We start from the raw sequence: 72,089 nt of genomic DNA on the forward strand, positions 1-72,089 counted from the left end.
TGCATCTTCCATATCGGACGATGATTTGCTGTGTGAGCAGCTATTTCAAAAGGGATATTCTCGACTCAGCTCTGGACAATACTCAGTTCGTTTGCCAGCTAAATTTCCTTTGAACTCTCTTGGAGACTCTTATGAGCGTGCATTACGCCGTCTTAAGTCTCTCGAAAACAAATTTGCTAAAGACTTGGATTTAAAGTTCCTTTCTTTAGGAATACCTCGATTTGAAACACATGTCGCTTTCTAACAAGCAGTCTACTTTGCCTCGATTCTATTTGCCACATCACTGCGTTCGCAAAACGGATAGTACAACAACAAAATTGCGTGTTGTATTTGATGGGTCAGCAAAATCAACCACAAACCAATCATTGAATGATCTTCTTTTGGATGATCTACCACTTGCAGCAAATATCATTCGCCGAGACTTTTATGTAGATGACTTAATTTCGGGATGATTAATTTCTGTTGAAGAAGTAACGCAAATTCGGATGCAGGTCAAAGAGCTGTTACGACGTGGTCACTTCCCAATAAGGAAATGGTATTCCAATGAAGCTGCCGCTCTCGAAGGCGAATCTGAAGAGGATTTAGAAAAGCTGCTTCAGTTTCACGACGGAACTGACATTACAAAAACTCTTGGTCTTGTTTGGGACCCAAGTCGCGATCATTTGATCTTTAATTTCTCAACAGATCTCGCTGTCGAAAAAGCAACAAAAAGATCCATCCTGTCAACCATCGCTAAATTTTATGATCCTCTTGGATTAATATCTCCCATAGTTACAAAACTCAAAATATTCATGCAGTTGTTGCATAAAGACAAGCTCGATTGGGATGAAAGCTTGCCTTTAAATCTTCATACATCATGGTTGGAGCATAAATCGCAATTCTCAACTGCCAGATATCTCAAATTTCCTCGTTTCGTCTTGCTTCCTTCTGCGTCTTTGGAAATACATGGATTCTGCGATGCCAGCATATCCGCTTATGGTGCCTGTATATATGTTCGCTCAGAAAGTCAAGGATCTATTACTTCGCATTTACTTTGTGCTAAATCAAGAGTTGCTCCTTTAAAAACACTCACAATCCCCAAATTGGAATTGGCTGCAGCACACCTACTTTCTGACCTCATATACAACATCTCTAAAATCGCTCCATTTTCTTGCAGCTTTTATTGTTGGTCGGATTCAACTATAGCGCTCTCCTGGATTCGTGAAGCCCCATCCAATTTCAACATATTTGTTTCTAACAGGGTGGCTCAAATACAAGATAATACCAAAAACATGACATGGAGACATGTGCCAACGCAGATGAACCCAGCCGACATATTATCTCGTGGATGTTCGCCTCTTGAGCTAGTCACATCGAGCCAATGGTGTGAAGGGCCTGCCTTTCTACGCTCAGAGTCAAACAATTGGCCTGCAATCGTGCCACCTATAGCAGAGCTTCCCGAACGTCGTCGTCAAGTTTTAGTTGCAGCTCATCAACTTGATATATCGTTTAGCTGCAAATATCAAAACTCAATTGGCAAACTGCAGCGAGTCTTCGCTTACATTCATCGCTTTTTGGAACTTCGATTCAAAGATCGCCCTCGCTCAAAGGGTGAACTTACGGTTCAAGACATTCGAAGTGGCACTTATTTACTCATCAAAGGCATACAATCGATTCATTTTGCTGACGTGTTTAAGGCTTTGCACTCGAAAAAGGAACTCTCATCCAAAAGCGATCTACTTTCCTTGCATCCATTTATCGACGAGACTGGATTAATACGAGTTGGCGGTCGACTGCAAAATTCACTTTTGGACTTCAACGCGCGACATCCCATACTGCTTCCAAAACGACATGCCGTGACTTCATCAATGATTTTGTTCTACCATCACAAGTTCCTACACGCTGGACCACAAAGTCTTCTTGCTATGATTCGGCAAAGATTTTGGCCAATCGGTGGACGAAAAACAGTTGCAGCCATTGTCAGCAAGTGCGTACGATGTTTTCGTCTGAAGCCCAAGTTGTGCGAGCATATCATGGCTCCATTGCCAGCCGATCGTGTGCAGCCAAATCGCCCATTTCTCATCACAGGAGTCGATTTTTGTGGCCCATTTTATTGCAAATCTGAAGTGAGAAACAGGCCTGCATCCAAATGCTACATCTCAATTTTTGGTTGCTTCACCACTAAGGCAACACATTTGGAAGTGGTTGAAGACCTCTCTACGTCATCATTCATCGCTGCTCTTAAACGATTCGTTAGTATCAGAGGAAAACCAAATACAATTTGGTCAGACAACGCAACAAACTTTGTTGGTGCAAAGAATGAGCTCAAGGAACTTCGTCAACTCTTCCTCAGTGATCCGCAAACCAAGGATTTCAACAACGCCCTTTCCTCAATCGGTGTAAAATGGCATTTTATCCCACCTCGCTCTCCTCACTTTGGTGGATTATGGGAGGCGGCTGTAAAATCGGCCAAATTTCATTTTTATCGAGTTGTTGGAAAAACGATCCTGACCTTTCATGAACTGCGCACTCTTGTTTGTGAAATCTCTGCTATGCTAAACTCACGACCTCTCTGTCCAATTACAGAAAATCCTAGCGACTTAGATGTTTTGACTCCTGGTCACTTTTTGATTGGGTCAACCTTTGCTACCTTCGATGAGCCTGACGTCACGCATTTGGACCTTAATCGTCTTGGTCGATGGCAACGCGTCTGCCAAATTCAGCAAAACTTTTGGCGAAAGTGGAGCTCTAATTACCTCTCTCTTCTTCAAGAGCGTGGCAAGTGGTGCAAGGCCGTTCGAAATCTGGAGCCAAACAACATTGTCGTCATCAAAGAAGACAACCTTCCTCCACTTCAATGGCGATTGGGAAGAATTGAAGAAACCATTCCTGGCGAAGATGGAAGCGTGCGTGTTGTCATAATACGCACTTCTTCTGGACTAATCAAGAGAGCCGTCAACAAGATTGCTGTTCTGCCCGTCGATACCACTTCGGTTGAAAGGATGCCTCTTCCAACGGGAGGAGCATGTCGGGAGCAGAACTAGCGATCTAATTTAATTTCTCTAAAACATTTATACTTTTGCCAATTTAAACTTTAACGTAAATCACATTTTCAAATAATCTTTCTTGCCCACTGTAATCGGTCACTTCTTGCACATATCAGCTTTCAATTATCTCACTATGTTATTATCGCTTTCTCTTTAACGAGCTTTTGCGCATGCTCAGCTTCTTACGTTTTTGCTTTGGACTCTTCAAGTCAGTCGTAAGTCGCTCTTCGTTTTGTTCTAATCGGTCTCTCGCGACACTTACATTCTAAGCGCACTTAACCAACGCTGTATGTATAATAAACCAAATCGTTAATAAATTAAATAAGAATTATACAATATCGTTTGTACTAATTTGATATTAATGATTAAAAAGGGCTGTCAAACCAGTCAGTCCTCGTAACAGAGTGGATATTTAAGGATATTTATTACCTATATTAAAATTCTAACAAAATGCCACTCGAACGTCTAATTAAAATAATATCTGCATTTGACTAAAGATTATGTAACTATATTTGCTAATTTTATATTCAATTACTTATATATATTTGCTTTATACTTTACTTTTATATACTTTATTTTACCCATTGAATATAAACAAAAATGAAGAGTTAGAGAATGACTAGGATAATTATGCGTAGATAAAAATATTGTTAGTTTGTAAAAGAGATTTAATGGAAACGTTTATTAAACCGAATTTATATAAATGGAATTATGATTGAAGATATATTGAAAAAGAATGAATTGTGAATAAATAGATTTAATGGTTTGTCGAGTACTTATGTTGAACACTTTCTTGAATATGTGGTAGAGTTATTTTGAACTTGGCCAAGGGACAATGTAGATATTTTAAGTAGCATTGTCATGGTAGGGAGGGTAAAGACTTAGGGAATCATTAACATCCAAAATTCCCAATACTTATCAGAATCTGTAGCTTATCTTCACACTTGTCGGCGTGTATCATTAGTATCAATATAAAGCCATTTCTTTTATTAATCGGTAGTCCACTTTTGAATATTGTTTATGAGTAAGACGCACTTATTAAAATGTAGTAGCGTTTCGTACTATCCTAAGCTAAAAGAACCCCGACCTACGGCGAGCTAGACCCGAGCATAGCAAGAGTGAGCATCCCTAGCGAGGTCCTCTTTATTAGTAATTACCTATTAAAAGACCAACTAGTTAAAAATCTATCGAACAACGTGCACTACACATTTTTTGGCGCCCAACGTGGGGCCGAGAAAATACACTACACCTTTTTGGCGCCCAACGTGGGGCCGAGAAAATACACTACACATTTTTTGGCGCCCAACGTGGGGCACGACAAGTACTACACATTTTGGAAGCCAGACGTGGGGCACGACAAGTACTACACATTTTTGGCTCAGACGTGAAGCTCGAAAAGTCCTTAACTTGTTATAGCACACTAAGCTCTAAAATAATCCATCCACAGTTAAAACACAATATACCTAATTCCAATAAATTAACATATTGGATTGAGAGCATCTATTTGGAAGGGATAGTAAAACTTAGGAACATGCGATTTAATTTGAAAGAGAATTGATCGACCAAGTGGAACTGTTTCGAATCCACAGAAGCTCATCACCATACGTTTCTTTACTCAACTTTATTTACAATTTGATTTTTTTTGGAATACATTATACTTACACTTCAATAAGTCCGTATATTGTCCGATTTTCAAGTAAATAAAAGCATGAGGCAATAGACCAGCGACAATCCACTAACAAATAGAGATACAACTAAGATTCTGATAGAAGTGATCGACATAAAGAAAGACAAACCAAATAATTACAACATATCTGAGCGACAATATTATGGCAGCGAAGAATAGTGCAGGCAATGCAGTTGAAGTTTCACAAGGCGTTGAAAATAGCTGTGCCATATGTAAAGAAATCTTAGCACCAACCATTTTGTCAGCAACAACATCGTGCAGGCATACATTTCATAAAAAGTGCATTATAAACCACTTAAAAAGCACACAAACATGTCCAATTTGCAATTCAGATTGCAACGAATCGAATTTATCTCACTCTAATAACACTCTGTTCGCTGAATTAGATGCTGCAACAGCTGGCACATCCGGCGTAAGCGAATGTCAAGATAATAATGATATTTTCCCATTAAGGAGAAATACCAGATCAGGCAGGATCCGAGGTACACCTCCTAGACGAGGAGTGTCTACAAGAAATACTTACAGAGGAAATTTTGATAGGATCTTAACAGAACCTCCAAAGAATTCCAGTATGGCTCTTAGTACTCAACCAGAGTTGATGAACTTTATACAGTTAGCCAACAACAGGCTCAACTCATGGATAACCTTACCTCTTATTTATGGAAGACTATAGAGACATCTATTAAAAGTCATTTAGACAACTTACAATTATCTCAGCCCACACATACAAATTCCACTCCTGACAATGTCCAACCAAATACAGATTTGAGCAGGAACAATTCCAATCAAAATCGGTATTCTCAGAATTTAGACAATAATGTAGAAGAAAGAGGCGGAAACAGGAGCAATGCAAGCTCATATGTTAGCCCGGCAAAAATTATCAGGAATCATTCAAAAATGGGGATTAGAGTTCGATGGTAGCAAAACAAGCATCAGGATAGATGAATTCATTTACAGGATATGCTCACTCACCAAACAAAATCTAGGTAATGATTATAGACTTTTATGTGACCATTTGTACTTTCTGTTTGCAGGAAAAGCAAGCGATTGGTATTGGAAGTTTCATCGAAACAATCCAAATTTCGATTGGAACACATTTTGTGGCGAATTTAGGAAGAGATTCGAAGATATAGAGACAGATTATGATATTTGGGAGGGAATCCGAAAACGCAAGCAAGGAGAAAATGAAGCATTTGAAGATTTCCAGGAAACCATGGAACGGTTGATTGACAGACTGCAAAATGGAGTTTCCGAAACACAATTAGTTGAGTTATTGATTAGAAATTCGAAGCCTAGCTTACATCATGAGTTGTTGCATCTTAAAATACCAAACAGAACACAACTCCGATACGAAGTGCGCAGGCATGAACAGTTTTATAACAATCTCAGGACGTTTAAGCCGAAACCTTATCGCTCCTGCGTGGCAGAATTAACCACCGAAGAAGAGGAAACAGGTTTAGTAAGAGTAGGTGAAGAAGTAAACCAAATTCAACGTCGAAATACCACAACTTGTTGGAATTGTGACAAACAAGGCCACAGATTCGATGATTGTATGGCTAAAAGAATTATATTTTGTTACGGTTGCGGACTTAAAGAAAAGTACAAGCCGACTTGTCCAAACTGTAATCCGGGAAACCGACAAAAGGATGTTTCTCTGAGCAACAAGATACATCCGTAGATTCAGAAGTTGCTAAGTCCAAGTCAACCACTGAAGCCCGTGAATTTCAGGAGATAAAACCTTTAGGTCAGCCTGATATTCATTTTTCTTTTATACCCTTACACATAAGAATTCAAAATTACAATAATAAGCGTAGAGAAATATTTAGTAAAGTAGATAGTATAGGGACTCATGTAAAACCCAGACGATCTACTAGCCGATTGAGAGAATTTTGGAAGAAGGTTCGTCGTGACCGACAGAAACTTATTTCCGCTATAGTACTTAGCTCTGACCAAAGACTCTATACGGATATCAATATAGAGGGTCAGACTTACAAGGCTTTATTAGATTCTGGAGCAACAATAAGTTGTGTAGCTGCACAGAACTTCCTTAAACACAACAACGTAAAAAAATGTTCTGGCGAAATTCGCGCTGCGATCGGAACAAAAAGCAAAGTAGTGTCAAAACTTATAACTTCCATTAAGTACGGAGATACGATAGACAATCTTTAATTATTTATAAAACCAGAACTTCAACAGGATGTATATTTAGGCATTGATTTTTGGAAAAAGTTCGGATTACTAAATAAAATTACGAGCAATCCGACCATCGCTGAATTAGACATCGGTACTTTGGATGATGATGAAGATTCTCCAAAATATCATGAGCTGAACGAAGGAGAAAGACTTCGGCTGGAGACAGTAATAAAAACATTTCCATCCTTTGCTTCCGAAGGTTTAGGTCGTACTACCTTGTCCACACATAGCATTGATGTTGGAAATGCGAGTCCTGTTAAACAACGGCATTGGCCAGTTTCACCTGCCATTGAAAAGCTGATGTTCGCTGAAGTGGATAACATGCTAGACTTAGATGTTATCGAAGAGTCAACTAGCGCTTGGAGCAGTAATTGCGTGTAAGTGAAGAAAGGAGACAAGTACCGTCTATGTCTTGATTCTAGAGAGGTAAACAAGGTTACTCAGCATACCCTCTACCTCATAGATACCGTTTACAATACCGAATAGACCGCTATATCAGTATAAAATGATGCCCTTTGGTCTCTGTAACGCGGCCCAAACTCTTTGTCGTCTTATGGATCGAGTCATTCCAGCTCATCTTAGGAATAGAGTATTTGTTTATCTAGACGACTTATTAGTTTTGTCTGAGGATTTTGAATCCCATATGCTTTTACTACAAGAGATAGCTTTATGCTTACGTAAAACAAATCTCACTATCAATGTCAGCAAATCCAAATTTTGTATGAAGGAGATCATATATCTCGGTTTTATAATTGGGAATGGACAAATAAGAACCAATCCAGATAAAGTTAAAGCGATAGTAAAATTTCCACAACCAACTTCGATTAAGCAGTTACGAAGATTTCTAGGATTAGCGGGATGGTACCGACGGTTCGTAGAAAACTTTGCCACTATTAGTTTTCCTTTGACGGAACTTCTTAAAAAGAAGAATACGCTTGACTGGAACGAAGAGGCTCAAACCGCTTTTGAAAACTTGAAATCATGTCTTACTGCTTCACCAATTCTCATAACACCAGATTTTTCTAAGCAATTCATTTTGTTGTGTGACGCCAGCTCTTTTGGTGTTGGTTGCGTACTGGCCCAGGAACGAGATGGAGTAGAACTTCCGATTTCGTATATGTCCGAAAAATTGTCCAAAGCACAACGTAACTATTCAGTTTCCGAATTAGAATGTCTTGCCGTTATTAAAGGAATTAAAAAATTCCGCGCATATATTGAAGGCCAGGATTTCCTAGTCATAACAGACCATGCAGCCCTTCAATGGCTAATGCGGCAGAAGGATTTATCAGGTAGGTTAGCTCGATGGTCAATGAAGTTGAGAGCGTTTACGTTCACTATAAAACATCGTAGCGGTTCTCAGAACGTCGTTGCAGACACCTTATCCAGACAGAACGACCCAGCCATCGATGAATTTTGTCAAAATGGACCCATAGTTGACGTAGATTCTCCACATTTCAAATCCACTGAATACTTGGACTTAATTAAGACAATATCTAACAATCAATCAAGATTTCCCGATCTACAAATCAGGGATGGATATATTTACAAAAGAACTACTTTTGTATCAGACGATATAAAGCAAGAAAATCCATGGAAACTATGGATACCTTCAGCTTTAGTACCCGATATATTGTTTCAGGCTCATGATGCACCAAGTTCATCTCATTGTGGCATGAGTAAAACTGTAGAAAAACTAAAAAGATATTTGTTTTGGCCTTGCATGGTTACGCAAATACGCAACTATATATCTAATTGTGTAATTTGTCGTACCACGAAAAGTCCAAACACGGTTCTAAAACCGCCAATGGGTAAACCGTTAACCTCAGACAGGCCATTCCAAAAATTATATATTGACCTCTTAGGCCCATACCCTCGCACAAAAAAGGTCACATAGGTTTGTTGATTGTCGTTGACCATAACACCCGTTTCCACTTTTTGTTACCTCTTAAGAAGTTCACCGCTCCTAAAATCTGTGACTACTTAAAGGGGGCTATATTCTATACGTTTGGCGTTCCAGAAGTAATACTTTCTGATAATGGAAGTCAGTTTAAGTCAAGCTATTTCCAAGCTTTCCTTACTAGTTTTGGCGTACAGCAAAAACTTACAGCCATATATTCTCCACAGGCGAATGCGAGTGAAAGACTTAACAGATCGGTGTTAGCCGCTGTAAGAGCTTATATAGGGAAAGATCATACAAATTGGGATGACAACTTAGACGCTAACTTAGAAGCACAGGTTCGTCACCTTACTTTCTGACATTTGGACAAAATATGATCCTTAACGGCAAGGACTATAGTCTCCTGCGTTCTCTAAATATGTTAGCGGACGACACTCGGTTATCTAAACCGGAGGCTTTAGAACTGCAGAGACGGCAAGCTAAACTGAACCTAAACCGATCACATGAAGAAAACGCGAATAGATACAACCTACGCACACGGCAGATAGAATTTAAAAACGGCGATTTCGTTTATGCTAGAAACTTTACACAAAGTAATGCCGTAAAGAAATTCAGTAGTAAATTGGCACCCGTATTTATACCAGCTAAAGTTTATAAGAAACGTAGCTCGTACTACTATGAATTAGAGGATGAGAGAGGAAGGAAATTAGGAGTATTCCATTTGAAGGATATACAAGCTAGAAAACAAGGAGTTTCTTCAGATAAGGCTTCCTTGAAATAGTCTCGTTACCCTTATCTGTGGTGTAGTGACCAACTTAACTTTACACTGCAACAACTCTTCAAGACACCCTCGCCCTAAATTATAGCAGCTATTGTGTAAAACAAAAAGCGAGAGAATTGTCTTAGACCAATCAGGACAGAATATGATCGTACGATTATACAGTTAGGGAAAGAAAAGCTATAACAGCGACCACCAGCATGCAGCTTCCCAGAGCTTGATTCATTATCGGATTAAACTTCGTGGCGAACGCTCACAATTTTTGACGCTGCCCATTTAAACTGCACATACACGTGAAATATAATTTAGTTATATATATCCAATCTCATAAAACAAGAGTTGGGATATTTCAATAAATTTCCGTGTTCGATTCGTGTGAAAGTGGCAACGAGATTCGACCCCAAGGCTTAAGGAAGGCCAGGCCTATATAAGAGCATTTGGTTGCTCTACAGCCGACTACCCCCCCGTCTCGTCGACCCACGCATCAGCTCATGGTTTAAATCCCGTCGCTCCAAGAAGAGGCCACGAGGCGACATAACCTTTAGCAACAAGTTACGCAACCGGCCACCTGCCGAATGATAACTAGCCAAATATATTGGAAGGCTAGAGCTCATCCAGATTATTCAGCTATGCAGAAGTTTAGACGACCGGAGCAGATTTAAGTATATTTGAACATCATCATCGTCACGCAGTGAAGATCATCTCCTATGACCAACGGAGGTCTAACTTTGTGATTTCGTCTTATCGCAACGCAGCGTAGCAGCCAGCGGTCTCCTAAAGTCTTATCGCGGCAGTGCTGCAGTTATATTTCGTGTTTAGTTTTGATTCTTGATTTTCTTTTGTATTGCGATTTATAATGAATTAAATACTCGCAGATTGACGGAACTTTTGGCATTTGAATAGGAATTTAATTTAGAACCTTTAAAGTTTGACCTACAGCTCGACAATGTCAACGTGAACTTGGCCCAACTTTACACACATCATGGAGTGGATATTTAAGGTCGTGAGTACTACAAACAACAATGATAAATACCTTATTATGAATTACCTATATTAAAATTCTAACAAAATGCCACTCGAACGTCTAATTAAAATAATATCTGCATTTGACTAAAGATTATGTAACTATATTTGCTAATTTTATATTCAATTACTTATATATATTTGCTTTATACTTTACTTTTATATACTTTATTTTACCCATTGAATATAAACAAAAATGAAGAGTTAGAGAATGACTAGGATAATTATGCGTAGATAAAAATATTGTTAGTTTGTAAAAGAGATTTAATGGAAACGTTTATTAAACCGAATTTATATAAATGGAATTATGATTGAAGATATATTGAAAAAGAATGAATTGTGAATAAATAGATTTAATGGTTTGTCGAGTACTTATGTTGAACACTTTCTTGAATATGTGGTAGAGTTATTTTGAACTTGGCCAAGGGACAATGTAGATATTTTAAGTAGCATTGTCATGGTAGGGAGGGTAAAGACTTAGGGAATCATTAACATCCAAAATTCCCAATACTTATCAGAATCTGTAGCTTATCTTCACATGTGTCGGCGTGTATCATTAGTATCAATATAAAGCCATTTCTTTTATTAATCGGTAGTCCACTTTTGAATATTGTTTATGAGTAAGACGCACTTATTAAAATGTAGTAGCGTTTCGTACTATCCTAAGCTAAAAGAACCCCGACCTACGGCGAGCTAGACCCGAGCATAGCAAGAGTGCGCATCCCTAGAGAAGGAAGTACAAGGTCCTCTTTATTAGTAATTACCACCCACTATTAAAAGACCAACTAGTTAAAAATCTATCGAACTACGTACACTACAAAAGTTATCTTTGAAATTAATTAGGTATTATTAGGTACATTTATTCACATATTATATTATGATTTATTTAAATAATTATCATGTTAAGACGCAAAATTTGCGTTTTTACTTGGTGGCAATCGAGTACAAATAATATAGATTGAAAGTCCATAAACTTCTGAAGTGAAGGGCATATCTTGTCATACGCTGTATGCGTACAAGAGAGCTGCTGGTTCTAGAGCGCACTCTCTCTTCACTCCATTGAACAAAAATTCGAGAGAGTCTGGAGCCAGTTTTAGAGCCAGCACGAAAAAATCGTGTCCAAAAAAATCGTATGGCGTTACGTACGCAAGTTATTATTCTAGTGTCTTTGGTGTACAAAGAAAGGGACAATATTACATTCACATGTACGATTAAACATTCTACTCATAAAAATCTATAATCTATATCTTTATCTAATCTACCCTATCTATAAAAAAAATCATATAAATACACCCAAACATTTGATCAAGAAGTTGATACACAAATTTATGAAATGATTGAACAAAAAATAATAGATTAGTCATTCGACATAGTCATAGACCTCACGGAACATGCGATTCAATTTGAAAGAGAATTGATCGTCCAAGTGGAACTGTTTCGAATCCACAGGAGCTCATCACCATACGTTTCTTTACTCAACTTTATTTACAATTTGATTTTTCTGGAATACATTATACTTACACTTCAATAAGTCCGTATACTGTCCGATTTTCAAGTGAATAAAAGCATGAGGCAATAGACCAGCTACAATCCACAAACAAATAGAGATACAACTAAGATTCTGATAGAAGTGATCGACATAAAGAAAGACAAACCAAATAATTACAACATATCTTAACAACAATAATATGGCAGCGAAGAATAGTGCAGGCAGTGCAGGTAATGCAGTTGAAGTTTCACAAGGCGTTGAAAATAGCTGTGCCATATGTAAAGAAATCTTAGCACCAACCCTTTTGTCAGCAACAACATCGTGCAGGCACACATTTCATAAAAAGTGCATTATAAACCACTTAAAAAGTACACAAACATGTCCAATTTGCAATGCAGATTGCAACGAATCGAATTTATCTCACTCTAATAACACTCTGTTCGCTGAATTAGATGCTGCAACAGCTGGCACATCCGGCGTAAGCGAATGTCAAGATAATAATGATATTTTCCCATTAAGGAGAAATACCAGATCAGGCAGGATCCGAGGTACACCTCCTAGACGAGGAGTGTCTACAAGAAATACTTACAGAGGAAATTTGGATAGGATCTTAACAGAACCTCCAACGAATTCCAGTATGGCTCTTAGTACTCAACCAGAGTTGATGAACTTTATACAGTTTACTGTTAGCCAACAACAGGCTCAACTCATGGATAACCTTACCTCTTATTTAGGGAAGACTATAGAGACATCTATTAAAAGTCATTTAGACAACTTACAATTATCTCAGCCCACACATACAAATTCCACACCTGACAATGTCCAACCAAATACAGATTTGAGCAGGAACAATTCCAATCAAAATCGGTATCCTCAGAATTTAGACAATAATGTAGAAGAAAGAGGCGGAAACAGGAGCAATGCAAGCTCATATGTTAGCCCGGAAAAAGTATCAGGAATCATTCAAAAATGGGGATTAAAGTTCGACGGTAGCAAAACAAGCATCAGGATAGATGAATTCATTTACAGGATATGCTCACTCACCAAACAAAATCTAGGTAATGATTATGGACTTTTATGCGACCATTTGTACCTTCTGTTTGCCGGAAAAGCAAGCGATTGGTATTGGAAGTTTCATCGAAGCAATCCAAATTTCGATTGGAACACATTTTGTGGCGAATTTAGGAAGAGATTCGAAGATATAGAGACAGATTATGATATTTGGGAGGGAATCCGAAAACGCAAGCAAGGAGAAAATGAAGCATTTGAAGATTTCCAGGAAACCATGGAACGGTTGATTGACAGACTGCAAAATGGAGTTTCCGAAACACAATTAGTTGAGTTATTGGTTAGAAATTCGAAGCCTAGCTTACATCATGAGTTGTTGCATCTTAAAATCCCAAACAGAACACAACTCCGATACGAAGTGCGCAGGCACGAACAGTTTTATAACAATCTCAGGACGTTTAAGCCGAAACCTTATCGCTCCTGCGTGGCAGAATTAACCACCGAAGAAGAGGAAACAGGTTTAGTAAGAGTAGGTGAAGAAGTAAACCAAATTCAACGACGAAATACCACAACTTGTTGGAATTGTGACAAACAAGACCACAGATTCGATGATTGTATGGCTAAAAGAATTATATTTTGTTACGGTTGCGGACTTAAAGAAAAATACAAACCGACTTGTCCAAACTGTAATCCGGGAAACCGACAAAAGGATGTTTCTCTGAGCAACAAGATACATCCGTAGATTCAGAAGTTGCTAAGTCAAAGTCAACCACTGAAGCCCGTGAATTTCAGGAGATAAAACCCTTAGGTCAGCCTGATATTCATTTTTCTTTTATACCCTTACACATAAGAATTTAAAATTACAATAATAAGCGTAGAGAAATATTTAGTAAAGTAGATAGTATAGGGACTCATTTAAAACCCAGACGATCTACTAGCCGATTGAGAGCATTTTGGAAGAAGGTTCGTCGTGACCGACAGAAACTTATTTCCGCTATAGTACTTAGCTCTGACCAAAGACTCTATACGGATATCAATATAGAGGGTCAAACTTACAAGGCTTTATTAGATTCTGGAGCAACAATAAGTTGTGTAGGCGGATTAGCTGCTCAGAACTTCCTTAAACACAACAACGTAAAAAAATGTTCTGGCGAAATTAGTGTCAAAACTTATAACTTCCATTAAGTATGGAGAGACGATAGACAATCTTGAATTATTTATAATACCAGAACTTCAACAGGATGTATATTTAGGCATTGATTTTTGGAAAAAGTTCGGATTACTAAATAAAATTACGAGCAATCCGACCATCGCTGAATTAGACATCGGTACTTTGGATGATGAAGATTCTCCAAAATATCATGAGCTGAACGAAGGAGAAAGACTTCGGCTGGAGACAGTAATAAAAACATTTCCATCCTTTGCTTCCGAAGGTTTAGGTCGTACTACCTTGTCCACACATAGCATTGATGTAGGGAATACGAGTCCTGTTAAACAACGGCATTGGCCAGTTTCACCTGCCATTGAAAAGCTGATGTTCGCTGAAGTGGATAACATGCTAGCCTTAGATGTTATCGAAGAGTCAACTAGCGCTTGGAGTAGTAATTGCGTGTTAGTAAAGAAAGGAGACAAGTACCGTCTATGTCTTGATTCTAGAGAGGTAAACAAGGTTACTCAGCGAGACGCATATCCTCTACCTCATATAGACGGCATCTTAAGCCGGTTACCACCAGCTAAATTCATAAGTGGTATCGACATGAAGCATGCAGATACCGCTCGACGAAAATTCTAAGCAATACACTGCGTTTACAATACCGAATAGACCGCTATATCAGTATAAAATGATGCCCTTTGGTCTCTGTAACGCGGCCCAAACTCTTTGTCGTCTTATGGATCGAGTCATTCCAGCTCATCTTAGGAATAGAGTATTTGTTTATCTAGACGACTTATTAGTTTTGTCTGAGGATTTTGAATCCCATATGCTTTTACTACAAGAGATAGCTTTATGCTTACGTAAAACAAATCTCACTATCAATGTCAGCAAATCTAAATTTTGTATGAAGGAGATCATATATCTCGGTTTTATAATTGGGAATGGACAAATAAGAACCAATCCAGATAAAGTTAAAGCGATAGTAAAATTTCCACAACCAACTTCGATTAAGCAGTTACGAAGATTTCTAGGATTAGCGGGATGGTACCGACGGTTCGTAGAAAACTTTGCCACTATTAGTTTTCCTTTGACGGAACTTCTTAAAAAGAAGAATACGCTTGACTGGAACGAAGAGGCTCAAACCGCTTTTGAAAACTTGAAATCATGTCTTACTGCCTCACCAATTCTCATAACACCAGATTTTCCTAAGCAATTCATTTTGTTGTGTGACGCCAGCTCTTTTGGTGTTGGTTGCGTACTAGCTCAGGAACGAGATGGAGTAGAACTTCCGATTTCGTATATGTCCGAAAAATTGTCCAAAGCACAACGTAACTATTCAGTTTCCGAATTAGAATGTCTTGCCGTTATAAAAGGAACTAAAAAATTCCGCGCATATATTGAAGGACAGGATTTCTTAGTCATAACAGACCATGCAGCCCTTCAATGGCTAATGCGGCAGAAGGATTTATCAGGAAGGTTAGCTCGATGGTCAATGAAGTTGAGAGCGTTTACGTTCACTATAAAACATCGTAGCGGTTCTCAGAACGTCGTTGCAGACACCTTATCCAGACAGAACGACCCAGCCATCGATGAATTTTGTTAAAATGGACCCATAGTTGACGTAGATTCTCCACATTTCAAATCCACTGAATACTTGGACTTAATTAAGACAATATCTAACAATCAATCAAGATTTCCCGATCTACAAATCAGGGATGGATATATTTACAAAAGAACTACTTTTGTATCAGACGATATAAAGCAAGAAAATCCATGGAAACTATGGATACCTTCAGCTTTAGTACCCGATATATTGTTTCAGGCTCATGATGCACCAAGTTCATCTCATTGTGGCATGAGTAAAACTGTAGAAAAACTAAAAAGATATTTGTTTTGGCCTTGCATGGTTACGCAAATACGCAACTATATATCTAATTGTGTAATTTGTCGTACCACGAAAAGTCCAAACACGGTTCTAAAACCGCCAATGGGTAAACCGTTAACCTCAGACAGGCCATTCCAAAAATTATATATTGACCTCTTAGGCCCATACCCTCGCACAAAAAAGGTCACATAGGTTTGTTGATTGTCGTTGACCATAACACCCGTTTCCACTTTTTGTTACCTCTTAAGAAGTTCACCGCTCCTAAAATCTGTGACTACTTAAAGGGGGCTATATTCTATACGTTTGGCGTTCCAGAAGTAATACTTTCTGATAATGGAAGTCAGTTTAAGTCAAGCTATTTCCAAGCTTTCCTTACTAGTTTTGGCGTACAGCAAAAACTTACAGCCATATATTCTCCACAGGCGAACGCGAGTGAAAGACTTAACAGATCGGTGTTAGCCGCTGTAAGAGTTTATATAGGGAAAGATCACACAATAGCATCGTTGCATAGAAGCACAGGTTCGTCACCTTACTTTCTGACATTTGGACAAAATATGATCCTTAACGGCAAGGACTATAGTCTCCTGCGTACTCTAAATATGTTAGCGGACGACACTCGGTTATCTAAATCGGAGGCTTTGGAACTGCAGAGACGGCAAGCTAAACTGAACCTAAACCGATCCCATGAAGAAAACGCGAATAGATACAACCTACGCACTCGGCAGATAGAATTTAAAAAGGGCGATTTCGTTTACGTTAGAAAATTTACACAAAGTAATGCCGTAAAGAAATTCAGTAGAAAATTGGCACCCGTATTTATCCCAGCTAAAGATTATAAGAAACGTAGATCGTACTACTACGAATTAGAGGATGAGAGACGAAAGAAATTAGGAGTATCTGTGGGTGTAGGGACCAACTTAAACTTTACACTGCAATAACTCTTCAAGACACCCTCGCCCTAAATTATAGCAGCTTTTGTGTAAAACAAAAAGCGAGAGAATTGTCTTAGACCAATCAGGACAGAATATGATCGTACGATTATACAGTTAGGGAAAGAAAAGCTATAACAGCGACCACCAGCATGCAGCTTCCCAGAGCTTGATTCATTATCGGATTAAACTTCGTGGCGAACGCTCACAATTTTTGACGCTGCCCATTTAAACTGCACATACACGTGAAATATAATTTAGTTATATATATCCAATCTCATAAAACAAGAGTTGGGATATTTCAATAAATTTCCGTGTTCGATTCGTGTGAAAGTGGCAACGAGATTCGACCCCAAGGCGTAAGGAAGGCCAGGCCTATATAAGAGCATTTGGTTGCTCTACAGCCGACTACCCCCCGTCTCGTCGAGCATCAGCTCATGGTTTAAATCCCGTCGCTCCAAGAAGATGCCACGAGGCGACATAACCTTCAGCAACAAGTTACGCAACCGGCCACCTGCCGAATGATAACCAGCCCAAATATATTGGAAGGCTAGAGCTCATCCAGATTATTCAGCTATGCAGAAGTTTAGACGACTGGAGGAGATTTAATTACATTTGAACATCATCATCGTCACGCAGTGAAGATCATCTCCTATGACCAACGGAGGTCTAGCTTTGTGATTTCGTCTTATCGCAACGCAGCGTAGCAGCCAGCGGTTCCCTAAGGTCTTATCGCTGCAATACTGCAGTTATATTTCGTGTTTTGTTTTGATTTTGATTTTCTTTTGTATTGCGATTTATAATGAATTAAATACTCGCAGATTGACGGAACTTTTGGCATTTGAATAGGAATTTAACTTAGAACCTTTAAAGTTTGACCTACAGCTCGACAATGTCAACGTGAACTTGGGCCCAACTTTACGCACATCATGGAGTGGATATTTAAGGTCGTGAGTACTACAACAACAATGATAAAAACATTATTATGAATCACCTATAATTAAATTCTAACAAAATGCCACTCGAACGTCTAATTAAAATAATATCTGCATTTGACTAAGGATTATATAACTATATTTGCTAATTTTATATTCAATTACTTATATATAATTGCTTTATACTTTACTTTTATATACTTTATTTTACCCATTGAATATAAACAAAAATGAAGAGTTAGAGAATGACTAGGATAATTATGCGTAGATAAAAATAATGTTAGTTTGTAAAAGAGATTTAATGGAACCGTTTACTAAACTGAATTTATATAAATGGAATTATGATTGAAGATATATTGAAAAATAATGAATTGTGAATAAATAGATTTAATGGTTTGTCGAGTACTTATGTTGAACACTTTCTTGAATATGAGGTAGAGTTATTTTGAACTTGGTCAAGGGACAATGTAAATATTTTAAGTAGCATTGTCATGATAGGGAGGGTAAAGACTTAGGGAATCATTAACATCCAAAATTCCCAATACTTATCAGAATCTATAGCTTATCTTCCCACGTGTCGGCGTGTATGATTAGTATCAATATGAAGCCATTTCTTTTGTTAATCGATAATCCAGTTTTGAATATTGCTTATGAGTAAGACGCACTTATTAAAATGTAGTAGCGTTTCGTACTATCCTAAGCTAAAAGAACCCCGACCTACGGCGAGCTAGACCCGAGCATAGCAAGAGTGCGCATCCCTAGCGAAGGAAGTACAAGGTCCTCTTTATTAGTAATTACCACCCACTATTAAAAGACCAACTAGTTAAAAATCTATCGAACTACGGTACACTACAAACGACTAACCCATTCAAGAAGACAGGAAGTTTAAGACAAATAGACGACAAACATTTTGAAGAAACAAATAGAGGTAGAAAAATAATACACTATAAATATAAGTTTAAAAAGAAAAAGAAAATTAATAAAAGTATATATAATAACGATAATTCCAGGTCTACTCCCGAGCATAATACTTATGTTATGCTTATGTTATTACTTACTTATGTTATTAGCAAACAATACTTAGAAGTAACCCCTATCCAGGCCCAAAATCCAGGCCTAATCTTTCAAACCAAAAAAAATAATACACTATAAATATAAGTTTAAAAAGAAAAAGAAAATTAATAAAAGTAAATATAATAACGATAATTCCAGATCTACTCCCGAGCATGATACTCATGTTATGCCTCCTATCGACAATTAGCTCACAATACTTAGAAGTAAGCCCTATACAGTCCCAAAATCCAGGCCTAATCTTTTAAACCAAATCAATAGATGTACCAATAAACTACGAATATTACTACTTATCTGTTAACCTAACTAAAACCGAAAATACTTATGAAGTACTTATCAAACAAGCTCAAATCTTTGAAACTCTACCTCAAATTCAGTATCTAACAGAAAAACTTAACAAAACTTAACTTAACTAAACTTGCAAAACGTAGTGAACGCGGTCTCTGTAACTTAATAGGAACAATGTACAAATATTTATTCGGCACTTTAGATCAAGAAGATAAAGAAGAACTACAACAACAAATAGGTGACATTTCTAAAAATAATGCACAAGTAAGCGACCTCAACCACGTACTAGAAGCCATTAATAAAGGAATCGAATTGACCAATCATCTAAATAGTAACTTTGAAGGAGAACAAATGTTAGCCTTAGTAATTTTCAACCTACAACAATTAACCGAATACATAAAAGACATAGAACTTTGGTTTGCAACTGACACGCTTAGGTATCTTTAACCCAAAACTTTTAAAACACGATTCATTAACTCACGTTAGTTCTGAAAAAATTCCTAATATCAAAACTTCAGCTGGGATTAAATCTGATACGAACGAAATTATGAGAGAAACAATTAAAACACCAGTTTTTGAAATAATACCATACCCGTACGAAAATAGTAACATATTAACTGAAACAATACATGACAAATATTTTTTGCATAATAATCAAAGTTACACAGCAAATTCCCAAAGCTTGGTCATAAATAAATTTATAACAGGCATATGAAACCAGGCCTCAACACAATGTAGATACAGTAACACACATTCTGATTTTGAAATAAAATATGTAGAATCTTGGTCATAATTACAACTTGGAACCTCCCCAAGACTATTGAAAGGTTTAACTTTGATCTTGAATAAAAACACATTAAGTTTCGGACTGACGTCCCCGAAGATCGTTCTTTATTGAATATGTCTTAAGCTTGAAGTCAACGGGTACCCAGCGCTGCGACATAGCAGCCAAGGCTCTTATGTATTCTTATACAATGTAATAGTACGCGGTACATACATTGAGAGAGTATGTTGTGTGCGCGAGTTACAATCCTGTGATCGGGGGAGGAAAAGCTTTCAAAAAAACAACTGTGTAGTTCGGGGTATGAAACGAGAGTGAGTCTCTTTATTACAAAAAGTTGTATGCTTAGGCAAAATGTCTCTTCGGCCGAGTTCGTGTTGGCGATCTTCGTTAAAACTCCTCGGCTCTGGATTTGTTGCCGGGTCGGTGTTGTTTCCCTGTGGCCGGGGAGAGGGGCATGTTAACTCGCGCAGTATGTACATGGCTAGCGTGAGAACGCTGACTATCCATTTAGGCAGTGTGGCTCATAAGTGGGTGATCATGTTACACTTCCACTTGAACGTCGCTGTTTGCTTAAACACTGCAACAATGTAATTGTACTTAAATCTGATTAATATAATTCTATGTATAATATATATAATAACGAGTTCGCGGTTGCAAGTCTTGAAAAAAATATAATTTTTATTTCAAGATAATAATACAACTTTGAATCGGAGACAATTCACGTCTTAATGTTATAGTGGATGAACTAGATCTGAATCTGGATTGTGAGTTAAACGCTTTGCAAACCCTTGGTCGACTTTAAATAAAAAATTGAGTGGCTCTTCTATGTTCAAAAGGGTTGCGCCCTTTAAGAGAGTTGCGCATGGAAAATTACCAGGATTTGTGTTGCGTTAGCTATTTGGTTGCTTAGCGGCAATAACGAATTCGGCATCCGCGGATGTTTATGTCTATGAATCAATTGTTTATGTTAACGCGGCCGAAATTGTTATTGTCACCAAGAGCTTGGGATCTGACTTATGTGTTAGGGTTGTAAGTTTGAGTGTGTTGCTGGGCAAATGGATTGAGTGGATGTGATTAAGTGGTATATGCATATGTACTGTGTGTATGTGTGTGACAAAGTACTGACAAAATACTTCCCCATCCTTAAAAAATTAGCCTGTCCTCAGGCGGATAGTTTAGGATACAAAATAGGATTTACATTATTTTCTATTTCTGTTACATCGTTGCTTACAATATTTTAATCAATAGGAGTGGGTACTTGTCTTTTGAATTTGATTATCATTCTTATATTTATAGATATAATAAAATATTATTATGAAAACTAAAACTATTAAAATAGTAAATGTAATTATTTGAAATTTAATATTTGCTTTATTAAGGATTTCAAAAATATCTTTAGCTTGTATATAAGAAAGGGCTTTTAATTTAGTGATATTGTTGTTGACATAAATCGTTTGTATGTAATCTAACATAGTATTTATGATTTGTATGGAACAGTTAAAAGCTTTTATTATGTTGCCTCCATATATTATTATATCTCTACGCAATTTTGGTTAAGTACGGTTTTTGGTAAGTTCGAAGTTAATATTATTTTAGGTTCGACATAACTGATTTAAAATTCTTTATGAGTTTTTACATATCTACATTCTGTGTTAAATTGGTTAAGTATGCCCGTAAGCATTTATTTATTATTAAAGATTTTGAAGATGCCAAATAAGTTTGATTATTTATATTATATTATATTATATTATATATTATATATAATTATATTGATCCAGTATTAAATATAAGGTAGCCATTTTTGGGTTGAATTGGATTAACTCCAAGATTTTGTCCTTGGACATGTTGGATAAAACATAATAGAAAATAGTAAAGGATCATCAAAAATGTGTAATTATGTTTGATTGCCTTGGTCGTTTTGGGTTGCGCTAGAATTATCGTTATATTTAGTTTCATTAATTTTCTATTTCTTTTTATATTTTGATTTATAGTGGTTTATTTTCCCGCCTCCGTTTTTCTCTTCGTAATGTTTTTCGCCAATCCGTGTAATTTCTCCTGTCTTTTTATATGGGTTTGTTGTTTTAGATTTTACTAATGGTGTTTGTCTATATCTGGTGTCTATTTCATAACTATGTCTATTTTCATTTCATTTATAAATTTTATTAATTTTTTCTTGCTGGGTGTCATGTGCAGGTGTTCCTGCATATATAATAATATCTGCTTATGTTTTACCTGTTGTATTATGTTTAATTTTATGGTTATAAATATAAAGTAGGGTTTCAAATTTTGTTATTTGCTCCTCAGTCGGACTCTTAACTTTTCATTGATAGTTTTATGAAATCTCTCAATGTCAGAAATTCCATTTTTACTTGTGACTTTAATGTGAACATTTTTGGACTTTAGTTATAAATGTAATGCAGCACACATAAATGCTGAATCTTTATCGGCTTTTACTTCGGACGGTTTTCCCATTTCATTCAAAATTTTAAGGAGAGCTTTTTTTGCTTCGGGCCAATCCTTATATATGACTTCAATAAACGCGGCATATTTGGAATAAACGTCAATATATGACAGGAATGATTTATTATCGATTAAATAAAAATCGATAACATATTTTTCTCTAGGATTGAAAATTTCTGGTGTTAACTCGTAATTTAATTTAGTGTCTCTATGTTTTGTTTTGCACATGTTACATACTTCACATTCGTTGATAATGTTCTGTATTATCTTTTAATAGTCTGGGTAGAATTATTTTTCTTGAAAAATTTTAATTTATAGAAAGAGTGTAAGAGTTCTCTGTGGGTTTTTATTATTCTTTAAATTCTGAATATGTTTCAATATCTATTAATTTACTGGTTGCTTAGTTGCTAACTTTGGTTATGTTGTTCGGACTGAAAATTTCTATGAAGGCGTTTTGAAATGTAAGGAAATCTACGCAATTTTTTGTACACAAATATTCTTTTATTAATTAATTTGCACATGCGCTTGTCATTTCTTTATAATGGATATTTAGTTTTGTTTTATGAAAATATTTTCTTATTTCTGTATTGTTATTATCGTCTTTGACAAATTCTATTTGTCTATTATAGTAGTTTATTGGTTTTTCCGTAAAGGAAATGTAATTTGGTTATCTTCATGGCTACTATGTACGGTAGCAGCTGATGTGGGAGATTCGCCGTAGAAGTTTTCTATTGTTACACGTGAAAGTGCATCGGCGTCATGGTTTTCTTTTCCTGGTACATATTTTATATGGTAATCAAACTCATTTAGAGTGATTTTCCATCTTTGGAGTTTCATGTTTGGTTCCTTGATATTATCGAGCCAAACTAAAGGTTGATGATCACTAAGGATCTGAAATTTACGACCAAAAAGATAGGAATAAAAAAGAAAAAGAAAAGAATAATTAAGTTCATGTTCATTGAGAGTACGGCTAGCAAATAGGTTTTAATAAACAAACAGGCTTATGATCCTGCACCTAGAGCGGCATTGCTTGCATCTGTGGTTAATGAGAATGTTTTTTCCGTAAAAATCGCAGTCCTAAAAATGATTTTATTTCTTTATTAGTATTAGGTAATGGGAATTTTTGTATGGCTTCTATTTTATTTGGCTTATTTATTCCTTCAGTAGTTACAATGTGACCTAAGAACTCTGTTTCTCTTTTCATAAATTCACATTTGTCAAGTTGTAACTTTAGATTAGCTTCTTGTAATTTACCAAATACTTTACGTAGCGATAACAAGTGTTCTTCCAATGAAGTGGAAAAAACTATTATATCGTCCATGTAAACTAAACAATCATTGTAAATTAGGTCTTCTAATAGATTGTTAATACAACGTTGAAATGTTGCATGTGCGTTCTTCAGTCCAATGGCATTCGAGTATACTCGTAATGTCCATTTTTTGTAGAAAAAGCTGTTTTTTGAATCGAGCTTTCATCCATTTGGATCTGATGAAAACCTTTTGCTAAATCTATGGTAGTGAAATATTGAGACCTACCGGGCTTATCTAGTATTTCATCCATGACAGGAATTGGATATTTATCATCAATAGTAGTTTCGTTTAGTTTGCGATAGTCGATTACTAACCTAAACTTTGTTTTACCAGAAGCATCGCTTTTTTTCGGTGTTATCCAGATAGGAGAACAGTGAGTTCGATTTTCGAATAATGCCTTGTTGAATCATTTCTTTGATTTGTACCTCGACTTCCTTGTCGTAAGCCTGTGGGTATTTATAAGGTTTCCTATAGATTGGGTCTTCATGTTTAGTTTTGATGACATGCTTTACCGTACTTGTGAAGGGCAAATTTTCACCTTTTCTGTATTGTATGTCCATAAATTCGTGAAGAATCTTAGTAATGACATTTGACTCCTATTGCATAATTTGTGGCTTCATCATCAGTGGATAATGATGGCTGTAAATCAATGAGGCAATGCAAAATTAGAGTTTTTACTTGTTACTTACGAGTACTTTGTACTCGATTGCCAGAGTACAAATAACATAGATTGAAAGTCCATAAACTTCTGAAGTCAAATTTACAATATATGAGCATACGAGTGCACACATACAGTGCTCGGCTGTCGCTGTATGCGTACAAGAGAGCTCTGGCTCTTGAACAGAAATTCAAGAGAGCCTGGTGCCAGCTCTAGAGCCAGCCCGAAAATATCGTGTGCCAATAAATCGTATGGCGTTACGCATCTTATTATTCTAGTGTCTTTGGTGGCATACCATTCATATAGATATAACGGGGAAATTAAGTGGCAAGAGCGATTTGAAGGCATATGTCATTGTTCAGATCGAAGCCTATACAAAGTTTGATTATCTGTATAACACCTTAAAGATAGATATGGCGAATTCCAACTTGCACTGAATTGTACAATTTCTCGTGTCACTGAGGCAAGTCCGTTGGATATGTTGATTGGTAAACAGGCTCGACCTCTTGGGTTAGATCCCCTATGTGAGACCGAATGTGAAATAGATTTGGCACCTGTTAGAGCTCATGCGACAGAAAATATAAATTCCTTAGCGTCTTACGACAAATCCAGATTTGAAAGCAGTAGGGCAGCCTTTGACGAACACCACGTAGGTTACTATGTGCTATTGAAAAATGAAGATGACACCAAACCAAGTAAGATCCGAAATTCAGATGACCGTTTTTGATAACTGAAGTATTAGAGGGTGACAGGTATACGCTAAAGTATACTTGAACTTGAAGATATACCGAAAATGACGGATGCAGAAATGAGTTAATCGAGAATATAGAGAAATATCTGAAATATAGAAATAGTTGAATGAAGAGAAAAGCCCGCCAATGAATTTTTTTGTGAACGAGAGATATCCGTCTAGGTGAGACGATATATTGAGAGTTATCCGTCGAGGTGAGACGATGAATAAGTAATAAAGAGTTATCCGTCTAACTAGACGAAGAGATATTTGTGTCACCTGCAGTTTGTAACAAGAGAGATCTGTCCAGGAGAGACGATGAGTTTGTATCGAATCAATAATCAAGTATGTGTGAACTGACGGAAGATCGATACTAGCAATCGATAAATGATAATGTTAAGATAAGTTTTAAGTATTAAGCTGATGTATTACTGATCGATGAAACTGAATATGAAAATAGAATAGGTTATCTCAGCAACAATGAAATGTAAGTTGTTTTGTTTCTTCACAGAATTAAGATTTAAGAAATACACCTAATAAAGTTAAATTAATGAAATGAAATGGTATTGAGTAGTGATGAAAGTATGTGATCTTGATACCCTGGTATCTCGGTATCAAAAGCTTACACGAGGACGTGTAAATGTCAGAATGGCCGTGTCGGGGCGAAAATAATGTGTATGCGCGTAGTCGCTATTTATGTTCCATGTTCCTTCTGCTATTATGCGTGTTCCTATTTATTGTCAGTGTGTGAGGATGAATAGATAAATTACATAATTTATCTATTCCCAAAGAAACAAATATTTTCAAATTGGATTGTGTGGCTAAACAAAACGAATTGAACCATTGACGAATTCCCTATTCCCGTAATGGATGAAATATTAGAAAATCTTGGACGCTGTCAATACTTCACAACTATTGATCTAGCTAAAGGTTTCCATCAAATTCAAATGGACCAACATTAAATACCCAAAACCGCATTCTCAACAAAACATGGACATTACGAATATACTCGTATGCCCTTCGGTTTGAAAAATGCACCAGCAACCTTTCCACGATGCATGAACAACCTTCTAGAAGATGTAATCTATAAGGATTGTTTAGTCTACTTAGATGATATTATCGTTTAGTCCACTTCACTGGAGAAAAACATAATGTCATTGAAAAGGGTATTTGATAAGCTACGATCAGCGAATGTAAAATTGCAACTTGATAAAAGAAACTTGAAGAAAGAAACAGAATTTCTCGATCACATTATCACGACAGACGGTATAACCAAACCCTAACAAAATTGTTAATTTTCAATTGGTAATTTTCTTATCCCAAAAACTACAAAAGGAATAAAATCTTTCCTTGGACTCTGCGGATTATACCGTAAGTTCATTCAATTTTGCAAAAATAGCAAAACCCATGATATTTAAATTGAAAAAAGGAGCAGTAATTAACACAAAAGATAATGACCACATGTCCGCCTTCGAGAAAATTAAAGTACTCATCCAATACACGATCATATCCTAATATACCCTAACTTCGAAAAGAAATTCTCGTTAACGACAGACGCGCTGTATTATCCCAAGAACATAAACCTATTTGTTATGCAAGCAGAACTTTAAACGAACACGAACTTAACTATTCAGCAATAGAAAAATAACTATTAGCTATAATATGGGCGACAACATATTTTAGATCGAACCTATTCGGTAGAAAATTCGACATATTAAGCGATCATAGGCCACTTTTATGGTTAAGTAATAATATATATTAAAGACCCTAACATGAACTTACAGAGCTGGAAGATGTAGGGACCAACTTAACTTTACACTGCAATAACTCTTCGAGACACCCTCGCCCTAAATTATAGCAGCTTTTGTGTAAAACAAAAAGCGAGAGAATTGTCTTAGACCAATCAGAACAGAATATGATCGTACGATTATACAGTTAGGGAAAGAAAAGCTGTAACAGCGACCACCAGCATGCAGCTTCCCCAGAGCTTAGATCATTATCGGATAAATCTTCGTGGCGAACACTCACAATTTTTGACGCTGCCCGTTTAAACTTCATACACGTGGAAATATAATTTAGTTATATATATCCAATCTCATAAAAACAAGAGTTGGTATATTTCAATAAATTTCCGTGTTCGATTTGTGTGTGAAAGTGGCAACGAGATTCGACCCCAAGGCGTAAGGAAGACCAGGCCTATATATAAGAGCATTTGATTGCTCTACAGCCGACTACCCCCCGTCTCGTCGACCCCCGCATCAGCTCATGGTTCAAAACCCCGTCGCTCCAAGAAGAGGCCACGAGGCGACATAACCTTCAGCAACAAGTTACGCAACCGGCCACCTGCCGTATGATAACTGGCTAAATATATTGGAAGGCTAGAGTTCATCCAGATATTCAGCTATGCAGAAGTTTAGACGACCGGAGCAGATTTAATTATATTTGAACATCATCATCGTCACGCAGCGAAGATCATCTCCTATGACCAACGGAGGTCCAACTTTGTGATTTCGTCTTATCGCAGCGCAGCGTAGCAGCCAGCGGTTTCCTAAGGTCTTATCGCTGCAGTGCTGCAGTTATATTTCGTGTTTTGTTTTGATTCTTGATTTTCTTTTGTATTGCGACTTATAATGAATTAAATACTCGCAGATTGACGGAACTTTTGGCATTTGAATAGGAATTTAACTTAGAACCTTTAAAGTTTGACCTACAGCTCGACAATGTCAACGTGAACTTGGGCCCAACTTTACGCACATCATGGAGTGGATATTTAAGGTCGTGAGTACTACAAAACGACAATGATAAAAATCTTATTATGAATTACCTATATTAAAATTCTAACAAAATGCCACTCGAACGTCTAATTAAAATAATATCTGCATTTGACTAAAGATTATGTAACTATATTTGCTAATTTTTTATTCAATTACTTATATATATTTGCTTTATACTTTACTTTTATATACTTTATTTTACTTACGGAATATAAACAAAAATGAAGAGTCAGAGAACGACTAGGACAATTATGCGTAGATAAAAATATTGTTAGTTTGTAAAAGAGATTTAATGAAACCGTTTATTAAACTGAATTTATATAAATGGAATTATGATTGAAGATATATTGAAAAATAATGAATTGTGAATAAATAGATTTAATGGTTTGTCGAGTACTTATGTTGAACACTTTCTTGAATATGTGGTAGAGTTATTTTGAACTTGGCCAAGGGACAATGTAAATATTTTAAGTAGCATTGTCATGGTAGGGAGGGTAAAGACTTAGGGAATCATTAACATCCAAAATTCCCAATACTTATCAGAAGTACAAGGAAGTACAAGGTCCTCTTTATTAGTAATTATCACCCACTATTAAAAGACCCACTAGTTAAAAATCTATCGAACTACGTACACTACACATTTTTGGCGCCCAACGTGGGGCTCGAGAAAATACACTACACATTTTTGAAGCCCAACGAGTGGAGCACGACAAGTACTATACATTTTCGGCTCAGATGTGAAGCTCGAAAAGTCCGTAACTTGTTATAGCACACTAAGCTCTAAAGTAATCCATCCACAGTTAAAACACAATATAACTAATTCCAATAAATTAACATATTGGATTGAGAGTATCTATTTGGAAGGGATAGTAAAACTTAGGAACATGCGATTCAATTTGAAAGAGAATTGATCGACCAAGTGGAACTGTTTCGAATCCACAGGAGCTCATCACCATACGTTTCTTTACTCAACTTTATTTACAATTTGATTTTTCTGGAATACATTATACTTACACTTCAATAAGTCTGTATATTGTCCGATTTTCAAGTAAATAAAAGCATGAGGCAATAGACCAGCTACAATCCACTAACAAATAGAGATACAACTAAGATTCTGATAGAAGTGATCGACATAAAGAAAGACAAACGAAATAATTACAACATATCTTAACAACAATAATATGGCAGCGAAGAATAGTGCAGGTAATGCAGTTGAAGTTTCACAAGGCGTTGAAAATAGCTGTTCCATATGTAAAGAAATCTTAGCACCAACCGTTTTGTCAGCAACAACATCGTGCAGACACACATTTCATAAAAAGTGCATTATAAACCACTTAAAAAGTACACAAACATGTCCAATTTGCAATGCAGATTGCAACGAATCGAATTTATCTCACTCTAATAACACTCTGTTCGCTGAATTAGATGCTGCAACAGCTGGCACATCCGGCGTAAGCGAATGTCAAGATAATAATGATATTTTCCCATTAAGGAGAAATACCAGATCAGGCAGGATCCGAGGTACACCTCCTAGACGAGGAGTGTCTACCAGAAATACTTACAGAGGAAATTTGGATAGGATCTTAACAGAACCTCCAACGAATTCCAGTATGGCTCTTAGTACTCAACCAGAGTTGATGAACTTTATACAGTTTACTGTTAGCCAACAACAGGCTCAACTCATGGATAACCTTACCTCTTATTTAGGGAAGACTATAGAGACATCTATTAAAAGTCATTTAGACAACTTACAATTATCCCAGCCCACATATACAAATTACACACCTGACAATGTCCAACCAAATACAGATTTGAGCAGGAACAATTCCAATCAAAATCGGTATTCTCAGAATTTAGACAATAATGTAGAAGAAAGAGGCGGAACCAGGAGCAATGCAAGCTCATATGTTAGCCCGGAAAAAGTATCAGGAATCATTCAAAAATGGGGATTAAAGTTCGATGGTAGCAAAACAAGCATCAGGATAGATGAATTCATTTACAGGATAGGCTCACTCACCAAACAAAATCTAAGTAATGATTACGGACTTTTATGCGACCATCTGTACCTTCTGTTTGCCGGAAAAGCAAGCGATTGGTATTGGAAGTTTCATCGAAACAATCCAAATTTCGATTGGAACACATTTTGTGGCGAATTTAGGAAGAGATTCGAAGATATAGAGACAGATTATGATATTTGGGAGGGAATCCGAAAACGCAAGCAAGGTGAAAATGAAGCATTTGAAGATTTCCAGGAAGCCATGGAACGGTTGATTGACAGACTGCAAAATGCAGTTTCCGAAACACAATTAGTTGAGTTATTGGTTAGAAATTCGAAGCCTAGCTTACATCATGAGTTGTTGCATCTTAAAATCCCAAACAGAACACAACTCCGATACGAAGTGCGCAGGCATGAACAGTTTTATAACAATCTCAGGACGTTTAAGCCGAAACCTTATCGCTCCTGCGTGGCAGAATTAACCACCGAAGAAGAGGAAACAGGTTTAGTGAGAGTAGGTGAAGAAGTAAACCAAATTCAACGTCGGAACACCACAACTTGTTGGAATTGTGACAAACAAGGCCAAAGATTCGATGATTGTATGGCTAAAAGAATTATATTTTGTTACGGTTGCGGACTTAAAGAAAAATACAAACCGACTTGTCCAAACTGTAATCCGGGAAACCGACAAAAGGATGTTTCTCTGAGCAACAAGATACATCCGTAGATTCAAGAGTTGCTAAGTCAAAATCAACCACTGAAGCCTGTGAATTTCAGGAGATAGAACCTTTAGGTCAGCCTGATATTCATTTTTCTTTTATACCCTTACACATAAGAATTCAAAATTACAATAATAAGCGTAGAGAAATATTTAGTAAAGTAGATAGTATAGGAATTCATTTAAAACCCAGACGATCTACTAGCCGATTGAGAGAATTTTGGAAGAAGGTTCGTCGTGACCGACAGAAACTTATTTCCGCTATAGTACTTAGCTCTGACCAAAGACTCTATACGGATATCAATATAGAGGGTCAGACTTACAAGGCTTTATTAGATTCTGGAGCAACAATAAGTTGTGTAGGCGGATTAGCTGCACAGAACTTCCTTAAACACAACAACGTAAAAAAATGTTCTGGCGAAATTCGCGCTGCGAACGGAACAAAAAGCAAAGTAGTGTCAAAACTTATAACTTCCATTAAGTATGGAGAGACGATAGATAATCTTGAATTATTTATAATACCAGAACTTCAACAGGATGTATATTTAGGCATTGATTTCTGGCAAAAGTTCGGATTATTAAATAAAATTACGAGCAATCCGACCATTGCTGAATTAGACATCGGTACTTTGGATGATGATGAAGATTCTCCAAAATATCATGAGCTGAACGAAAGAGAAAGACTTCGGCTGGAGACAGTAATAAAAACATTTCCATCCTTTGCTTCCGAAGGTTTAGGTCGTACTACCTTGTCCACACATAGCATTGATGTAGGAAATGCGAGTCCTGTTAAACAACGGCATTGGCCAGTTTCACCTGCCATTGAAAAGCTGATGTTCGCTGAAGTGGATAACATGCTAGCCTTAGATGTTATCGAAGAGTCAACTAGCGCTTGGAGCAGTAATTGCGTGTTAGTAAAGAAAGGAGACAAGTACCGTCTATGTCTTGATTCTAGAGAGGTAAACAAGGTTACTCAGCGAGACGCATATCCTCTACCTCATATAGACGGCATCTTAAGCCGGTTACCACCAGCTAAATTCATAAGTGGTATCGACATGAAGCATGCATATTGGCAGATACCGCTCGACGAAAATTCTAAACAATACACTGCGTTTACAATACCGAATAGACCTCTATATCAGTATAAAATGATGCCCTTTGGTCTCTGTAACGCGGCCCAAACTCTTTGTCGTCTTATGGATCGAGTCATTCCAGCTCATCTTAGGAATAGAGTATTTGTTTATCTTGACGACTTATTAGTTTTGTCTGAGGATTTTGAATCCCATATGCTTTTACTACAGGAGATAGCTTTATGCTTACGTAAAGCAAATCTCACCATCAATGTCAGCAAATCCAAATTTTGTATGAAGGAGATCATATATCTCGGTTTTATAATTGGGAATGGACAAATAAAAACCAATCCAGATAAAGTTAAAGCAATAGTAGAATTTCCACAACCAACTTCGATTAAGCAGTTACGAAGATTTCTAGGATTAGCAGGATGGTACCGACGGTTCGTAGAAAACTTTGCCACTATTAGTTTTCCTTTAACGGAACTTCTTAAAAAGAAGAATACGCTTGACTGGAACGAAGAGGCTCAAACCGCTTTTGAAAACTTGAAATCATGTCTTACTGCTTCACCAATTCTCATAAGACCAGATTTTTCTAAGCAATTCATTTTGTTGTGTGACGCCAGCTCTTTTGGTGTTGGTTGCGTACTAGCTCAGAAACGAGATGGAGTAGAACTTCCGATTTCATATATGTCCGAAAAATTGTCCAAAGCACAACGTAACTATTCAGTTTCCGAATTAGAATGTCTTGCCGTTATAAAAGGAATTAAAAAATTCCGCGCATACATTGAAGGACAGGATTTCTTAGTCATAACAGACCATGCAGCCCTTCAATGGCTAATGCGGCAGAAGGATTTATCAGGAAGGTTAGCTCGATGGTCAATGAAGTTGAGAGCGTTTACGTTCACTATAAAACATCGTAGCGGTTCTCAGAACGTCGTTGCAGACACCTTATCCAGACAGAACGACCCAGCCATCGATGAATTTTGTCAAAATGGACCCATAGTTGACGTAGATTCCCCACATTTCAAATCCACTGAATACTTGGACTTAATTAAGACAATATCTAACAATCAATCAAGATTTCCCGATCTACAAATCAGGGATGGATATATTTACAAAAGAACTACTTTTGTATCAGATGATATAAAACAAGAAAATCCATGGAAACTATGGATACCTTCAGCTTTAGTACCCGATATATTGTTTCAGGCTCATGATGCACCAAGTTCATCTCATTGTGGCATGAGTAAAACTGTAGAAAAACTAAAAAGATATTTGTTTTGGCCTTGCATGGTTACGCAAATACGCAACTATATATCTAATTGTGTAATTTGTCGTACCACGAAAAGTCCAAACACGGTTCTAAAACCGCCAATGGGTAAACCGTTAACCTCAGACAGGCCATTCCAAAAATTATATATTGACCTCTTAGGCCCATACCCTCGCACAAAAAAAGGTCACATAGGTTTGTTGATTGTCGTTGACCATAACACCCGTTTCCACTTTTTGTTACCTCTTAAGAAGTTCACCGCTCCTAAAATCTGTGACTACTTAAAGGGGGCTATATTCTATACGTTTGGCGTTCCAGAAGTAATACTTTCTGATAACGGAAGTCAGTTTAAGTCAAGCTATTTCCAAGCTTTCCTTACTAGTTTTGGCGTACAGCAAAAACTTACAGCCATATATTCTCCACAGGCGAACGCGAGTGAAAGACTTAACAGATCGGTATTAGCCGCTGTAAGAGCTTATATAGGGAAAGATCACACAAATTGGGATGACAACTTAGACGCTATTAGCGGATCTTTAAGAGCATCGTTGCATAGAAGCACAGGTTCGTCACCTTACTTTCTGACATTTGGACAAAATATGATCCTTAACGGCAAGGACTATAGTCTCCTGCGTACTCTAAATATGTTAGCGGACGACACTCGGTTATCTAAACCGGAGGCTTTAGAACTGCAGAGACGGCAAGCTAAACTGAACCTAAACCGATCACATGAAGAAAACGCGAATAGATACAACCTACGCACACGGCAGATAGAATTTAAAAACGGCGATTTCGTTTATGCTAGAAACTTTACACAAAGTAATGCCGTAAAGAAATTCAGTAGTAAATTGGCACCCGTATTTATCCCAGCGAAAGTTTATAAGAAACGTAGCTCGTACTACTATGAATTAGAGGATGAGAGAGGAAGGAAATTAGGAGTATTCCATTTGAAGGATATACAAGCTAGAAAACAAGGAGTTTCTTCAGATAAGGCTTCCTTGAAATAGTCTTGTTACCCTTATCTGTGGTGTAGGGACCAACTTAACTTTACACTGCAATAACTCTTCGAGACACCCTCGCCCTAAATTATAGCAGCTTTTGTGTAAAACAAAAAGCGAGAGAATTGTCTTAGACCAATCAGAACAGAATATGATCGTACGATTATACAGTTAGGGAAAGAAAAGCTGTAACAGCGACCACCAGCATGCAGCTTCCCCAGAGCTTAGATCATTATCGGATGAATCTTCGTGGCGAACACTCACAATTTTTGACGCTGCCCGTTTAAACTTCATACACGTGGAAATATAATTTAGTTATATATATCCAATCTCATAAAAACAAGAGTTGGTATATTTCAATAAATTTCCGTGTTCGATTTGTGTGTGAAAGTGGCAACGAGATTCGACCCCAAGGCGTAAGGAAGACCAGGCCTATATATAAGAGCATTTGATTGCTCTACAGCCGACTACCCCCCGTCTCGTCGACCCCCGCATCAGCTCATGGTTCAAAACCCCGTCGCTCCAAGAAGAGGCCACGAGGCGACATAACCTTCAGCAACAAGTTACGCAACCGGCCACCTGCCGTATGATAACTGGCTAAATATATTGGAAGGCTAGAGTTCATCCAGATATTCAGCTATGCAGAAGTTTAGACGACCGGAGCAGATTTAATTATATTTGAACATCATCATCGTCACGCAGCGAAGATCATCTCCTATGACCAACGGAGGTCCAACTTTGTGATTTCGTCTTATCGCAGCGCAGCGTAGCAGCCAGCGGTTTCCTAAGGTCTTATCGCTGCAGTGCTGCAGTTATATTTCGTGTTTTGTTTTGATTCTTGATTTTCTTTTGTATTGCGACTTATAATGAATTAAATACTCGCAGATTGACGGAACTTTTGGCATTTGAATAGGAATTTAACTTAGAACCTTTAAAGTTTGACCTACAGCTCGACAATGTCAACGTGAACTTGGGCCCAACTTTACGCACATCATGGAGTGGATATTTAAGGTCGTGAGTACTACAAAACGACAATGATAAAAATCTTATTATGAATTACCTATATTAAAATTCTAACAAAATGCCACTCGAACGTCTAATTAAAATAATATCTGCATTTGACTAAAGATTATGTAACTATATTTGCTAATTTTTTATTCAATTACTTATATATATTTGCTTTATACTTTACTTTTATATACTTTATTTTACTTACGGAATATAAACAAAAATGAAGAGTCAGAGAACGACTAGGACAATTATGCGTAGATAAAAATATTGTTAGTTTGTAAAAGAGATTTAATGAAACCGTTTATTAAACTGAATTTATATAAATGGAATTATGATTGAAGATATATTGAAAAATAATGAATTGTGAATAAATAGATTTAATGGTTTGTCGAGTACTTATGTTGAACACTTTCTTGAATATGTGGTAGAGTTATTTTGAACTTGGCCAAGGGACAATGTAAATATTTTAAGTAGCATTGTCATGGTAGGGAGGGTAAAGACTTAGGGAATCATTAACATCCAAAATTCCCAATACTTATCAGAATCTGTAGCTTATCTTCACACGTGTCGGCGTGTATCATTAGTATCAATATAAAGCCATTTCTTTTATTAACCGGTAGTCCACTTTTGAATATTGTTTATGAGTAAGACGCACTTATTAAAATGTAGTAGCGTTTCGTACTATCCTAAGCTAAAAGAACCCCGACCTACGGCGAGCTAGACCCGAGCATAGCAAGAGTGCGCATCCCTAGCGAAGGAAGTACAAGGTCCTCTTTATTAGTAATTATCACCCACTATTAAAAGACCCACTAGTTAAAAATCTATCGAACTACGTACACTACAAAGATTAATAAAGAAAGTAAAGAAAATCATGTCGCTGACGCTTTATTCAGAACTCAAATTCAAGAAAACTTCCTAGAAAAAGATGATCCACAGCATTCCCTTCCCACACAGCACAAAACACAAATCACATTCCAATAACAGAAGGGCTCCTTAATTATTATAACAGACAATTAGAATTCATAAAAGACAAGCTTGACGACAAAATCAGATATAAAGAAATGACCGACACCCTTGCTAAAGACCTAATTAAGAAAGGTGTTATTTACTTCCCTAATGAAATCGACTTTCAGATATTTCAAAATGCTTATATTCAAAACATATGTCCCGACAATTTCACTAAAACCATGAAAACCAGTAGCAAACTAATAGTCATTCAAACATATGCCCAATTCAAAGAAATCATTCTTAAAACACATCAAAAATATTTACACCCTGGCATGGAAAAACTAACACTTCAGTTCAAGAACTTTATTATTACCCCGATTACCAGAAGCTTATCCAAAACATCATAAATCTGTAACATCGCTAAAACCGAACATAGAAACACAAGATTAACTCTTGAAACAACCCCAGAAACATTCAACCCCAGAGATAAATATGTCATGGATTTCTACTTAACAAACAATAAACAATTCCTATCATGTATTGACATTTATTCTAAATACACCTCCCTGAAGCTGGAGGCTGGAAGCTAAAAGAGCTATTTTACGGGTATTCAACGATATTGGTAAACCCATAGAAATAAAAGCCGACAAAGACTCCGCTTTCATGTGCATTGCACATAAATTCTTGTTAGATTCAGAAGGAATAACCTTAAATATAACAACAATTAAAAATGGAATTTCTGACATCGAGAGATTTCATAAATCCGTCAATGAAAAATTAAGAATAATATCAAGCGACAATAAACCCGAAAACCAATTCACAAAATTCGAAAAAAAAAACTTTACGTATACAATCACAAAAAAAAACACAACTGGTCGAGCACCAGCACACATTTTTATTTTTGCAGGAACCCCTTCCTATAACACACAACAAAATAAAGTATCTATCAAAATAAAAAATCCAGACAAGTCAGTATAGACACCAATTTCGGAGAATCCCCTCTAGTTAGATCAAAACGACTAACCCATTCAAGAAGACAGGAAGATTAAGACAAATAGACGACAATTTTGAAGAAACAAATAGAGGTAGAAAAATAATACACTATAAATCTAAATTTAAAAAGAAAAAGAAAATTAATAAAAGTAAATATAATAACGATAATTCCAGGTCTACTCCCGAGCATGATACTCATGTTATGCCTCCTATCGACAATTAGCACACAATACTTAGAAGTAACACCTATCCAGGCCAAAAACGGTTACCTAATCTTTAAAACCGGATCATTAGATTTACCAATAAACTATGAATATCACTACTTATCTGTTAATTTAACTAAAACACTTATGAAAAACTTATCAAGCAAGCTCTAATCTTTGAAACTCTACCACAAATTCAGTATCTAACAGAAAAACTTAACAGAGAAATGAACGGTATAAGAATTGCAAAACGTAGTAAACGCGGTCTCGCTAATTTTATAGGAACAATGTACAAATACTTATTCGGCACCTTAAATCAAGAAGATAAAGAAGAATTACAACAACAAATAGGTGACATCTCTAAAAATAATGTACAAGTAAGCGAATTCAACCACGTAATAGAAGCCATTAATAAAGGAATTGACTTGACCAATCATCTAAATAGTAATTTTGAAGGAGAACAAATGTTAGCCTTAGTAATTTTCAACCTACAACAATTCACCGAATACATACATTGCATCTGACACGCTTAGGTATCTTTAACCCAAAACTTTTGAAACACGATTCATTAACACACGTCAATTCTGAAAAAATTCTTAATATCAAAACTTCAGCTTGGCTTAAATCTGATACGAACGAAATTCTGATAATATTCCGAGAGAAATAATTAAAACACCAGTTTTTGAAATAATACCATACCCAGACGAAAACAGTAACATACTGACTGAAACAATACATGACAAATATTTTTTACACAATAATCAAACTTACACAGCGTTCCCAAAGCTTGGTCATAAATAAATGTATAACAGGTATACTAAACCAACTCTCAACACAAGATTAACTCTTGAAACAACCCCAGAAACCTTCAACCCCAGAGATAAATATGTCATGGATTTCTACTTAACAAACAATAAACAATTCCTATCATGTATTGACATTTATTCTAAATACACCTCCCTGAAGCTGGAGGCTGGAAGCTAAAAGAGCTATTTTACGGGTATTCAACGATATTGGTAAACCCATAGAAATAAAAGCCGACAAAGACTCCGCTTTCATGTGCATTGCACTTAAATTCTTGTTAGATTCAGAAGGAATAACCTTAAATATAACAACAATTAAAAATGGAATTTCTGACATCGAGAGATTTCATAAATCCGTCAATGAAAAATTAAGAATAATATCAAGCGACAATAAACCCGAAAACCAATTCACAAAATTCGAAAAAAAAACTTTACGTATACAATCACAAAAAAAAACACAACTGGTCGAGCACCAGCACACATTTTTATTTTTGCAGGAACCCCTTCCTATAACACACAACAAAATAAAGTATCTATCAAAATAAAAAATCCAGACAAGTCAGTATAGACACCAATTTCGGAGAATCCCCTCTAGTTAGATCAAAACGACTAACCCATTCAAGAAGACAGGAAGATTAAGACAAATAGACGACAATTTTGAAGAAACAAATAGAGGTAGAAAAATAATACACTATAAATCTAAATTTAAAAAGAAAAAGAAAATTAATAAAAGTAAATATAATAACGATAATTCCAGGTCTACTCCCGAGCATGATACTCATGTTATGCCTCCTATCGACAATTAGCACACAATACTTAGAAGTAACCCCTATCCAGGCCCAAAATCCAGGCCTAATCTTTCAAACCAAATCAATAGATTTACCAATAAGCTACGAATATTACTATTTATCTGTTAACCTAACTAAAACCGAAAATACTTATCAAACAAGCTCAAATTATTGAAACTCTACCACAAATTCAGTATCTAACAGAAAAACTTAACAGAGTACGGCATAAGAATTGCAAAACGTAGTGAACGCGGTCTCTGTAACTTAATAGGAACAATGTACAAATATTTATTCGGCACTTTAGATCAAGAAGATAAAGAAGAATTACAACAACAAATAGGTGACATTTCTAAAAATAATGCACAAGTAAGCGACCTCAACCACGTACTAGAAGCCATTAATAAAGGAATCGAATTGACCAATCATCTAAATAGTAACTTTGAAGGAGAAGAAATGTTAGCCTTAGTAATTTTCAACCTACAACAATTAACCGAATACATAAAAGACATAGAACTTGGTTTGCAACTGACACGCTTAACCCAAAACTTTTAAAATACGATTCATTAACTCACGTTAATTCTGAAAAAATTCTTAATATCAAAACTTCTGTTTGGCTTAAATCTGATACGAACGAAATTATGAGAGAAATAATTAAAACACCAGTTTTTGAAATAATACCTGTAGTGTACGTAGTTCGAAAGATTTTTAACTTATTGGTCTTTTAATAGTGGGTGGTAATTACTAATAAAGAGGACCTTGTACTTCCTTCGCTAGGGATGCGCACTCTTGCTGTGTGCGTCTTACTCATAAACAATATTAAAAACTGGACTATCTTTATATTGATACTACTGATACACGCCGACAAGTGTGAAGATAAGCTACAGATTCTGATAAGTAATGGGAATTTCGGATGTTAATAATCCCTTAAGTCTTTACCGTCCCTACCATGACAACGCTACTTAAAATATTTACATTGTCCCTTGGCCAAGTTCAAAATAACTCTACCACATATTTAATAAAGTGTTCAACATAAGTACTCGACAAACCATTAAATCTATTTATTCACAATTCATTCTTTTTCAATATATCTTCAATCATAATTCGATTTATAAAATTCAGTTTAATAAGCGCTTCCATTAAATCTCTTTTACAAACTAACAAATTTTAACCTACGCATAATTATCCTAGTCATTCTCTAACACTTTATTTTCGTTTATATTTAGTGAGTAAAATAAAGTATATAAAAGTAAAGTATAAATCAAACAGTCATAAGTAATTGAATATAAAATTAACAAATATAGTTATATAATCTTTAGTCAAATGCAGATCTTATTTTGTTTAGACGTTCGAGTGGCATTTTGTAGAATATTAATATTTTTACGATTTCAGACCGAGGGTTTGATAAAAAAAAAAACACACGATTGAGTTTTATATTTTATTAAACCTTTTTATTAATTCCATTTATGGAAAGAACTAGAGCCATTTGATTATCACGAAATTGGAAAGTTAAATTGGCTTAAGCGGTGTTATCGCGGTTGATAACGTACTCAGTACTGAACTGCTGCATGGAGGCATGCTTGCTGTTTTATAGGCAATTTGGGGAAGCCAAAGAGCGAAGTTTAAGAGAGTTGGGTTGTAAACCTCTATTTTCCTGTTAGAAGAGGGACTTCTGAAGAATAGGGGTAATTGGAGAATCCTGGGAAAAGTGCGTAGCCGTAGGCGCCGATCGCGAAAGTTTATTATTTCAGTTGGCTCGCCAAGTGGTCGAATGCATATGATTAGGGGACGAGAGTCTGTGTTTATAAAGGCGGCAATTGTCTATATTTATGGTAAGGCGACAAGTGTCTATGTTTATGATTTGCGATCTGTGAGAAAGGGTGGCTTTGGAACATGACGCTGTGTCCAAGGTTAATCGAAGGGCTCTCGTTCTTTGATTACATTTTGTGCTTAGACTTAGATATTTTGTGTTTATACATTAATGTGTGTATATGAGCTTATACTAGTGTATGTTGCTTATAATTATCTTATGGGGAGTTGTGGGTGTAATAATGGATATGTTACTTCCCCATCCTTAAGAAAAAAGCCTGTCCTCAGGCGCTTATTTTGGGGTACAATACAGGGGTATTTACCTGGGGTACAACGTTTTCTGTTTCAGGGTGTATAATAGTTTCGTTTTCTGGGGTTTGATTTTTGAATTTTACAATTAATTTTTGGGGTATAGTTTTATATTTATAAATAAAGTACAATGCAACAATTATAACTAGTATGATTAATGCTGTAAGTGTTATTATTTGAAAGATATTATTCGTCTGATTGTGTTGTTCGATTATTTCTTTTGTGTGAATGTATTCTAGTGGTTCAAGTTTTGTTACGTTATTATTTACATAGATAGTTTGAGTGTAATCTAACATTGTGTTGCTAATTAATATATCTTCTAATTGAACGGAACAATTAAATGTTTTTATCATATTGTTACCTTCTATTATAATTTCTCTATTAATACAATTTTGGTTTAAAATAGTCTTGGGAAGGTTCCAAGTTGTAATTATATTAGGTTCTACATATTTTATTTCAAAATCAGAATGTGTTTTACTGTATCTACATTGTGTTGAGAGTTGGTTTAGTATGCCTGTTATACATTTATTTATGACCAAGCTTTGGGAACGCTGTGTAAGTTTGATTATTGTGTAAAAAATATTTGTCATGTATTGTTTCAGTCAGTATGTTACTGTTTTCGTCTGGGTATGGTATTATTTCAAAAACTGGTGTTTTAATTATTTCTCTCGGAATATTATCAGAATTTCGTTCGTATCAGATTTAAGCCAAGCTGAAGTTTTGATATTAAGAATTTTTTCAGAATTGACGTGTGTTAATGAATCGTGTTTCAAAAGTTTTGGGTTAAAGATACCTAAGCGTGTCAGATGCAATGTATGTATTCGGTGAATTGTTGTAGGTTGAAAATTACTAAGGCTAACATTTGTTCTCCTTCAAAATTACTATTTAGATGATTGGTCAAGTCAATTCCTTTATTAATGGCTTCTATTACGTGGTTGAATTCGCTTACTTGTACATTATTTTTAGAGATGTCACCTATTTGTTGTTGTAATTCTTCTTTATCTTCTTGATTTAAGGTGCCGAATAAGTATTTGTACATTGTTCCTATAAAATTAGCGAGACCGCGTTTACTACGTTTTGCAATTCTTATACCGTTCATTTCTCTGTTAAGTTTTTCTGTTAGATACTGAATTTGTGGTAGAGTTTCAAAGATTAGAGCTTGCTTGATAAGTTTTTCATAAGTGTTTTCGGTTTTAGTTAAATTAACAGATAAGTAGTGATATTCATAGTTTATTGGTAAATCTAATGATCCGGTTTGAAAGATTAGGTAACCGTTTTTGGCCTGGATAGGTGTTACTTCTAAGTATTGTGTGTTAATTGTCGATAGGAGGCATAACATGAGTATCATGCTCGGGAGTAGGCCTGGAATTATCGTTATTATATTTACTTTTATTAATTTTCTTCTTCTTTTTAAACTTAGATTTATAGTGTATTATTTTTCTACCTCTATTTGTTTCCTCAAAATGCTTTTCGTGTATTTGTCTTAAATTTCCTGTCTTTTTGAATGGGTTAGACGTTTTGATCTAACTAGAGGGGATTCTCTGAAATTGGTGTCTATACTAAAGTCTTGTCTAGTTTCATTGAGTTTGTTAATTTTGTTCACTTTATTTTCTTGTGTGTTATAGCAAGGGGTTCCTGCAAAAATAAAAATGTCTGCTGGTGTTCGACCAGTTGTGTTGTGTTTTGTTTTGTGATTGTATACGTAAAGTATTTTTTCGAATTTTGTGAATTGGTTTTCGGGTTCATTTTCGCTTGATATTATTCTTAATTTTTCATTAACGGTTTTATGAAATCTCTCGATGTCAGAAATTCTATTTTTACTTGTCGTTATATTTAAGGTTACTCCTTCTGAATCTAACCAGAGTTTAAGTGCGACGCACATGAAAGCGGAGTCTTTGTCGGCGTTTATTTCTATGGGTTTACCCATGTCGTTGAATATATGAATAGCTCTTTTAGCTTCAAGCCAGTCTCTACTATTTACTTCTATCAGGGAGACGTATTTAGAATAAATGTCAATACATGATAGGAATTGTTTATTGTTTATTAAGTAGAAATCCATGACATATTTGTCTCTGGGGTTAAAGGTTTCTGGGGTTGTTTCGATAGTTAATTTTGTGTTTCTGTGTTCGGTCTTAGCGATGTTAAAGATTTCACATTCATTTATGATGTTTTGGATAAGCTTTTGGTAATCGGGGCAATAATAAAGTTCTTTGAACTGAAGTGTTAGTTTTTCTATGCCAGGGTGTAAATATTCTTTATGTGTTTTAAGAATGATTTCTTTGAATTGGGCATATGTTTGAATGTCTATTAGTTTGTTACTGGTTTTCATGGTTTTAGTGAAATTGTCGGGACTGATGATTTGAATATAAGCATTTTGAAATATCTGAAAGTCGATTTCATTAGGGAAGTAAATAACACTTTTCTTATTACAGAAGTATTCTTTAATTAAGTCTTTAGCAAGGGTGTCGGTCATTTCTTTATAACTGATTTTTATTCTAGTTTTGTGGAAATATTTTATTATCTGGACGTCGTCAACATTTTATGAATTCGAATTGTCTGTTATAATAATTAAGGGGCCTTTCTGTTATTGGAATGTGATTTTGGTTATCTTCTGATGCACTATGTATAGTAGCTGTTGTGGGAAGGGAGATTGGATCATCTTCTCCTAGGAAGTTTTCTTGAATTTGAATTCTGGATAGAGCATCCGCGACATGATTTTCTTTACCAGGTAGGTATTGGATATTATAATCGTATTCGTTAAGTTTTATCTTCCATCTCTGTAACTTCATGTTAGGGTCTTTTATATTGTTTAGCCATACAAGTGGCCTATGATCGCTTAATATGTCGAATTTTCTACCGAATAGGTAAGATCTAAAATATTTTGTTGCCCATACTATAGCTTATAGTTCTTTTTCTATTGCTGAATAGTTAAGTTCGTGTTCGTTTAGAGTTCTGCTTGCATAACAAATAGGTTTGTGTTCTTGAGATAATACAGCGCCTACAGCTATATTACTTGCGTCTGTCGTTAATGAGAATTTCTTTTCGAAGTTAGGATATGTTAGGATTGGATCGGACGTAATGAGTACTTTAAGTTTCTCGAAGGCGGACATGTAGTCATTATCTTTTGTGTTAATTGTTGCTCCTTTTTTCAATTTAAGTGGCATGGGTTTTGCTATTTTTGCAAAATTGGGAATGAACTTACAGTAGAATCCGCAGAGTCCAAGGAAAGATTTTATTCCTTTTGTAGTTTTTGGGATAGGAAAGTTAACAATTGCATTTATTTTGTTAGGGTTTGGTTTTATACCGTCTGTCGTGATAATGTGACCGAGAAATTCTGTTTCTTTCTTTAGAAATTCACATTTATCAAGTTGCAATTTTAGATTTGCTGATCGTAGCTTATCAAATACTCTTTTCAATGACATTATCTGTTCCTCTAGTGAAATGTAGTAAATGATAATATCATCTAAGTAGAATAAACAATCCTTATAGATTAAATCTTCTAGAAGGTTATTCATGCAACGTTGAAAGGTTGCTGGTGCATTTTTCAAACCGAAAGGCATACGAGTATATTCGTAATGTCCATCTTTGGTTGAGAATGCGGTTTTGGGTATTAACTGTTGGTCCATTTGAATTTGATGGAAACCTTTAGCTAGATCAATGGTTGTGAAGTATTGACAGCGTCCAAGCTTGTCTAATATTTCGTCCATTACAGGAATAGGGAATTTGTCGTCAATGGTTATTTCATTGAGGCTACGATAGTCTATGACTAATCGAAATTTTGGTTTGCCAGAAGCATCGCTTTTCTTTGGGCAATCCAAATTGGAGAACAATAGGGGGATTTTGATTTCCTAATTATTTTTTGTTCTATCATTTCGTTGATTTGTTTATTAACTTCTTGGTCAAATGCTTGGGGGTATTTATATGGTTTTGTATAGATAGGGTCTTCGTGCTTTGTATGAATAGAGTGTTTAATCGTACTTGTGAAGATCAAATTTTCACCTTCTTTGTACTGAATATCACTGTATTCGAGCAAAACGTGTGAAAGTTGTTCCCTTTCTTCCGTATTTAGATGTTCTAATCTGAACACGTTGGATTCTCTTAACTCGTCGTTTAAGGCGTAGTTAGAGGATGTTACTAGAAGCGCTTCTTCTATGTAAGGGGTAATAAGAGGGTTTTCCTGAGATTCAGAAGATTTGGGACACTCATTGGTAGTCTTGGATTCTTCTGGATTGGATGGCTTTGGCTCATCTGGTTTTAAGTGGGGTTTCCGCTTAATTTTACGGAGGGATTTTTCCTTTTTTGGGGTATGTAGAGGGGTTTCCTCTAGGTTAGATGAGGTTGGGGTACTCATTGGTAACTTTTAACTCATCTTTTTTGATGTGATCGTACCACATTTTAAATGGGTAGCCATTTATGTTGACTGTTTGTGTTGAATAGTTGATTTGAGTGTTGGTTGACTCTAAATAGTTTCTGCCTAATAGTAGATCATATTTTTCTGAGAAATTGTGAATAAAGAATGTTTGTTTAGTTGGACAAAGTTTGCTTGAATGCAATGAAACGCTTTGGTTCAATACTATAGTGTCATTTATAGTGTGGACTTTCATTTTAGAGAATTTTATTGGGAAATTAAAGAAATTTTGTTTCATAATATTGATAGACGAACCAGTGTCTATTAGGCATTTGAGAGTAATATTATTTAGTTTAATTTTTAGGAATGGATTACCTACTCCTCTGGATCGCTTTCTGATTCCGAGGCTGGTTGAAGAAAATTTTCGCTTGTGTCCATTTTGTATTGGTCACTAGCACTTTCTCTCTGCCGTTTGACGGGAGGGTTTGGTGCCTTACTATTTTGTTGTGGGTAATTTAAAGGGTTCTGGGCTCTACCCTGATTTAGCTTTTGCTTAAATTCATGCATAACCTGCTGGTTTGATACAATAGGTTTTGAATTATTGTTGGGATTTGATTTATTTGTGTTGTGCATAACATAATTCGCCAAATTTTGATAATTTCCTTTATTCTTAGAAGTTTGGGTGGATTTGTGTTAGGACTGGAGTTATTTTGGTGTTTCGTTCGGTCATTGAAGGTTATTTCGTATACACCTTCTTGTTGTGCTATTTGTTTGAGTTTAGATACTGTCGTTATGTTATGTCTAGCAAGCGTCATAAATAACCTATCGGGCAATTTTCTCATGATCACATCTTTAACTGTGTTGTTTAATGCATTTGTGTATAATAAGGTGTTGTTAACGTTATTTTCTAACATAAGCTTATTTGATATTGTGAATGATTTGGTTTCTAATTCTTCGACGAACTTACGGATACTTCCGTTGAAGGGTGTATTGTAGAGGCGACGGAGTAATTCTTCACATGGTGTTTGTGTTTTATATTCGCTGATGAGTGCGTTCATTATAGTGGGCCAGGTTGTTGCTCCCGATAATTGTGACACTCGTTGGGCATCTCCTGCAAGCTGCATCTCTATTGCGCTGAAGAATACATGTTTTTGTCTGGGGTCCGTTGTTGGATACAGTTGGAGTATGGACTCTATCCTTCGTATAAAGGCACTGAGCTCTTGGGTGTCTCCACTGAATGAAGATATTTGCCTGATTTGATTTAAGGCTTGATTCAAGTGGGATTCTGATAATAGTTGGATTTGTTCGGTTGCCATGGTTGCTTTTTGTTTCTGTAGAGTCTTTTGGTTTTTTGTTTTTACACTTTTATTAAACGTATGCAGTAGGTTGACTATTGTGTGACAACCAGCGATTATACGTAGTTCTTTTGCGGATAAATAGAGTTTTATTGTATTACGATTTACGTTCACTTAGCGCCGATTCGCGTGGTTTCAATCATTAAAAGATACGCTTGGTCGTACAAGGATCTTTTGTCACTAGATTGATATTTGTAAACGAGTCGTACAACTTTTTCTTTTTATCCTACCGACTGCGCCATTTACGAATTCAGACCGAGGGTTTGATAAAAAAAAAACACACGATTGAGTTTTATATTTTATTAAACCTTTTTATTAATTCCATTTATGGAAAGAACTAGAGCCATTTGATTATCACGAAATTGGAAAGTTAACTTGGCTTAAGTGGTGTTATCGCGGTTGATAACGTACTCAATACTGAACATGCTGCATGGAGGCATGCTTGCTGTTTTATAGGCAATTTGGGGAAGCCAAAGAGCGAAGTTTAAGAGAGTTGGGTTGTAAACCTCTATTTTCCTGTTAGAAGAGGGACTTCTGAAGAATAGGGGTAATTGGAGAATCCTGGGACAAGTGCGTAGGCGTAGGCGCCGATCGCGAAAGTTTATTATTTCAGTTGGCTCGCCAAGTGGTCGAATGCAAATGATTAGGGGACGAGAGTCTGTGCTTATAAAGGCGGCAAGTGTCTATGTTTATGATAAGGCGACAAGTGTCTATGTTTATGATTTGCGATCTGTGAGAAAGGGTGGCTTTGGAACATGACGCTGTGTCCAAGGTTAATCGAAGGGCTCTCGTTCTTTGATTACATTTTGTGTTTAGACTTAGATATTTTGTGTTCATACATTAATGTGTGTATATGAGCTTATACTAGTGTATGTTGCTTATAATTATCTTATGGGGAGTTGTGGGTGTAATAATGGATATGTTACTATATAGGTAATTCATAATAATTTTTTTTTTATCGTTGTTGTCTTGACCTTAGTGACCTTAAATATCCGCTCCATGATGTGCCAAAGTTCACGTTGATATTGTCGAGCTGTTGGTCAAATTTTAAAGGTTCTAATTTAAATTCCTATTCAAATGCCAAAAGTTCCGTCAATCTGCGAGTATTTAATTCATTATTAATGGCAATACAAAAGAAAATCAAGAATCAAAACAAAACACGAAATGTAACTGCAGCGATAAGACCTTAGGAGACTGAATCTGGATTGTGAGTTGAACGCTTTGCAAACCCTTGGTCGACTTTGTTTATATGAGCTAGAGTGTTCTATGTTCAAATGGGTTGCGCTCTTTAAGAGAGTTGCGCATGGAAAATTGCCAGGATTTGTGCTGCGTAAGCTATTTGGTTGCTTAGCGGCAATAACGAATTCGGCATCGGCGGATGTTTATGTCTATGAATCAATTGTTTATGTTAACGCGGCCGAAATTGTTATTGTCACCAAGAGCTTGGGATCTGACTTATGTGTTAGGGTTGTAAGTTTGAGTGTGTTGCTGGGCAAATGGATTGAGTGGATGTGATTAAGTGGTAAATGCATATGTACTGTGTGTATGTGTGTGACAAAATACTGACAAAATACTTCCCCATCCTTAAAAAATTAGCTTGTCCTCAGGCGGATAGTTTAGGATACAAAATAGGATTTACATTATTTTCTATTTCTGTTACATCGTTGTTTACAATATTTTAATCAATAGGAGTGGGTACTTGTCTTTTAAATTTATATTTATTTAATTTATTTTGAATTTTATTCTTAGGTATATTCTTATATTTATAGATATAATAAAATAGTATTATGTAAACTAAAACTATTAAAATAGTAAATGTAGTTATTTGAAATTTAATATTTGCTTTATTAAGGATTTCAAAAATATCTTTAGCTTGTATATAAGAAAGGGCTTTTAATTTAGTGATATTGTTGTTGACATAAATCGTTTGTATGTAATCTAACATAGTATTTGAAATTGAGATGCTTCGATTTGTATGGAACAGTTAAAAGCTTTTATAATGTTTAAAAAGTATGTGGTATTTGGTTAAGTATGGCTTTTGGTAAGTTCCAAGTTAATATTATAATAGGTTGGAAAATATCTCCCTTCCGCTTTTTTGCTCTTTATTCAATGCCTTATAAAAAGTGTTACAGTGATCGGATTTAGTTCAAATATGCGCCGTTTTGTTCGATAATCTGTTTCCATCTAGATGACAAATTCATAATACCTCCCTCGTAGAAGCCCCCCTCCTTATTTGCGAAGAACTCCGACAGCCACTTTTCACAAGCCTCTTTTGAGTTCAACTTTACACCACCAAGGGCATTCGCCATGGACAGGAACAGGTGGTAATCACTTGGCGCTATGTCCGGGCTATATGGTGGATGCGATAAAACCTCTCATCCGAGCTCCCGTAGCTTCTGACGAGTCACCAACGAAGTGTGAGGTCTGGCGTTGTCCTGGTGGAACACTACACCCTTCCTGTTGGCCAATTCTGGACGCTTCTGGTCGATCGCCTGCTTCAAGCGGTCCAGTTGTTCGCAGTATATGGTAGAATTAAGCGTCTGGCCATATGGGAGCAGCTCATAGTGGATGATTCCCTTCCAATCCCACCACACACACAGCAAAACCTTCCTGGCCGTCAATCCCGGCTTGGCCACTGTTTGGGACGATTCACCGGCCTTCGACCACGACCGTTTTCGCTTGATATTGTCGTATGTGATCCATTTTTCGTCGCCAGTCACCATCCGCTTCAAGAATGGGTCGAGTTCGTTCCGTTTCAGCAGCATATCGCAGGCGTTGATTCGGTCCAGAAGGTTTTTTTGCGTCAAATCATGCGGCACCCAAACATCAAGCTTTTTTTTGTATCCAGCCTTCTGCAGATGGTTTAAAATGGTTTGGTGACTAACTCCCATCTCCTGGGCGATGTCACGAGATGCCACATGCCGGTCTAACTCGATGTATTCCATGATTTGATCGGTATTTGTCGTCACAGGTCTTCCGCCGGCTGGCTTATCCATGGTGTCGTTTTCACCGGCTCTGAATCGTCGAAACCATTCCTCCGCGGTTCGAAGTGATAGAGTACCATCCCCCAAAACACCATTAATCTCACGGAACGTTTCTCTGGCGGATTTGCCTTTAACGAAGGAAAACTTAAAAATAGCGCGAATTTCGGCGTTAGTGAACTCCATGTTTACACGTCTATAACTGTTGAACGCAATATCCAAACTAATCATAGCATGCATAGCGTCGTTTTGTAGGTTATGTCAAGACCTTTCAAATTATGTATAGTATAGCTCTGTAGCGCTTTGTACATAGCCGCGAAATTCAAAAGACAAAAAGGCGGAAGGGAGATATTTGCCAAACTAATATTAGGTTCGACATAACTGATTTCAAATTCTTTATGAGTTTTTACATATCTACATTCTGTGTTAAATTGGTTAAGTATGCCCGTAAGCATTTATTTATTATTAAAGTTTTTGAAGATGCCAAATAAGTTTGATTATTTTGAACATATAATTTATTATGTATATTTTCTATTAAAATGTTTTGATTACTATCTGGATATGGAGTTATTGTATTTTAGGGTTTTAATTATTTCTTTTGGAATATGGGAAAATATTAAAATTTCATTTGTATCCGTTTTCAGACAAGTGGTAGTTTTAATAAGTAAAAGTTTTTCTGAGTTTATATGTGTTAGATAATTATGTTTTAGTAGTTTAGGATTAAAAATGCGAAGTCTTGTTAACTGCATTCCAAGTTCAATATCTTCTACATTCTCACGAAACTTTTGTAAATAAAATAATAAAATGATTAATCTTTGATCGCTTTCATGTAATACACTAAATAAATTTATTAATTTTATGCCTTCATTTACTGTTTTTATAAATTCGTTGAGTTCATTAGCTTGGACGCTGTTTTCGCCGTGCAAATTGGCAAGTGGAACGTGTGATGAGCATACTGAAAATATTGTTTTCAGTAGTAGAATCAAGACAACGATCGTGGCAGGATGCACTTGGCGAATTCCAACTTGCACTGAATTGTACAATTTCTCGTGTCACTGAGGCAAGTCCGTTGGATATGTTGATTGGTAAACATGCTCGACCTCTTGGGTTAGTACCCCCATGTGAGACCGAATGTGAAATAGGTTTGGCAACTGTTAGAGCTCATGCGACAGAAAATATAAATTATTATTATATAAACAAATCCCGATTTGATAGCAGTAGGGCAGCCGTTGACGAACACCACGTAGGTTACTATGTGCTATTGAAAAATGAAGATGACCCCAAACCAAGTAAGATCCGAAATTCAGAGGACCGTTTTTGATAACTGAAGTATTAGAGGGTGACAGGTATACGCTAAAGTTCAAGTATTGCCATGAAGATATACCGAAAATTACGGATGCAGAAATGAGTTAATCGAGAATATAGAGAAATAGCTGAAATATAGAAATAGTTGAATGAAGAGAAAAGCCCGCCAGTGAATTCTTTTGTGAACGAGAGATATCCGTCTAGGTGAGAAGATAAATTGCGAGTTATCCGTCTAGGTGAGACGATGAATTGAGAGTTATCCGTCGAGGTGAGACGATGAATAAGTAATAAAAAGTTATCCGTCTAACTAGACGAAGAGATATTTGTGTCAACTGCAGTTTGTAACAAGAGAGATCTGTCCAGGAGAGACGATGAGTTTGTATTGAATCAATAATCAAGTATGTGTGAACTGACGGAAGATCGATACTAGCAATCGATAAATGATAATGTTAAGATAAGTTTTAAGTTTTAAGCTGATGTATTACTGATCGATGAAACTGAATATGAAAATAGAATAGGTTATCTCAGCAACAATGAAATGTAAGTTGTTTTGTTTCTTCACAGAATTAAGATTTAAGAAATACACCTAATAAAGTTAAATTAATGAAATGAAATGGTATTGAGTAGTGATGAAAGTATGTGATCTTGATACCCTGGTATCTCGGTATCAAAAGCTTACACGAGGACGTGTAAATGTCAGAATGGCCGTGTCGCGGCGAAAATAATGTGTAAGTTAACTAAGGTTAACCGGGCGACGGCTACGACCGATCGTCCGAAGACTCGCTCCGGCCAAACTGCTGACACAGCGTCTGGCCGGAAGCCCGTGCATAGCCGGCAAACACTACCCGTTGGAGTGGCCGCTATGAGTCCCATATTTTGTTAGCCTTAAGTTCAGTTTGATTTCATTCACAATAAAGAGCGCACGCTCAGAAGCATACTCCGGCCTTCGCCGTATTTTTTATATATTGGTTGTCTAGCCTTAAGGGCAGGCAATAACGGAGAAAGTTCTCCCATCATATATTTACCTTCCAGAACTGAGCTGCGCAGCGGATCGCCTGCGCACCTCTAGCAGAGAATATCTCCGCTCCTCTTCCCCGACCGAGAAGCCGGTCACAGCCGAGACAGAAGTCACCACCCCTCTCCCATTGGACTGCGGCGCGGGACAACTCTGGGTCGGACACCTATATTACTGGCGCCCAACTAGCGGGAAACACCCGCCCATACCACACATAACAAACATAACATGTAAGTGGGCCCGCTGCCCAAACCTCTTTTACGTCTTCGACAGTTCAGATCAGTAATAAAAAAATTAAAACAAACCAGTCTATAGAGTGTTTCTAAAATCTCAATTTTGAACGCGACGACTAATAGGTGTTGGTGTTAATTCCAATTTTTAATTTTTTTAATTTTAAATTAAATTTTACACTGCAAATATTTTTGGTGAGACAATTTAATATACCAGATTTGAATTTTTATTTTACATTTAATTCGGTTTTGTGTATCACATCGCTCGAGTAGAAATTCTTGGTATTAGCTTCGCAGTCCACTTTGTATCTTTTATTGTCCCCACTCCACCGCTGTGAACCCAATACGGCCGCACATGCATTTGTATTTCAATTATTTATTCTTCGCTTCTTTGTTTATAGTGGCGGAAGCTCAGCTCCCCCTACCTTGCCGCTGCTCCGCGAGGCGACGGCTTGGTTCGAACAGCTTTATACATCGTTGCAAAGGCGGCGGCTACAGTCCCCGCGCACCCCTCACCCTACCGGTGCTTCTTTGTTTATCGTGGCGGAGGCTCAGTCCCCGCGCACCCCTCACCTTACCAGTGTTGGTACTTGGAAAGGCGGCAACTGAGCTCACATACATAATTGTTAAGGCGGCGTCCCCGTCCCCGCGTACTTCTTGCATTGCCAGCTGCCTTCATGGGCAAAATAGCTGAGCGGGCATTGCATACCAGTGCAGTTTAACTTAAGCACATATGAGCTCCCCGTTTACACAATATAGGGAAAATAAACGGTACGCTAGCAGCTCAGATTCCGACAGTGAAGGGCCCCCGCGCACTTCCACCCCAATACGGGCACCCGCTGACCCCCCTTCAGTTAGAACCATGGACCCAGATCAGCTTAAGGCTGTGATTCAGGCCGCCGTTAATCATGCCTTGGCAGAAGCGGCCGGTGAAGCCATGCGCAGAGAAGAAGAAATGCGCCAAACTATACAACAGTTGGCTACCCAAATTACAACGGTGCAAATCGCACCCACACAAGCGGCAGCCCCTATAATCAAGGTATACCAACCCATTGATATCACGGGCACCGTCGAGTGCAACGAGCCTCTGGATGCCGTAAAATGCTTGCCCGAATTTACGGGAGCACAAGAGACATATGTCTCTTGGCGACAGGCGGCGGTAGCCGCATATTACATATTTAGAAATTATGTAAATAGCTCACGCCACGTGACCGTGATTATACCACTACCAGGCGGTCGTTATAATCAGAAGTAAAATAAGAGGCCCTGCCGATGCGGTGCCATCTTCGTTCGGCACTGTATTGAATTTCGATGCGATCATAGATCGCCTCGATTTCACATATAGTGACAAACGCGCGATTCACGTCATCGAGCAGGAGATGGGCACCCTCAGACAGGGGAGCCTGACTATACTAAAATACTACGACGAGGTCGAGAAAAAGCTCACCTTGCTTACCAATAAAGCCACCATGTCGTATGAAACGGCGGCGGCAAAAATCTTATGCGACAAATTTCGGGATGATGCGCTCCGTATATTTATTTCGGGACTCAAGCGCAGTCTGTCCGATGTCCTCTTCTCGGCGAAGCCGAAGGACATGCCAACTGCGTTGGCATTAGCTCAGGAAGTGGAATCAAACCACGAAAGGTACACCTTCGCAACATCGTTTGCAAAAAGCCTGGATGATAGGGATAGGAAACAATACCCAATGGCGCAAGAACGCCAACGAACGCCCTACCAAGCGCACTCCCAAGTAAGCGGGGGAAAAAACCCACACTTTACTAAACAGGTTAAGGCTCAGGTACACTCGGCTCCGCATAACGACAGGCGTCGTGAAAACACACCAGAACCCATGGAGGTTGACCCGTCTATGTCCAGGTTGAGACAACCCACTCAGGCATAGGCCTACCAAAACGAGAAGCCCGCCCACTCCGGTCGTTCACGCGCTCACAAGAGACAGAGGGTTAATCACATCGCTCAGAGCGCAGATCAGGCCGAGGGTACGTACGCAACCACAGCCTCCAGCGCGGCGGACAAAGTCGACGACTACACCATTTCTGAATATGATTTAGAAGTGATTAATTTTTTAGGGGAAAATCCCTGCTGCCCGTCATCAGACGAAGAGTAGCAGGGAAAGAGATGAAGTTCCTCATCGACACGGGTGCGTCAAAAAATTTTATCCGGCCTCACAAAGGCCATCACCATTCATTCACTCCATGGCGTTACCACGATCACGAAAAAATGCTTCGTGTCGCTTTTTGATTTGAAGGCCACGTTCTTCATTTTACCTGATTTGTCTTCCTTCGACGCGATCGTTGGCCTCCGTTGGCCTGGATGTCTGGCCTCCGGCCACCTCAGATGGGGCAATGGAGAAGAGAAAATTGAATTCCACCCATGCCCCGACGTCAATTTTACCGAAGTGGACTGCTCAGATGCGCCACCCTTAGTCAGAAACGCGTTCTTAGAAATGCTGAAGACTAGGAAGAAGGCTTTTGCAAACCCTAACGGGGCTTTGCTCTATAAAACATCGGTAGTAGCTACCATCCGAACAGTTAGTGAGGAGCCCATATACGCAAAATTATACCCGTACCCAATGGGGGCGGCGGACTTCGTCAACAAAGAGATTGAAGATCTGCTTAAAAACGGGATAATTCAGAAGTCGGCATCCCCTTACAACAACCCGATATGGGTTGTGGATAAAAAAGGGACCGATGACCATGGCAACCGGAAAATGAGACTAGTTATCGACTTCCGCAAGCTAAACGAAAGAACAGTGCCCGATAAATACCCCATGCCAAATATTAACATGATATTGAGCAACCTAGGCAATGCGAAGTATTTCTCCACGCTGGATCTCAAGTCTGGCTATCACCAAATCATTATTGCAGAACGCGACAGGGAAAAAACCTCTTTCTCTGTGAATGGGGGAAAATACGAATTTCGCAGACTACCGTTTGGCCTCAAAAATGCAGGCAGCATTTTTCAGAGGACAATCGACGACATCCTACGGGAGCAAATCGGCCAGTTCTGCTATGTTTACGTTGACGACGTAATTATCTACTCCGAAGACGAGAACTCTCACATCAAGCACGTAGATTGGGTTCTAAAGAGCCTGCACGATGCGAACATCAGGGTATCAGTAGAAAAGTCCAGCTTTTTTAAGAAAAGTGTGAGCTTCCTTGGGTTTATAGTCACTTGTAACGGTGCTACAACAGACCCAGAAAAGGTTAAGGCTATAAAAGAATTTCCGGAACCCAAAAGTGGTTTTGAGGTACGGTCATTTCTCGGCCTAGCCAGCTACTACGGATGTTTTATTAAGGACTTCGCGGCAATAGCAAGGCCTGTATCAGACATCCTAAAAGGGGAAAACGGAACAGTTAGTAGACACAGGTCACGAAACATTCCGGTTCAGTTCTCGGAGACGCAGCAACAAGCGTTCCAGAAACTACGAAACATCTTGGCATCCGACGACGTGATGCTAAGGTACCCCGACTACAAAAAGGCATTTGATCTATCGACAGATGCCTCGGCCCATGGCATTGGCGCAGTATTGTCCCAAAAGGGACGCCCAATAACAATGATCTCAAGGACATTGAAAGACAGGGAGGTTAACTACGCCACCAACGAGAGGGAACTCTTAGCCATAGTCTGGGCTTTAGCCAAGCTACGACATTACCTGTATGCGGTTAAAGACATCAACATCTTTACCGACCACCAGCCGTTAACCTTTGCAGTATCGGAATCCAATCCGAATGCAAAGATTAAAAGGTGGAAAGCGCGCATTGATGAATCAGGGGCGCGTATTTTCTACAAACCCGGCAAAGAAAACTTGGTCGCCGATGCATTGTCACGGCAACAAATTAACGTCATGGAGGAGCAAGAAGCTCAATCGTGCGTGGCCACTATTCACAGCGAGCTCTCCTTGACGCACACTGTCAAAACGACGGATAAACTGCTTTCAGAACCAGATAACTCTGGAGGAGGCACGCTTTCCGTTAAAGCGCAGCTTCGTCCTCTTTGGAAACAAGATTAACTTCCCCTGCAAAGAGTCATTGATTGATGAACTCGCAGATGTAATCGTTCCGAAGGGCGTTAACGCCATTCATTGTGACCTGCACACGCTGGCACTAATACAGGACGAGTTGGTTCGGAGATTTCCAGCCACCAAATTTTGGCACTGCAAAAACCGTGTAACGGATATTTTTGCAGTCCCTGAGAGACGGGAAATTCTTACCGTAGAACACAATAGGGCCCACAGGTCGGCCCAAGAAAACGTTAAGCAGGTACTCTCCGAGTACTACTTTCCGAAGATGACCAAGTTGGCTACCGAAATCGTAGTGCGCGAAAGCCAAATACGATAGGCACCCAAAAAAGCATGAGCTAGGCGAGACTCCGATCCCCTCTCATGTGGGAGAATTACTGCACATCGACATTTTTTCTACGGATAAAAAGTATTTTCTCACTTGCATTGACAAGTTTTCGAAGTTCGCAATTGTGCAACATGTCCACTCTAGGACAATCGAAGACCTTAAACGGGCCATACTACAGATTATGAATTTTTTCCCTAGGGCTAGAGTAGTTTACTGCGATAATGAACCTTCATTAAATTCGCATACTATCTCGACCATGCTTGACAATCACTTTGGCGTTAGCATTGCCAATGCACCGCCACTCCATAGCGTGTCAAATGGGCAAGTGGAGCGCTTTCATAGCACCCTTTTGGAGCTTGCTCGTTGCCTAAAAATCGACAAGGGCATAACCGATACTATGGAAATTATTTTGTTGGCAACCGCCAAATATAATAAGTCAATTCACTCTGTCGTTGACAAACGACCAGTTGACATCGTGCAGGAGCACCCAGATGACCCACAGACGGAAGTCCGGAACAGAATCATTAAGGCACAAAACACGCTCAGGACCAGGGAAAACGCCTCCCGACAACACAGAGTATTCGAAGTCGGCGAGAAGGTATTGGTTAAATCCAATAGAAGGCTGGGAAATAAACTCACACCCTTGTGCGAGGAGAGAGCCGTAGAAGCGGACCTGGGGACCACGGTCCTCATTAAGGAGAGGGTGGTCCACAAGGACAATCTTAAATGATATAACCTACAATGTCCTTTATGGTTTTTTTTATTATTCATTTTTTATATTCATTTTTTATATTATATTTTTTATCACACCTTCAAGCCATCCGGCGCACTTTATTTTTTATATTCACCTTCAAGCCGCTTGGCGCACTTTGTTTTTTTTACTATAAGTTCATTTTATCGGTGGTGGGAAAACCCTCTATAAGCATAAAAATAGCTAAAGTTTAATTTCTTAGGATCTATGCTAAAGGTTGTAGCAGGGACACCGGATGCCAGCGACCTAGAAAAAATCAGGTTTTCCGAAATGAAATTAGTCGAGTCTAGCAATAGACAGATCCAAATTAACACCAAAACCCAAAATCAAATTAATCAACTTACCTCTACCGTCAATTCAATTTTGAGATCAGCCAAAACCTCACAAATAGACACTGGACACCTATATGAAACACTGCTTGCTAGAAACCGCATGTTGATGGCGGAATTACAAAATTTAATGCTTGCAATAACCCTAGCCAGGATTAACATTGTTAGTCCGAACATTTTAGATCACGAAGACTTAAAAACAGTTTGGCTTGAGGAACCCACCGACACACCTATAGGAGATCTTTTCTCCGTCTCGTCTGTAAAGATTTTACAGTCCCGTAACGTTCTACACTTTATCATTAAATTCCCCAAAATTAAATTAGCCTGCAAGAAGATCACTATTTTCCCAGTTGCCCATGGTGGAACGATGTTGCAGATCATAGACAATATCATAGCCGAATGCAGCGGAGAAGTTTACGCCATCAAAAACTGCTCCGAATCACCGAGAGCCACATTCTGCCGCCTAGCTTCAGAGAGTTCGTGCGCCAAAGAACTGCACGCCGGTGGGGTAGCACACTGCCGAGTACAAGAAAGTGACCTGCATCCGATAACCTACGTAGATGAAGGCATCATTATCATCAACGAAAGGTCTGCCAAAGTGCGAGTGGACAACGGCACAGAAATCTGAACTCATGGCACACACCTCATAACCATTGACAAACAGGCCACTATAAATGACACACTCTTCATCAACCACAATAACACCCAGAAGAGAGCTCCAGGGACAGCAAGTCTTCCCTTATTGAACATCACCGCTACCCAAGATGTCCTCAGACTCCCGTATCTTCACCGTCTGAGTGAACGAAACTTGGAGTTCATCAAGGAGTTCAGAGAAGAGATTGACAACCACCGAACACGTCTCGTAGTAACTATTGCAGGAGCAATATGATGCGCACTCATCTGCATCGGGCTCATTTTTAGGCGTTTCACCGAGGCAAGAAAATCCGCAGGCCAAATTAGGCAGGTTATCGCTGAACTACAGACGGCTGAGGGCGGCCTTATTTCCGAGGGGGGAGTAGTTAACTAAGGTTAACCGGGCGACGGCTACGACCGATCGTCCGAAGACTCGCTCCGGCCAAACTGCTGACACAGCGTCTGGCCGGAAGCCCGTGCATAGCCGGCAAACACTACCCGTTGGAGTGGCCGCTATGAGTCCCATATTTTGTTAGCCTTAAGTTCAGTTTGATTCACAATAAAGAGCGCACGCTCAGAAGCATACTCCGGCCTTCGCCGTATTTTTTATATATTGGTTGTCTAGCCTTAAGGGCAGGAAATAACGGAGAAAGTTCTCCCATCATATATTTACCTTCCAGAACTGAGCTGCGCAGCGGATCGCCTGCGCACCTCTAGCAGAGAATATCTCCGCTCACAGCCGAGACAGAAGTCACCACCCTTCTCCCATTGGACACCTATATTACTTGTATGCGCGTAGTCGCTATTTACTTCTCCATGTTCCTTCTGCTATTATGCGGTTTCCTATTTATTGTCAATGTGTGAGGATGAATAGATAAATTATCTATGAACGGGACTCTGCTGAAATGAGAGCGAAAGAGCTTTTGCTCAACGTGGCCACTTGCGCTGCTCGGTTAGAGTGAGAAAGCGAAATAATGTAAAGGGAATGCCAAATTTGATAAGATTAAAAGCAGCCTGCACGAAACTGCACATTAATTAAGAGGCCAAGGTGAATGTGGGATGAAAGGAGAAGAAAGGTAAAGGGAATTTCTCTATATTGTTAAATATTAACTTAAGCTAAACTCATAATCATACAAAGGCGGAATATTTTTCCAATCGGATTTTAACTTTTCTCCTGTTTTTTTTTGTCTGCTTAACAAGCTGTATTCACAGCGGGTGCAAAGTAGATAATGTTTAAAATAACATATTAAAAACGCAACGTTAACGGTGGCGCTGCTGAAGGGCGTCTTTTTCTATTCCTTCTAAGCCTTCTTACCCGGGAAATTAGACATCACTGGCCGGGCATTTTTGTTAATTTAAATTCTTGGGTGCCACCTGTAATTTTACGGCCCTATAAAATCTTTGGCCCAGAGCACAAGCACAAAACTTACCCTCTAGGGGTTGGTAGTGAATGTAGCAAAAATATAAATAGTTTAATGCTGCCGTGCAGCGGATGCTGAATCCGCGAGTTTTGATAGAAATGTTTTTATTTTAAATCCCGTTCGAAAGGAAAGGAAAAGTGCTCTCTTTTAAAATTAAGGCGGTTTAGGCAGTTCTTCTCTCTTCACGGGCACACTAGTTGAAGCGCTTCATCGTGGGATGTACAAGTGGGTAATACCAAAGACACTAGAATAATAAGATGCGTAACGTCATACGATTTTTTTGCACACGATTTTTTCGGGCTGGCTTTAAAGCTGGCTACAGGCTCTCTCGAATTTTTGTTCAGAGAGAGAGCGCTCTAGAGCCAGCAGCTCTCTTGTACGCAAATAAAGAATTCTCTTACGAATTCATTTAAAAAAATATATTTTTTAGTTTTTGTATTTTTAATTGAATATTTGAAAATACTTTGAGATTTACTATGCGCTAGCTTATGCTAGTTAGAACTCGATGCAACTTGCACAACCGTTGATCTACACGGTGTCAAATTAACTGAATCTTCTGGATCCAGATTTCTTCCAACGAACCTCGACCACATAGTGTTTATTTTATATTTTCTTTTGCAATCGAATTGAGCTAGGCTCATTTCGGCTTGAGATGAAATTCGATTGTTTTGCGTATGTAATTGGTGCTGCACTAATGCGCAGTATAAGCGGAAGCTTCTGTTTATGTTTATGTTCGCTGGTGGTCCAGCTGAAGGGCATGGGCAACGACAAAAGTCAATCCAATAGTCAGTCAATCAATATATTGTAAATTTGACTTTCACTTTAGAAGTTTATGGATTCAATCTATATTATTTATACTCTGGCAATCGAGTACAAAGTACTCGTTAGTAAAAAGCTAAAACTCTAATTTTACGTTGCGTTAACATGATAATTATTTAATTACATCATAGAAATAGTAATAGGTTAATATATGTACATAATAATACAGAATTATTTTAATAAATTACTTTATACTAGAAAATATGTCGTTAGAGTATTTAGCTTGAAACGTGGAAAATATATTTGAACTTAGTGATTCTAAGGTGCGCTGGTGGTCCTGCCTCAAGAATTCAATTTTGCAATAAACAGGTTGCCTATGAAGTTTTTTTAACTACTTAGTATATTTATTAGTAAAAATTATTAGTATACAAGTAAAAAAATATGCAAACTTATTTAAATGACCAATTTTCAGTATTTGAAATGCAAATATTATTTAGTTGAATGTTTTTGTTATATTCTAATTTGATAAAACCTTTTTAAAAACCTCGCAATTTTGCGTGGATTTTTGGCGCTAAATTTATTGTACCTATTTTGTTGGATATGTTGCTAAGGGATCCAGTTGCGATAAATGCAGATCGTTGATTTTAAAAGAAAGCCAACATTTAACAGTTCCATCTGAGCTTTTCTCACATGAGAAAAACTACTCGAGAGAATCGGACTTTGGAAAACTATAGGCACCTCTGATCTTTTTTTTAATATCTGCAAAAAACACATTCAAGTTTTTGAAAATATTTTTAAAAATAATAAAAAACAACGGTGTATAACACAATTTATTGTAGAGCAATGCATTAAGTGCACAAATGAAAGTAGCGATTTCTCATTATGGTTTCTATCAAATAATGACTGTTATGTGCATAAAATTGATATTTTAAACCAACTCAATAAAGTTTTACTTTTTAAGCATTGCAAGTGGGCTGCGACAGCTGATAAACAAAAAAAGCAAGCAAAACTCAGCATTCTAACTCATAAATGAAAAATTAGTGACTACTAAAAATAAATATATACATATATATAATTATATGTTGGTAATTGCCATAAGTCAAAAAAATATAATTTTTATTAACTTCTTATTTTAAGTCTCAAACTGAACTCTTTCAAGTTCAACGTTCAAGCCTCGGGTTCGAGCTTTTCAAATATGGACTTTGGATTTTAGGATTAGAGATAGAGCTTTGGAGTTATCTGCATTTCTCTTAGATTCAAGTGCGTTCGCTCTTGGATACAAGTGCTCTTAAATTCTTAAGATTTTGTTTATTTGAAACTTAAAACTTTTGTTTTCGAGTTTGCGAGTCCGAACTATGAACGTGGGAGCTTGACAATTAGGCAAAGAATGTTTAGTCTACAAATGGGTGATTTGTTTAAATGACATCCTGTATTCGTATTACTTGGGGTTTTTCCGCATGGCTTTGGTTCTAGGGGCTGAGTGCATAAAGGGTAATATGGGGTATGCTGATTTACAATTGTGTGTTGGGTATGCTTGTTGTGTGTGTAAATAAGTAGGCATGTGCTTAAGTCTAAGGGACTTATGGATATGTCCTTTTTATATATATAGTTAAAAAAGAACAAATTATATCGAAAAGCAATACTTAGAAAACACTATTCTAGTGTCTTGCAACTATATAATATAATATATATTTACGAATTCAGACCGAGGGTTTGATAAAAAAAACACACGATTGAGTTTTATATTTTATTAAACCTTTTTATTAATTCCATTTATGGAAAGAACTAGAGCCATTTGATTATCACGAAATTGGAAAGTTAAATTGGCTTAAGCGGTGTTATCGCGGTTGATAACGTACTCAGTACTGAATTGCTGCATGGAGGCATGCTTGCTGTTTTATAGGAAATTTGGGGGAGCCAAAGAGCGAAGTTTAAGAGAGTTGGGTTGTAAACCTCTATTTTCCTGTTAGTAGAGAGTCTTCTGAAGAATAGGGGTAATTGGAGAATCCTGGGACAAGTGCGTAGGCGTAGGCGCCGATCGCGAAAGTTTATTATTTCAGTTGGCTCGCCAAGTGGTCGAATGCAAATGATTAGGGGACGAGAGTCTGTGTTTATAAAGGCGGCAAGTGTCTATGTTTATGATAAGGCGACAAGTGTCTATGTTTATGATGTGCGATCTGTGAGAAAGGGTGGCTTTGGAACATGACGCTGTGTCCAAGGTTAATCGAAGGGCTCTCGTTCTTTGATTACATTTTGTGCTTAGACTTAGATATTTTGTGTTTATACATTAATGTGTGTATATGAGCTTATACTAGTGTATGTTGCTTATAATTATCTTATGGGGAGTTGTGGGTGTAATAATGGATATGTTACTTCCCCATCCTTAAGAAAAAAGCCTGTCCTCAGGCGCTTATTTTGGGGTACAATACAGGGGTATTTACCTGGGGTACAACGTTTTCTGTTTCAGGGTGTATAATAGTTTCGTTTTCTGGGGTTTGATTTTTGAATTTTACAATTAATTTTTGGGGTATAGTTTTATATTTATAAATAAAGTACAATGCAACAATTATAACTAGTATGATTAATGCTGTAAGTGTTATTATTTGAAAGATATTATTCGTCTGATTGTGTTGTTCGATTATTTCTTTTGTGTGAATGTATTCTAGTGGTTCAAGTTTTGTTACGTTATTATTTACATAGATAGTTTGAGTGTAATCTAACATTGTGTTGCTAATTAATATATCTTCTAATTGAACGGAACAATTAAATGTTTTTATCACATTGTTACCTTCTATTATAATTTTTCTATTAATACAATCTTGGTTTAAAATAGTCTTGGGAAGGTTCCAAGTTGTAATTATATTAGGTTCTACATATTTTATTTCAAAATCAGAATGTGTTTTACTGTATCTACATTGTGTTGAGAGTTGGTTTAGTATACCTGTTTTACATTTATTTATGACCAAGCTTTGGGAACTTGCTGTGTAAGTTTGATTATTGTGTAAAAAATATTTGTCATGTATTGTTTCAGTCAGTATGTTACTGTTTTCGTCTGGGTATGGTATTATTTCAAAAACTGGTGTTTTAATTATTTCTCTCGGAATGTGGGATATTATCAGAATTTCGTTCGTATCAGATTTAAGCCAAGCAGAAGTTTTGATATTAAGAATTTTTTCAGAATTGACGTGTGTTAATGAATCGTGTTTCAAAAGTTTTGGGTTAAAGATACCTAAGCGTGTCAGTTGCAAACCAAGTTCTATGTCTTCTATGTATTCGGTGAATTGTTGTAGGTTGAAAATTACTAAGGCTAACATTTGTTCTCCTTCAAAATTACTATTTAGATGATTGGTCAATTCAATTCCTTTATTAATGGCTTCTATTACGTGGTTGAGTTCGCTTACTTGTACATTATTTTTAGAGATGTCACCTATTTGTTGTTGTAATTCTTCTTTATCTTCTTGATTTAAGGTGCCGAATAAGTATTTGTACATTGTTCCTATAAAATTAGCGAGACCGCGTTTACTACGTTTTGCAATTCTTATACCGTTCATTTCTCTGTTAAGTTTTTCTGTTAGATACTGAATTTGTGGTAGAGTTTCAAAGATTAGAGCTTGCTTGATAAGTTCTTCATAAGTGTTTTCGGTTTTAGTTAAATTAACAGATAAGTAGTGATAATCATAGTTTATTGGTAAATCTAATGATCCGGTTTGAAAGATTAGGTAACCGTATTTGGCCTGGGTTAATTAGGGGTTAATTCTAAGTACTGTGTGCTAATTGTCGATAGGAGGCATAACATGAGTATCATGCTCGGGAGTAGGCCTGGAATTATCGTTATTATATTTACTTTTATTAATTTTCGTTTTCTTTTTAAACTTAGATTTATAGTGTATTATTTTTCTACCTCTATTTGTTTTCTTAAAATGCTTTTCGTCTATTTGTCTTAAATTTCCTGTCTTTTTGAATGGGTTAGTCGTTTTTGATCTAACTAGAGGGGATTCTCTGAAATTGGTGTCTATACAAAAGTCTTGTCTAGTTTCATTGAGTTTGTTAATTTTGTTCACTTTATTTTCTTGTGTGTTATAGCAAGGGGTTCCTGCAAAAATAAAAATGTCTGCTGGTGTTCGACCAGTTGTGTTGTGTTTTGTTTTGTGATTGTATACGTAAAGTATTTTTTCGAATTTTGTGAATTGGTTTTCGGGTTCATTTTCGCTTGATATTATTCTTAATTTTTCATTAATGGTTTTATGAAATCTCTCGATGTCAGAAATTCCATTTTTACTTGTCGTTATATTTAAGGTTACTCCTTCTGAATCTAACCAGAGTTTAAGTGCGATGCACATGAAAGCGGAGTCCTTGTCGGCTTTTATTTCTATGGGTTTACCCATGTCGTTGAATATACGTAAAATAGCTCTTTTAGCTTCAAGCCAGTCTCTACTATTTACTTCTATCAGGGAGGCGTATTTAGAATAAATGTCAATACATGATAGGAATTGTTTATTGTTTATTAAGTAGAAATCCATGACATATTTGTCTCTGGGGTTAAAGGTTTCTGGGGTTGTTACGATAGTTAATTTTGTGTTTCTGTGTTCGGTTTTAGCGATGTTACAGATTTCACATTCATTTATGATGATTTGGATAAGCTTTTGGTAATCGGTGTAATAATAAAGATCTTTGAACTGAAGTGTTAGTTTTTCTATGCCAGGGTGTAAATATTCTTTATGTGTTTTAAGAATGATTTCTTTGAATTGGGCATATGTTTGAATGTCTATTAGTTTGTTACTGGTTTTCATGGTTTTAGTGAAATTGTCGGGACTGATGATTTGAATATAAGCATTTTGAAATATCTGAAAGTCGATTTCATTAGGGAAGTAAATAACACTTCTTATTACAGAAGTATTCTTTAATTAAGTCTTTAGCAAGGGTGTCGGTCATTTCTTTATAACTGATTTTTATTCTAGTTTTGTGGAAATATCTTATTATCTGGACGTCGTCAAAATTGTCTTTTATGAATTCGAATTGTCTGTTATAATAATTAAGGGGCCTTTCTGTTATTGGAATGTGATTTTGGTTATCTTCTGATGCACTATGTATAGTAGCTGCTGTGGGAAGGGAGATTGGATCATCTTTTCCTAGGAAGTTTTCTTGAATTTGAATTCTGGATAGAGCATCCGCGACATGATTTTCTTTACCAGGTAGGTATTGGATATTATAATCGTATTCGTTAAGTTTTATCTTCCATCTCTGTAACTTCATGTTAGGGTCTTTTATATTGTTTAGCCATACAAGTGGCCTATGATCGCTTAATATGTAGAATTTTCTACCGAATAGGTAAGATCTAAAATATTTTGTTGCCCTGCACTGCAATAACTCTTCAAGACACCCTCGCCCTAAATAATAGCAGCTTTTGTGTAAAACAAAAAGCGAGAGAATTGTCTTAGACCAATCAGGACAGAATATGATCGTACGATTATACAGTTAGGGAAAGAAAAGCTATAACAGCGACCACCAGCATGCAGCTTCCCAGAGCTTAAATCATTATCGGATAAAACTTCGTGGCGAACGCTCACAATTTTTGACGCTGCCCATTTAAACTTCACATACACGTGAAAATATAATTTAGTTATATATATCCAATCTCATAAAAACAAGAGTGGGATATTTCAATAAATTTCCGTGTGCGATTCGTGTGAAAGTGGCAAAGAGATTCGACCCCAAGGCGTAAGAAAGGCCAGGCCTATGTAAGAGCATTTGGTTACTCTACAGCCGACTACCCCCCCGTCTCGTCGACCCACGCATCAGCTCATGGTTTAAACCCCGTCGCTCCAAAAAGAGGCCACGAGGCGACATAACCTTCAGCAACAAGTTACGCAACCGGCCACCTGCCGAATGATAACTAGCCAAATATATTGGAAGGCTAGAGCTCATCCAGATTATTCAGCTATGCAGAAGTTTAGACGACCGGAGCAGATTTAATTATATTTGGACATCATCAACGTCACGCAGTGAAGATCATCTCCTATGACCAACGGAGGTCTAACTTTGTGATTTCGTCTTATCGCAACGCAGCGTAGCAGCCAGCGGTTTCCTAAGGTCTTATCGCTGCAGTGCTGCAGTTATATTTCGTGCTTTGTTTTGATTCTTGATTTCCTTTTTATTGCGATTTATAATGAATTAAATAGTCGCAGATTGACGGAACTTTTGGCATTTGAATAGGAATTTAACTTAGAACTTTTAAAGTTTGACCTACAGCTCGACAATGTCAACGTGAACTTGGGCCCAACTTTACGCACATCATGGAGTGGATATTTAAGGTCGTGAGTACTACAAACAACAATGATATAAATCTTATTGTGAATTACCTATATTAAAATTCTAACAAAATGCCACTCGAACGTCTAAATAAAATAATATCTGCATTTGACTAAAGATTATATAATTATATTTGTTAATTTTATATTCAATTGCTTATAACTATTTGCATTGTTCTTTACTTTTATATACTTTATTTTACCCACTGAATATAAACAAAAATGAAGAGTTAGAGAATGACTAGGATAATTATGCGTAGATTAAAAATTGTTAGTTTGTAAAAGAGATTTAATGGAAAAGTTTACAAAACTGAATTTATATAAATGGAATTATGATTGAAGATATATTGAAAAAGAATGAATTGTGAATAAATAGATTTAATGGTTTGTCGAGTACTTATGTTGAACACTTTCTTAAACATGTGGTAGAGTTATTTTGAACTTGGCCAAGGGACAATGTAAATATTTTAAGTAGCATTGTCATGGTAGGGAGGGTAAAGACTTAGGGAATTATTAACATCCAAAATTCCCAATACTTATCAGAATCTGTAGCTCATCTTCACACGTGTCGGCGTGTATCATTAGTATCAATATAAAGCCATTTCTTTTTTTAATCGATAATCCAGTTTTGAATATTGTTTATGAGTAAGACGCACTTATTAAAATGTAGTAGCGTTTCGTACTATCCTAAGCTAAAAGAACCCCGACCTACGGCGAGCTAGATCCGAGCATAGCAAGAGTGCGCATCCCTAGCGAAGGAAGTACAAGGTCCTCTTTATTAGTAATTACCACCCACTATTAAAAGACCAACTAGTTAAAAATCTATCGAACTACGTACACTACAAGGATTGGATCGGACGTAATGAGTACTTTAAGTTTCTCGAAGGCGGACATGTAGTCATTATCTTTTGTGTTAATTGTTGCTCCTTTTTTCAATTTAAGTGTCATGGGTTTTGCTATTTTTGCAAAATTGGGAATGAACTTACGGTAGAATCCGCAGAGTCCAAGGAAAGATTTTATTCCTTTTGTAGTTTTTGGGATAGGAAAGTTAACAATTGCATTTATTTTGTTAGGGTTTGGTTTTATACCGTCTGTCGTGATAATGTGATCGAGAAATTCTGTTTCTTTCTTTAGAAATTCACATTTATCAAGTTGCAATTTTAGATTTGCTAATCTTAGCTTATCAAATACTCTTTTCAATGACATTATGTGTTCCTCTAGTGAAGTGGAGTAAACGATAATATCATCTAAGTAGACTAAACAATCCTTATAGATTAAATCTGCTAGAAGGTTATTCATGCAACGTTGAAAGGTTGCTGGTGCATTTTTCAAACCGAAAGGCATACGAGTATATTCGTAATGTCCATCTTTGGTTGAGAATGCGGTTTTGGGTATTAACTGTTGGTCCATTTGAATTTGATGGAAACCTTTAGCTAGATCAATGGTTGTGAAGTATTGACAGCGTCCAAGCTTGTCTAATATTTCGTCCATTACAGGAATAGGGAATTTGTCGTCAATGGTTATTTCATTGAGGCTACGATAGTCTATGACTAATCGAAATTTTGGTTTGCCAGAAGCATCGCTTTTCTTTGGGCAATCCAAATTGGAGAACAATAGGGGGATTTTGATTTCCTAATTATTTTTTGTTCTATCATTTCGTTGATTTGTTTATTAACTTCTTGGTCAAATGCTTGGGGGTATTTATATGGTTTTTTATAGATAGGGTCTTCGTGCTTTGTATGAATAGAGTGTTTAATCGTACTTGTGAAGGTCAAATTTTCACCTTCTTTGTACAGAATATCACTGTATTCGAGCAAAACGTATTTAGATGTTCTAATCTGAACACGTTGGATTCTCTTAACTCGTCGTTTAAGGCGTAGTTAGAGGATGTTACTAGAAACGCTTCTTCTATGTAAGGGGTAATAAGAGGGTTTTCCTGAGATTCAGAAGATTTGGGACACTCATTGGTAGTCTTGGATTCTTCTGGATTGGATGGCTTTGGCTCATCTGGTTTTAAGTGGGGTTTCCGCTTAATTTTACGGAGGGATTTTTCCTTTTTTGGGGTATGTAGAGGGGTTTCCTCTAGGTTAGATGACTTGGAGTACTCATTGGTAACTTTTAACTCATCTTTTTGGATGTGATCGTACCACATTTTAAATGGGTTATGTTGACTGTTTGTGTTGAATAGTTGATTTGAGTGTTGGTTGACTCTAAATAGTTTCTGCCTAATAGTAGATCATATTTTTCTGAGAAATTGTGAATAAAGAATGTTTGTTTAGTTGGACAAAGTTTGCTTGAATGCAATGAAACGCTTTGGTTCAATACTATAGTGTCATTTATAGTGTGGACTTTCATTTTAGAGAATTTTATTGGGAAATTAAAGAAATTTTGTTTCATAATATTGATAGACGAACCAGTGTCTACTAGGCATTTGAGAGTAATATTATTTAGTTTAATTTTTAGGAATGGATTACCTACTCCTCTGGATCGCTTTCTGATTCCGAGGCTGGTTGTGTCCATTTTGTATTGGTCACTAGCACTTTCTCTCTGCCGTTTGACGGGAGGGTTTGGTGCCTTACTATTTTGTTGTGGGTAATTTAAAGGGTTCTGGGCTCTACCCTGATTTAGCTTTTGCTTAAATTCATGCATAACCTGCTGGTTTGATACAATAGGTTTTGAATTATTGTTGGGATTTGATTTATTTGTGTTGTGCATAACATAATTCGCCAAATTTTGATAATTTCCTTTATTCTTAGAAGTTTGGGTGGATTTGTGTTAGGACTGGAGTTATTTTGGTGTTTCGTTCGGTCATTGAAGGTTATTTCGTATACACCTTCTTGTTGTGCTATTTGTTTGAGTTTAGATACTGTCGTTATGTTATGTCTAGCAAGCGTCATAAATAACCTATCGGGCAATTTTCTCATGATCACATCTTTAACTGTGTTGTTTAATGCATTTGTGTATAATAAGGTGTTGTTAACGTTATTTTCTAACATAAGCTTATTTGATATTGTGAATGATTTGGTTTCTAATTCTTCGACGAACTTATGGATACTTCCGTTGAAGGTATTGTAGAGGCGACGGAGTAATTCTTCACATGGTGTTTGTGTTTTATATTCGCTGATGAGTGCGTTCATTAGAGTGGGCCAGGTTGTTGCTCCAGATAATTGTGACACTCGTTGGGCATCTCCTGCAAGCTGCATCTCTATTGCGCTGAAGAATACATGTTTTTGTCTGGGGTCCGTTGTTGGATACAGTTGGAGTATGAACTCTATCCTTCGAATAAAGGCACTGAGCTCTTGGGTGTCTCCACTGAATGAAGGTATTTGCCTAATTTGATTTAAGGCTTGATTCAAGTGGGATTCTGATAATAGTTGGATTTGTTCGGTTGCCATGGTTGATTTTTGTTTATGTAGAGTCTTTTGGTTTTTTGTTTTTACACTTTTATTAATCGTATGCAGTAGGTTGACTATTGTGTGACAACCACCGATTATACGTAATTCTTTTGCGGATAAATAGAGTTTTATTGTATTAAGATTTACGTTCACTTAGGGCCGATTCGCGTGGTTCAATCATTAAAAGATACGCTTGGTCGTACAAGGATCTTTTGTCACTAGATTGATATTTGTAAACGAGTCGTACAACTTTTTCTTTTTATCCTACCGACTGCGCCATTTCAGACCGAGGGTTTGATAAAAAAAACACACGATTGAGTTTTATATTTTATTAAACCTTTTTATTAATTCCATTTATGGAAAGAACTAGAGCCATTTGATTATCACGAAATTGGAAAGTTAAATTGGCTTAAGCGGTGTTATCGCGGTTGATAACGTACTCAGTATTGAACTGCTGCATGGAGGCATGCTTGCTGTTTTATAGGCAATTTGGGGGAGCCAAAGAGCGAAGTTTAAGAGAGTTGGGTTGTAAACCTCTATTTTCCTGTTAGAAGAGAGTCTTCTGAAGAATAGGGGTAATTGGAGAATCCTGGGACAAGTGCGTAGGCGCCGATCGCGAAAGTTTATTATTTCAGTTGGCTCGCAAGTGGTCGAATGCAAATGATTAGGGGACGAGAGTCTGTGTTTATAAAGGCGGCAAGTGTCTATGTTTATAATAAGGCGACAAGTGTCTATGTTTATGATTTGCGATCTGTGAGAAAGGGTGGCTTTGGAACATGACGCTGTGTCCAAGGTTAATCGAAGGGCTCTCGTTCTTTGATTACATTTTGTGCTTAGACTTAGATATTTTGTGTTTATACATTAATGTGTGTATATGAGCTTATACTAGTGTATGTTGCTTATAATTATCTTATGGGGAGTTGTGGGTGTAATAATGGATATGTTACTATATATATCATGTGCGCACACTACATCTCCCTCGTTTTGAAAAATAATGAAACTTAGTTTAGTTATTTTATTTACTTATATATATATATATTATTATTATTATTATATTTCTTTTGTTTTGTAATCTTATATATTTATTGTTATTTAAAAATTAAAGAAAATATTGAAAATTGAAAATATTGATATTGTAGTGTACGTAGTTCGGCAGATTTTTAACTAGTTGGTCTTTTAATAGTGGGTGGTAATTACTAATAAAGAGGACCTTGTACTTCCTTCGCTAGGGATGCGCACTCTTGCTATGCTCGGATCTAGCTCGCCGTAGGTCGGGGTTCTTTTAGCTTAGGATAGTACGAAACGATACTACATTTTAATAAGTGCGTCTTACTCATAAACAATATACAAAACTGGATTATCGATTAAAAAAAGAAATGGCTTTATATTGATACTAATGATACACGCCGACACGTGTGAAGATAAGCTACAGATTCTGATAAGTATTGGGAATTTTGGATGTTAATAATTCCCTAAGTCTTTACCCTCCCTACCATGACAATGCTACTTAAAATATTTACATTGTCCCTTGGCCAAGTTCAAAATAACTCTACCACATATTTAAGAAAGTGTTCAACATAAGTACTCGACAAACCATTAAATCTATTTATTCACAATTCATTCTTTTTCAATTTATCTTCAATCATAATTCCATTTATATAAATTCAGTTTAATAAACGGTTCCATTAAATCTCTTCTACAACTTAACAAATTTTAATCTACGCATAATTATCCTAGTCATTCTCTAACTTTTCATTTTTGTTTATATTCAGTGGGTAAAATAAAGTGTATAAAAGTAAAGTATAAAGCAAATATATATAAGTAATTGAATACAAAATTAGCAAATATAATTACATAATCTTTAGTCAAATGCAGATATTATTTTATTTAGACGTTCGAG

The sequence above is a fragment of the Drosophila erecta genome, unplaced genomic scaffold (assembly GCF_003286155.1).
Source record: "Drosophila erecta strain 14021-0224.00,06,07 unplaced genomic scaffold, DereRS2 tig00000298-arrow-arrow-pilon, whole genome shotgun sequence".
NCBI classification, from domain to species: Eukaryota; Metazoa; Arthropoda; class Insecta; order Diptera; family Drosophilidae; genus Drosophila; species Drosophila erecta.